Genomic DNA, 72,089 nt, shown 5'->3' on the forward strand with positions numbered 1-72,089 from the left:
CTCCAGCATTTCCTTTTGATAATTCCTTGGAGTTTCTATCTCTTAGTTTATATTACCTATCTGTTCTTTTATGTTGTCTATTTTTACTATTATGGTTTTTAACATGTTAATCATATTTATTTAAATTCCGTACCTGATCATTTCAATGTCCATGTCATCTGAGTGTAGTTATAATACTTGCTTTGTATCTTTAAACTGTTTTTTCCCATTGCTTTATTTTTTCAATCATTGTTCTTAATTATTTATTGAAAGCCAGACATACTGTATCAGATAAGAGAAACTGAGACAAATAGGACTCTTATGTGAAATTACATGCCAATCTGGTTAGGAATGGGACTATGTTTGATGTTTTTGTAGCTACAGAGGGCAGAGGACTTTAAATACTTGTAATATCTGTTTTTTTGTCTATCTTAACATTTTGCTTCCATGAGCACTCCTCATCAAAGTTAATCTGTGTCTTACATTTCTCTCTCTGTTACAGTCTATTGTTAGAATGACAAGACCCTATTGTTGTGGTAGTAATGTTTGGGAAAGATAAATAAACTTTGGATTAAAGCTCAGTGTTTCAGTGGGCCTGGGTCTTGGGGCTTGTCATAAACAAGGGTTTTTCTAGTGGTTTAGTTCCTTTTCCCTACTGATTGCCACTTTCTCTCTCCTGGCTTCACTATTCCCAATCTGTTTGTTTGAAGTCTTAACCTCAGTTGACTATGCTTCTTTTTTCTTTAGGTAAAAGGAAAACTTTGGTGAACCAACATTTTTCCTAGTTCTGGTAAGGCCCTACTAAAGTATTTTACTCTGATAGTAGGCATTTCTTGAGAAGGTCCTGGACTTATTTCTTAATGATCTTCCTTCCTTTCTCCTTTCAGGGCCACAGTGCAATCTTTCTCAATCCTAACTCTTTGAAGTTGGTGGGAGATAGTACCCATAGGTATATGGCTGCACCCCTATGATCATAGTCTCCAGGAATTTCTCATTCTTATCCTAGTTCATAGCCCGCTTCTAGCAATTCCTTGAAGTTATAATATGTGTTCCTACCAGTGATTTTTTGCTGCAGTGGTTTCTGCTCTAGGGAAGCAAATTTGCAGATTTCTTTTACTATAGCTCTCCAAACCTACCTATCTCTTCAGATTATTGGAGTGGCAGTTATCCCTGAGACTTTAATTCTCTGATGGGTACAAGAAAATCCCTGATTTTCAGTTTGTCCAATTTTTCTTGTTTTAAAGATAGGAGTGACAACTTCTAAGCTCTTTACATGTTGAAGCTGAAACTGAAAGTCCTCTGTTCTTGTATTTCTGTATTTGAATGAATTATTTTCCCAAGAAGGGAGGAGAATAAACTAGAAGCATTTAAGTTGCTTAATACTTGTTCTACTCTCTTTTGAGTTCAACTTTGCAAATGAAAATATTTAATACCGCTAATAGTAGACCAGATAGTCTCAACGTGTGAACTACTTACTTGTGATAGATGCTGATGTTTGCTAGTGAAATGTGAGGAAGAGAAGAAAGTGGCCTCACCTGCTCTCTATGAACAAGACAGCAAGTAGAGCTCCTATTCATAGTGTCAAAGCAGAGTTGGGAACAAAAGAAAATTAATGTCGGGGCACCTGGGTGGCTCGGTGGGTTAAGCCTCTGCCTTCAGCTCGGGTCATGATCTCAGGGTTCTGGGATCGAGCCCCACATCGGGCTCTCTGCTCAGCGGGAAGCCTGCTTCTCCCTCTCTCTCTCTTCCTGCCTTTCTACCTACTTGTGATCTCTCTCTCTCTGTCAAATAAATAAAATATTAGAAAAAAAAAATTAATGTCTGCCCCAATCTCTTGAGATTGGAAGTAGACAAGTGAGGGTGCTGTTGTGTTTGTGGGGAGGACTCAATCTGAAAGCCCAAGAAACAACCCTAAATTTAAGTTGGAAATTAAGGTTGCTAATTTCCAGGTTTGGGGTAGCAAAATAATGCATAAACTGAATTATTTTGATTGCTTAGATCATTGTATCTGTTACCATGAGGCACAAACATAATTGGGATCAATATAATGATTACTTCTGGAATTTTCACACTTTGAATTTGGAAAGGACTCCAAACCTGTCACAAGTGTGGCAGTGAAGGATAGCTTGGAGTAGACTATATAGAGATATTTCCCTATTGCTAGTTCATTCTTTATCTCCTCAGGTCACTTCTGAGTTAACCAGTGAGTGTGTTAAATAGATGCTAGTACTCTGGTAGCTTCCCAATTCAAATCCCTGAGCTTCTGCTTATCCATCCATCTGGGAGATTTCTCTAGTGCCAGAGGACTTGGGTCAGCTCATTTTTTTGACATCACAGAAATGCCAGGTATTTGCCAGTTATTGAATGCCCCAGCCATAACCTTGAACTAGTGAAGGTTGGGAGTCAGTGGAAAAGTGAAAAATAAACCAGCCACCTTTTTGCTTTGTAGGAAAATTATTGGACCTGCCCTACAAAGCTTCTCCAAATGTTTCCAGCGGGGTTCTATCTCAGTGACACACACTGGCAACTTGATTATTAGTAAAAATTTTAGTATCCTTCCATGCTCTCTTTCTCACTTTCCTTACTTACTCACTATGCACTAGGGGTAGCCACCTAGATAAATTAAATATGCATTCCTTGAAGAGACTTAAAATTATGTATTCTTTTCCTGACAGAAAGAACTCAGTGGCTGCTGCACATTCCTCAACTTTTAGAAATACACATCTGTGACATAGAGGTGATAAATGTAATACTCGCAAATGGCACCTTGGGTTTGTTTTTTTTTAAGATTTTATTTATTGTTTTGACAGAGACACAGGGAGAGAGGGAACAGAAGTAGGGGGAGTGGGAGAGGGAGAAGCAGACTCCCTGCTGAGCAGGGAGCCTGAAGCAGGGCTCTATCCCAGGACCCTGGGATCATGACCTGAGCCGAAGGCAGACACTTAACAACTGATCCACCCAGGCGCCCCATGCACCCCATGTACCTTGGCTTTTTATCTACATTTTCCAGCTCTAAGAATTTCAAGAAGGAAACTTACATGACACAATAAAGCTTAGCTTACCAGTGTCTTTAGCATCACCTATGGGCAATGCAGAAGGATAACCATGTATACTTGAATTAGATGAGCCTCTGGAAGTCCTAAGTAGATATGATAGTCTCTGCTGTACATAACAAAATTTTCACTGGAAAGTGAAATTTTCACAATTTTCACTGGCCACTATTACATGGCTATTTCTTTCCAGCTAATTTATTCTATATATATTTTTAAAATCAAGAATATGATTCAGAGGGGAACTAGACTATGTATCTTAAGGTTTTCCTCATTTTACTCTAGGAAGAAGGCTGTACAGAGAGTATGCAGAAATCCCAGAATTGTTAGTCTAGTTGGGGTAGAGAGGTCATGGGGAACCAGAAGTCTCAGCAGAGACATCTAGCCAGGAGACATGTTAGAGCAAATGTGAATTACGGAATGGAATGGTAGGTCAGTATGACAACTCCGTGGAGAAAAGAACACAGAAGAGATTTCCAGCAGTTTTCCCCACTGGGAAATAGCAGAAATAGTAAACTTACTGAGGACTTATAGGAAGCTCCCCATTTTTCTCCAAAAACCCCTAAGCAGGACATTTTAAGAATAAAATCAATAAAGGGCTACATAATTATTCTAAGTTCCTGGATCATAAAATCAACCTTTTTTTCCCCATTACATATAGATCTGTCCATTAACTAAGTCATATGGAGTACCAGGATTTATTACATTCATTTCACAGAGGTCTGTGTGTGTATTTATGCATGCGTTCACACATGCACAGATACACATACACAATAACAAGTGTGGACAGATGTAGTTATTTATGGAAATAGACTCCAGGTAGTTTTATATGATTTCATGTATTTTTTTTCTAATTGTCTTGCAAAGATAAAACATATATTATGGGTGAAAAATTCTCTTTTATAAATAGAAAAATGTATTTTGGAAATGTCTTGATTGGGTCTGCAATGATTCCACCAACACATTCCTATTCTCTTTTTTGTATTAGAGTAAAATATATAAAACAAGTTTTTCACTTTAACCATTTTTTTAAAAGATTTTATTTATTTCTTTGACAGACAGAGATCACAAGTAGGCAGAGAGGCAGGCAGAGAAAAAGAGGGAGAAGAAGGCTCCCCACTGAGCAGAGAGCCTGATGCGGGGCTCGATCCCAGGAGGCTTTAACCCACTGAGCCACCCAGGCACCCCCACTTTAACCATTTTTAAGTGTACAATTCAGTGGTATTAGAATCACACTATTGTGCAACTGTCATCAGTATCCATTTTCAAAAAATTTTTAATTACCCCAAACAGAAATTTGGTAACTGTTAGGTTAAAAATTTTCCATTCCTCCTCTTCCTTCTCTCCTTAGCTCCCCCAGTCATTTTCCCTCTTTATAGATTTTCTTACTCCAAATATTTCATAAATGTGGCATGATACATTTATCCTTTTGTGACTGGATCATTTCATTTAACATAATGTTTTCAAGGTTGGTGTATGTTGTAATTTATATCAGAACTTTATTCCTTTTTATAGCTGAATAATATTCCATGGTGTTTATATACCACATTTTGTTTATTCATCTGTTGATGCATAATTCTGTTGCTTCTTACTTTTGTCTAGTGTGAAAAACGCTACATGACCATTGGAATACACATAACTCTGAGTCCCTATTTTCAGTTCATTCCTATATACCTAGGAGTAGAATGCTGGGTGATATTTAGCTTTTTGAGGGACTGCCACGCTGTTTTCCACAGCAGCTGCACCATTTTACACCCCCCACCAGCAATGTATGAGCATTCCAACTTCTCCACAACCTCACCAACTCTTGCTATTTTTTGCTTTATGTATATTATAGACATCCAAGACAGGTGTGCACTGATACCTCATTGTGGGTTTTATTTGCATTTCCCTAATGAGTAAGGATATTTAATAGCTTTCATGTGTTTATTGGCTATTTAGATATTTTCTTAGGGTAAATATATACTGATTCCTTTACCCATTTTAATTGAGTTATTTGTATTGTTGAGTTATAGTTCCTTATATATCCTAGATAATAAGCCCTATCAGATACATGATTTGTAGATATTTTCTCCTACCTTATAGATTCTTTCACTTTCTGTGTAATGCCTTTTAATGCAAAAGAGATTTTAATTTTGATGAAGTTCAATTTATTTTTCTTTTTTTGTTAGTGCTTTTGGTGTCATATCTAATAATCTATTGCCAAGTTATAGAGTTATCTGTATTTTCCTTCTAAGAGCCTTATCATTTTAGTTCTTATATTTGAGTCATTGATCCATTTTTAATTGTTAATGGTGAAAAGTAGGGTTCCAATTTTATTCTTTTGCATGCAGAAATTCAGTTGCCCGGCATCGTGTATAGAAGAGATGTTCTTTCCCTATTCTGTGGATTAGGCACCATTGTCAAAAATAGCCATAAATGCATGAGTTTATTTCTGGACTCACAGTTCTATCCTTTGGTCTATGTATCTACCCTTATGCCAGTACCATACTGTCTTGATTACTGTGACATTGTAGTTTTGAAATCAGAAAGTGTGAGTACTCCAACTTTGTTCTTTATCAAGACTGTTTGGTCCATTTGGGGCCCCTTTGGATTCCATATGAATTTGATGGTTATATTCTCCATGTTTGTGAAAAAGGCTGTTGGAACTTTGATAGGAAGTGCATTGGAACTATAGATTGCTTTAAGTGGTATTGACATCTTAAAAATATTAAGTATTCTTGACCATGAAAATACAGTCTTTTCTTTAAATGTTCTTTAGTTTCTTTTAGCAATATTTTTCAGTTTCTGGTGTATAAGTCTTTCACCTCCTTGGTTAAATTTAATCCTAGGTATTGTATACTATAAATGCTATTGTAAACAGAATTGCTTTCTTAATTTCCTTTTTTGGGTTATTCATTACAAGTGTACAAAACCACAGCTAATGTTTGTGTGTTGATTTTGTACACTGAAGTTTCGCTGTTTTTTTTTTTTTTTTTTAGCTCTAGTAGCTTTTTGTGGATTCTTCAGTTTTCTAAAACTAGAATCCTATCATCAGAGAATCAAAATAATTTTATCTTTCCCTTTTCAATATGGATGCTTTTTACTAAGTTTACTTGCCTAATTGCTCTGGCTAAAACAGCAAGTATTATGTTGAACAAAAATTGTAAAAGTCGGCGTTCTTTTTCCTAATGTTAATGAAGCTTTTAGTCTTTCACCATTGAATATATTAGCTGTGGGTTTTTAAAAAAATGTCTTGCATCATGTTGAGGAAAGTTCCTTCTATTTCTAGACATTCCTATTGAGTTCTTATAAAGAATACTGTATTTATTGATAAAAGCCACGATTTCAGTCACTTAAGCTCTAATGTGTGAGACATATTATTTAGCATCATTAAGATAACCTGTGGTTTAGTTCTTCCTTTCCATGAATGTTAAGGAAGAGATAAAATACATGTGTGCACAGATTATTCGGTTGCCTTCCAGATTCCAAAAATACCAAAGAGGAAGTCCAGATTATTTTGGATGTCTCCTTCAGTCCTTCTGTAAAAATAAAAACAGACTACAGCTTTTGGATCTGATGTCTTAGAAGACTATTCAAACTACAGTATAGTAAGCCATGTATATATTTAGGCCTTTCTCCATATTCTTTCATCTCTCAAGATTTCCTTTAAATTTTCCATCTTTTTTCAGACTGCCTTGTGAACTACCTCATTCCCTAAATGAAGTTTGCTTGTCTTACATGTGTGAAATTGGTTATTTCTTTATCTATTTTAAAACTACGCATCTTATTTGTACTCCTAGCACGGTGTTTGTCATGTTTTACCTATTTTATCTCTACCAGTACATAACTTCCTCAATAGTGGGATGGTAGGCAACTTTTCATTTTCTATCCATCATCCATGTGTTTGCCTTTAGTCTGGAAATGTACCTGTTTTCCTAATTCAGCTTTTCAGTGTCCATGGAATTGATTCCCAATCTCAGTCAGCATAACTCAACCCTCTAATCAACATAAGTTATTGAAGGATTGGCATATACTCCAGCCTTAAGCAAATTACTGTATCACATTACCTAACCAATTTGACTGTTCAAGGTGGTGGTCAGCAAACTTTTTGCAAAAAGGGCCACATAAATATTTTAGGCTTTGCAGACTATAGTGTTCTCTGTTGCATATCCTTCTTGCTTTTTGTTTATAATCATTTAAAAAACATTCTGAATTTCCCCAATTAAAACACATCACTTGCTGGATTTTATCTAAGGGCTATAGTTTGGTGATCTCTGTAAGGAAATATGACCTAAACCATTGTGAGCAGAGTCAGGACTTTTACTAGCAGTGCTGGCTTAAAAACCCTTTCTCCTGCCAGGAAAAGGGAACGTTTATCCCCAAAACTACTGGAAGCTGTCTTAAAATTATGAAGGATTCAAACTATAAATATATTTAATACTAAGATTTCAAAGAAGCAAGAGAAATAGAATTAATCCATGTTGAGCTATAGAGTCAACTCTCCACATCAATTATTTCTACACACAAACTTTACAATTTAATTAAATTTACAATTTAATTTAAGCTAATAATTTCCACTTCTTAAGAATCATATTTTTGGTTTTATTTTTAATAAAAATTATTTTAACGGATAGAGGTATTAATCTTTATGATCCTGGCACATAGGACAGGAAACATTCAGTGAATGTTTATTGTATATTTATGGGAAAAGCTACGTACTTATTCATTAGTTCCTTGGCAATGAATGTTGTAAACCTTTTATATATATATGTGTTTTAGGGATTGTGGTGAACAGATTTTACTCAATGAGCTTTGAAACTATGGTGATGCTACATGCTATGCTAAGAGAATTGAAGATAAAAGTAAATGAAGTCAGAGTCTATATTCATATGGTAGTGAGAACATATTCAAATGTCAAGTCCATATAGACTGAAGCATGATCAAAATCAGGTTCAGATTATTTTCTGTCAGATTTGGGAATATAGCAATTAGACGGTCATAAAATGAAGGCAATACAGCAAGAAATATTTTCTTGTAGTTTGAAATAGTTCCTTAAAACTTTTTCATATAGGCCCCTGAAGGTGATTGTTTCAAAGATTTTTGAAGATTTTCTTGTACTTTAAGCTCTATTACTGTGGATTCTTGCATTTCTTTTCTAGACAGTGTGAGGTCAAATCACTTCAGGTTTTGATGTATTGATTTTGGCTACTCAGCTCCCCAATACTCTTCATTTTATTTATTTTTATTTATTTAAAGATTTTAAATTATTTTAAAGATTTTAAATTATTTTTCAGGCAGAGAGCATGCACAAGCAGGGGGAGGGGGAGAGGGAGAAGCAGGCCCCCTCCCAGGCATCCCTACTCTTAATTTTAGATTTTATTTTGAAGAATGTATGTTGACTTTAAAAGATGGTTATTTGTTCTAATTTAATGGTTTTATGAATCTGTAGTTCAGAGACTCAGATATATGTAGAATCAGGTGGTTCAGGAAAAATAATAAATATCAGATTGTGTTCCTATCCTTCGGTCTTCACAAACCTTCTTCCTAATCCTGAAAAAAATACAAAGATTGATTGCATATGGAATCATAAAAATCCTCATTGTAACCCAAAAAAGGGAAAACAAACTTTCTTTGCTGTTAACAGTAATAGTGGAAATAACAAAAGAAGAAAGAATAGGACAATAGAAAAAAAATTACTCTGCATACTTGAAATAAGGAAGAGGACTTCTTTTGAAGGAAGAGTTAGAACTTCAAGGAGCATTTCACAAGTAGGAGTAGCTTACATTATTTTAAGAACTTTACATTTAATAGAATATGATACTTAAAGAATATATGGGGTGCCTATGTGGCTTGGTTAAGTGGCTGACTCTTGGTGTCAGGTCGGTCATGAGCTCAGAATTGTGGGATTGAGCCCTGCCTCAGACTCCTTAGTCAGCATGGAGTTTGCTTGGCATTCTCCGTCTCCCCCAATTCTACTGCCCTGTCCACTGCTTGTGCTTGCTCTCTCTCTCTCTCTCTCTCCCTCTCTCAAATAAATAAATAAAGTCTTTCATAAACATAAAGAATATTTAAAGCAACTTTTGAAGCCAATTTATAACTGAACATTTTCAAAGGTCAACTAATAAAAATAAAAAATAGAACGTGACTATCTCTGTCATAATAAATATATTAAAAAAGATCAATTCTCTCATCGTATAAACAGATGAAAATTTAGATATGTACTATAATACTGTTATTTTAAATTCAGTTGAAAATCAGTACAGATTATTTCTTTGAAAGATTTTTATTTATTTGATGGGGGAAAGAGCAGGGGGTGAGAGGGAGAGAATCTCAAGCAGACTCCCTGCTGAGCGTGGAGTCCAATAGGGTGCTCAGTCTCACAACCCTGAGATTATGACCTGAGCCAAAATCAAGAGTCCAGCACCCAACCGACTGATCCACCTAGGTGCCCCTACAGTACAGATTATTCCACTGGATTTTTCCTTCCTTCTCTATTTTCTTCACAATTCTTTGTTTTCAAACCTGGATTATCTAGATAATTTTCTCAGGTCATTGCTACGTGATTCATCTACAGATAGCAATCTATCTCAAGTACAAAGTATGGCAGGTTTAGTGAAGTGCACTGCCATGTTTTTATTTAAAACACAAATGAATAGTTCTATGGATACAAGAAGCGTTAATGGCCTGAGGCTGTCTTTCTAACCTGGAGTGTACTATGGTATTCTACATACAGTAGGTGCTTAATTAATGACTCTAGAATGGCTTTCCATTATGATTAAAATTAAGAAGCTTAGGTAACTGAGTGTGTGAATTTTGAAAGAATCTCTAAAATACTTGTAGTAAAACCCTTATCAATACATAATACTCCTGCATTAATATATATGTTACATGTCATAAAATTGAAATTTATTTTGCTGAAATACTTAAATGGCATTCATATAATTTCTAATGAAAAAGAGAAATAGGATTCATGGAAAGAAAAGAGATAACCTAATTGAGGGCTGTAAGGTCGCCTATGAATTTGTTATTGGTAGAAAGACTATTAGAGCTTTGGAGTTTTTCATCACTTTGACCAACATGTCTGTGGATAGAGCATTCTGATACTGCATTTGTTAAGGGACATTGGGAAAAGATTTCATTTTACTATGCCAGTTATCAGCACTGCCTTGTCATTTTCATCTGCTACACATTTTCTTTGCCTGTCTTCAAAATCTCACTTTAGTATTATCGCCTTGGCCTGTTGACATAGGCCACTGGTCTAGCAGAAAGCATACTATCAATCTAAACACAATAACAAAGAACAGATTACAAAAGAGAAAGATAGTTGTTATAGCCTCTTTCCTGAATTTCATTCCCACAGGCTCTGGACTCAAAAGATTCCCCTGGCCCATCAGCTGAACCCATGGTGTAGAGTAATACCTTATCAGTGTTATAATCTAATCTATAGATGAAAGTATTTCCTCTTCGGAGACCTGATATATTCTGACTTTATTCCTAATCTTTTTCTCCTGCTTATCCTTTATCACAGAAGGAAGAATATGTCAAACTCATTAATTCTCTTCCATTTGAGTGGAATAATGTTATCAGCAGGAATGCTTGTGAAATTTTAAATGTTGATTTGTTCCTTTTGGGAGACAGGCCACACAATGTCATTAAAGGCTTTAAATGCTTTCATATAAATACTCTTCTGTATACTTGTGCATAAATTACACTGACTACTAAAAGCAGAGTTCAATCACCAATGGGTGAACTTCCTAGCATGGTAAAATAAATTTGCTGTAAAGGTTTATAGTCAGTTATTCCAAATATAGCTTAGTTTTATATTCTAATTGGCTAAATACAAAAGAATACTTCATATTAATCCCATTTGAAAAAAATACTGTTATAAGATATTCCATTTCTCTTTGTTTCTGGTTTTTGTTTTCTCTACCTCACCCCCTTACTGTGTTGGTGAGTTTATACCTGCTTTCCTCTAGTGAAAAAAATTAAAGATGTCATCCTTAATAGTCATCCAAAACCCAGCTGTCACTCTTATCTGCTACTTCTGAATGAATATAAAAGAAAAATGCCTGGTAATTGTATAAGGCAATGCCACACTTGCTTTTGCCTTACTGTTTTTCCTTAGCTCCTGATTCTTATAAGGTAGTTTATCTGCTTTAGGCTCTTCAGTTTGTGGGAAACTTTCAGACTCTATTCAGTAGCTAATAGGATTTGTCACTGTTTGAATTTAGTTCAGAATGTTCTGACATTGGGCCTTGGTCTCATGCATAAACTGGAAAAAAAATGATAAAATTGACGGCATATTGCATATTCCTTTCCTTTTATTTCACAAATATATTAGGTTTTCCATTATGATGTTTGGTATGCTAGTGGTTTCTAAGTGAAAATCTCCCATCCATGTCCCCTACTAAAAGGGTACACCCAATGTGGATGTTTTGCTCCAGCCACAGTTTATTAGATTAGTCCTGGTTTCTTGCTATAGGGACAGCAGACATACAAGTAGGAGAAGGAACTGATGGTACCTGGAGAAATAAAGAGAACTGTGACTTCAATCAGTTCATATCTCTCTATGAAATTTGAAGTGAAAAACGTGTAGAAAATAAGGCAATTAGAAATGATATCTACAGATGAAACATTCCTTAAAAAGACGTGGCAAAAGGGGAAAGGAAAAAAAGAAGATACAGAGTAAGAATAACAGATGATATCTGGATGCTTGTCTTCAGAAATCAGACCAAAGGCCCCAGGTGAAGTGTGTACCCAGGGATCACCTCTTTCCCACCAGTTTCCCAGGCTCAAAGAGCCTGAGGTCTAGTGATAATACAATATTATTAGTAAGGGATGACCCAGAAATGACACCAGAAGGGATAAAATAGGTTCACAGAGGAAATGCAGTGTCAGCATCAATGTCAGCTGTGGTCCAGCATAGGTATCAGCTTGTAAAATACAGACAGTAAGACACCAGAGAGAGCTGCTGCTTAACCCTTCATGTCTGATACATATTTCCCTTGTTTCCTTAATTGAATCCCAGTTTCTTGAACTACAAAGACCCTCATTTAAATATAAACACCATGCACTTTTTTTCAGGAAACAACATATTAAAATGATAAAATAAGTGTTAAAAATGTGGTTTTAGACTGTGTGCCTCAGAATCATGTGGCATGTTTATTAAAAGTAGAGATTCCTGAGCCTCCCTCAAGACTTAGAATCTCCAAAGGAATGGCTCAGGAATCTTCATTTTTTAACAATTTATACAAGGTGATTCTTTTCATGTATTTATTTTTGGTGTATTGAAACATCTGTTTATTATCTTACAAGTTCTGTGGGTTTGAAGGTTGGGCACAGAATAACTGGGTTCTCTGCTCAAACTGAAATCAAGGTGTATTCCCATCTGGAGTTTGGGTTCTCTTGCACACTTCCGACTCTGATTGTTTGCAGAATTTAGCTTTTTGCGGTTGTGGACCGAACCTCATTTTCTTGATGACTATTGGCAGTGGTCGCTTTCGTCCCCTAAAGCCACTCTCAGGTCCAAGCTACATGATCTACTTTGTAAGCAGTTTGGAACACGACTGTTTGTTTTCAACCAGGCGAATAAAACAGGGTGTCTGCCGTTGCTTCTTGTCTCCTTTCAGAGCTTAGGTCAGGTCCATCCAAGATGATCTCTTTTTTGATGTGTTAGATGTTGGCCTTTTGACTCCACACATTTATTCAGCCATATGTTTGAAGACTGGCCTCAGTGATTGCAATAGAAGAAAAGCTGGGATGTGAAGACTTCCCTGGTGGGCTGTCCGGGAAGGAACTGGGAGACTCAGAGAGATGGAAATACTGGAATATATCCACTGCAAGTTATTTAGATGCCTCCTAACCAAACTACCCTCTGCCTTGAGAGAAAGATCAGAGTATACTCCTTTCACTAAGTTGGAGAAATAGAAGGAGCAAGAAATTCTTTCTGGTGGCATTCTTCTGGGCAAGAGGTATCTGTGGCAGGGTCTATAAATTCTTTCTACTAAAATGTGGGAACACAATTAATGTGATCCCAGAATAGTAGAGGCCAAGTGGTGGCGATTTACTCTCAGAGGCAAAGATAAACTTATCAACAATGGGGCATTAATCAGTGTTTTGACCTAAAGTGGTGGTTCTCAACTGGAGATTTTTGCCCTCTGGGAACATTTGGCAATATCTGGAGACATTTTGGTTATCACAGTTGGGGAGTGATGGATGCTACTGGGATCTACCAAATAGAGGCCAGTGGTATTGGCAAATATCTTATAATGCTCTGGAGAGCCTGCCTCAGCAAAGAGTGATTTGGTCCTGTATTTCAGTCAGCTGAAGGCTGAGGCTGAGAAACTCTGACTTGAAACAATCTATAACAACTATGTGATCCAAAGGTTGACAGAAAAAAAAAAAAGAAAAAAGTAGATAGGCAAAACACTAAAGTAATTTAACGCACAGAAGCAGAAAACTTCTAGATTTGATGGACAGACATTTAACTAAGTTGCCAGAATGGTGATTCATGGTGTTTAACTCAGCTTCTAAACCTAAACTATTTACAGATCCAAACACAGGGAAAGCTTGTCTTTTTAAGGAGAGGATTTTCAGTGCACATACAGTTGTAATCCTGACTCTTCACCCAGCTTTCCCCCAAAAGATATGCAACTCTTATCAGTTTAAGGCAAACAGCCAGATCTTTGGGCAGGTATTAAATACTGACTCTGCACGAATGGGAATCTTTGGAGAAGCAAAACACCACCTTGGTAGACCAATCAGGGGCTTATAGAAGTCAGGGAAGATACATACAGTCTTGATCTCATATTGGGTTCAGTGGGACCAAAGGTTCATTAGTTGTGTGTGTGTGTGTGTGTGTGTTCATGTTCACTCCCAGGATATATAGTACAAAGGGATACATTAAGTAGCATGCGGAATCTCTACATTGGTTCCCTAACCTAGGAAGCAAGGGCTATTAACAAAGTTAGAGACAGATGGAAGCAACTGGACCTTCTTTCCTCTCCCTCCTTCTTGATCAAAATCAAAATGCATGCTGAATGTGAGTACAAGTTGCAAGAGGAAACTATGTATCAGCCATGGCTCTTGTCCCCGTGCTCCCTAGTAAACACTGTTCTGCCCCTGTCGTTCACGCAGAGGCCATATACCTTTGTGTGTTAACCCTTTCTGAAGTTTTAAGATAGAGTTAAAATAACCTTTCATTAACATTTTCCATCTTTTCATTCTGCTGTGTGGAATTTGCTATTAAAAAGATAAGAGAAGTGAGAAATAGGGGAAGGGGTAGACCCATGTAGTACTGTGCACAAAGGTGGGATTCTAGGTCTTTACAGAGATTGCTTAGGAAGTCCTGAAGTCCAAGGATGCTCCATATTGGAGAAGACCTGCAGAGAAAGTGGCATGGACTCAGGCACAGAAAAATACTTGGGTAGGAGAAGGAAAGGACACAGACCCCGTATGACCATCATAGGTGACTGAGCTGGATCCTCCACTGCGTTCAAGCGCTCAGGGCTTAGGTACTCTTTGCTCAACTTTAACCTTTAAAAGAAGATGAAAGAAAAGGTAGGGAGCCAGTGATAACTCACATGAAGTATGTCAGCAAATCTCAGAAAAGGCTGCTCATTTTAAGCATGAGCAATATGGAGAGGAAATGGCATGGTATCTATGCAAATATACTAGAGGGAAAAAAAGTAACTATTCAAAATAGGCTTTCATGTTAGAATAGATATTCAATAGGTTGAAATAAATTTTCACTTAATTATGAATGTATTATGGAAGCAAATACAATCCAAGGAAAATAAGAAGCATCTGAGAATTATGTTATAAAAGAATTTATAAAATATTTTTAATTAAAATAAACCAAAAGGATACAGAAGAAATAATGGTTGCTGATGAATGGATTTCTAATTCTCTCATTGTTTATATTTGACTCTGCAAGTTTATCCTGTGTTTTCTTGGAGACTTTAAACAAACTGAAAAATACAAGCTCAAACAATATAGTTTAAAAATGGCCAAAAGACGTGGACAGATATTTTAATGAAAAGGAATTACAGATGGCAAGTAAACACATACAAAGATGTTCAACATCACGAGTTGTTATTAAAATGCAAATTAAAACTACAATGAAATCTCAGTACAAACCTATCTGAATGGTTAAAATTAAAAAAAAAGTGATAAAACTGAATGCTGATGAGAGTATGGAGAAAATCCTTGTAATAAAGTGTTTCACTCCATTATTTGATATTTGATGGCTGACAACTTTTAAACTCCACAGTTTTGTGCCAGAGGCATATTTCTTAATCTCCAAAGTGTATACTACTATTGCATACTAAACATCATTCCCCATTATTTGCTTAATACAATGCCGATTTGGACTTTTATTAAAGCAACAATATACCCAACTTAAAACTCTACTTCCCAGCTTCCCTTTCTGGTAGGAGTTATAGTTGATGAGATCAATTGCAAAAGTCAGCTAAATGACTTCTGGAAAATGCTTGTGTTCTTGATAGAGGCTCTGCTTCTACCTCTTCTCAGTCATCTCTTCCTGCCTATTATCTTGGTCTTGCGTCTTAGGGAAGAACACAATTTTGCAACTATGAAGGTGAAACTGAATGCTGATAGAGAGATTAAAGGAGTCTAAGTCCTTGAGGACTGACTGAAGCAAGGACATGAACCCATGAACTGTGTACTTGCTGACCTCGTTTTGTGAGAAAAATCAACACCCCAAATTTTTGGAGTGGTGTTGGTGTTATGGAGAACCAAATGCATTTCCTTAAGTCTCAGTTTCTCACCTGTAAATGGGATTTAAAAACACATTACACAAATGCACAAATTTTTTGAAAATAGGATTGGCTTTTTTACTCATTATTATTTTTATTTCTACTATTAGCAGCAAAAGCTTATTTTAGCTGTCACAATAGATCGGTTTTGTTCACTGCAGTATCCACTACAAATAGCCTGACACATAGTAGGCATTATATACATTTATATAAGCTCATGCTATCTGTGTGAATGAATCCCACTGAGAAGTTATGTTAATAAGATTTTGGCTTCCTTATACAACATACAGTAATTCCTGGTAGAGATAAATATTATGGTATGAAGTTAATACAGGCCTACCTTGTAGATAATGCAGGTTCTATTCCAGACCACCACAATAAAGTGAATATCACAATAAAATGAATCAAAAATTTTTTTTGTTTCTCAATGTATATAGAAGTTATAGTTACATTGAACTGTAGTCTATTAAGTGTGTGATGATGTTATGTCCAAAAAAAATCAATATACTTTCCTTAATTAAAAAATACTTTATTGTTAAAACATACTAGCCATCATCTGAGCTTTTAGCAAGTTGTTATCTTTTGTCTCCTGGAGGGTCTTGCCTTGATATTGATGGCAGCTGATGATCAGAGCAGTGGTTGCTGAGGGCTGGGGTGGCTGTGGCAATTTCTTATAATAAGAGAATAGTGAAGTTTGTGGCATAGATGGGCTGGCTCTTCTTTTCACAAATGAGTTTTCTGTAGTATATGATGCTGCTTGACAGCATCTTACCTACAGAACTTCTTTTGAAACTGGAGTCAATCCTCTTAAAACTTTTCACTGATTTAGTAAATTTATGTCATATTGTAAATCCTTTGTTGTCATTTCTACAATCTTTACAGCATCTTCATCAGGAGTAGATTCTGTCTCAAGAAAGCATTTTCTTTGCTCACTTAAGCAGCTCTTTACCCATATCAAGTTTTAGCAACAACTCAGTCACATCTTCGGACGCCACTTCTGATTGTAGTTCTCTTGCTGTTTCTTCCACATGCAGTTACTTCCTTTACCGAAGTCTTGAACCTCTCAAATTCACTCACAATCGTTGGAATTAACTTCTTCCAGTTTCCCGTTAATGATGATGTTTTGACCTCTTCCCATGAATCGTGAATGGTCTTAATGGCATCTAGAATGGTAAATCCTTTCTAGAAGGTTTTCAGTCTACTTTGTCCAGATCTATCAGAGGAATCAGTGTCTATGACAGCTATCACATTATGAAGTATATTTATTAAATCATGAGACTTGAAAGTAGAAATTACTCCTTGATCCATGGGCTGCAGAATGAATGTTGTGTTAGCAGGCATGAAAGCATTAATCTCATTGTATATCTCCATCAGATTTTTTTGGTGACCAAGCACCCAAAGCATTTTGTGAATGAACAGCAATTATTTATTTATTTATTTATTTAACATATAATGTGTTGTTTATTTCAGGGGTACGGGCTTGTGATTCATCAGTCTTACACAATTCACAGTGCTCACCATAGCACATACCCTCCCCAATGTCCATCAGATTTTACTGTGAAAGAGAGAGAACACAAGTAGGGGGAAGGACAAAGAGAGAGAAACAGAACCCTCCTCCCCAATAGGGAGCCCAAAATGGGTGTTGGTCCCAGGACCCTGGGGATCATGACCTGAGCCAAAGGCAAATGCTTAACTGACTGAGTCACCCAGGTGGTTCTGAGCAGCAATATTTTAAAAAGGAATCTTTTTTTTTTTTTTTAAGTATTATGTGTGAATAGTGGATTTAAACTTCTCCTAAAACCATGTTGTAAACAGATGTGCTATCATCTAGGCTTTGTTGTTTTATTTATAGAGCACTGGCAGAATAGATTTAGCATAATTCTTAAGGGCCCTATGATTTTTGGAATGGTCAATGAGCAGTAGTTTCAACATAGTCACCAGCTGCATTAGCCTCTAACCAGAGGGCAGCCTGTCCTTTAAAGCTTCGAAGCCAGGCGTTGATATCTCCTATCTATGAAAATCCTAGAGGATATCTTCTTTCAATAAAGGGCTATTTTGTCTACACCAAAAATCTGTTGTTTAGTGTAGTCACTTCATTATCTTAGCCAGATATTCTGAGTTACTTCCTACAGCTCTGCATCAGCAGTTGCTGCTTCATCTTGCACTTTTAGGTTATGGAGATAGTGTCTTTCCTTAAACCTCATGAACCCACCTCGGCTAGCCCAGGCTTGTCTTCTGCAATTTCCTCACCTCTCTCAGCCTTTACAGAATTGAAGAGAGTTAGAGTCTTGCTCTAGATTAGGCTTTGGCTAAAGGAAAGGTTGTGACTGGTTGATCTATGCAGACCACTAAAATGTTCACTATATCAGCAACGAAACTGTTGTACTTTCTTATCGTTTGTTTACTGGAGTAGCATTTTTAATTTCCTTGAAGAATTTTTACTTTGCGGTTACAACTTGGCTGTTTGGTGCAAGAATCCTAACGTTTAGCTTCTCAGCTTTCAATGTTTTCCTCACTAAGCTAAATCATTTCTAGCTTTTGATTTAAAATGAGAGATGTGTGACTCTCTTCCTTTCAGTTGAACACTTAGAGGGCACTATAGAGTTACTATCTGGCCTAATTTTTAAAATTGTTGTATCTAAGATAATGGGGAAGCCCATGGAAAGGGCAAGAGAGAGATGGAGAATGGTGGGTCAGTAGAGTAGCCAGAACTTCACACACAACATTGACCAACTAAGTTTCTGTCTTATATGGATGTGTTTTGTAGTACCTCCAAATAATGATAATAGTAATATCACAGATTACTGATCATAGATCACCATAATAGTCATAATAATGATGAAGAAGTCTAAAATATTATAAGAATTATCAAAATGTGACAGACATGAAGTAAGCAAATGCTATTGGAAAAAGGGTCCAATAGACTTGCTCAATACAGGATTATCAGAAACCTTCAATTTGTAAAAAATGTATCTGTGAAGTACGATAAAGTGAAGCCCATTAAAACAAATTATATACCTGTATCAACTTCTATGTTATACTTTTCTTCATATAAATACCCTATTTCTTTACAATTAAACTGGTACTACAGAAGAAAAAGTATCTCTTTTGGGGACATTTATACCAAATAAGATAAAATGATATGAACAAATAAAATGCACTCCAAAATGTGTCTACTATGAAATAATGTAGAAAATGAAAACACTTAAAGGCATATATAAAACATGGATTTGGACTTACCTTTCACTTTATCTTTTATTAAATTCATCTTTTAACAGTCAAGTGGGTAATAAACATATATTTTAAATATTTAAAAAATATACATTTTTAGAAAACTTCATCCCCATTTTAGATATAACAGAATTCTTATTAGCATTTATATAATCCTATTTATGTTTGGCTTATCCAAAGCCAAATCTTTGATATCTTTAAACAAACTCTCCATATGTCAGTTTTCTACATAATGGATGTTAAACACACATTTAAAAAGTTTGACATTATTAAACTTATGTCTATGATGGTGCCAGAGCAGTAAACAGACAACTTAGGACCCCTCTTTTTAAAGAGGGTTACAGAGACTGAACAAGAGTTTATTTCCTCACCATGGCTACGCTTAACAGAAAGACATATCCTATCCTGAGATAGGTGAAACTCTTTCTGAGATGAAAGGAGAGCATGGTAGATTCTTGGGTCCTGAGATTGAAAGCTCTGTGTTGAAGTGCCCACTTTCTATCTAGACAGCACTGAGATAAACCCAGGGAGGAAGATGAGGGGTCATCCTCATAGTAAGGGTCATTCCACACACGTAAGAGATCTCTGCACTAAGCGGTTATGTTATTGATAGTTGAACTTCAAGTCTAAAAATAACATGAAGATAGTATTGGCTAAAAACATCTGATTAAAATGGTGGTGATAGGGGTGCCTGGGTGGCTCCGTGGGTTGAAGCCTCTGCCTTCGGCTCAGGTCATGATCCCAGGATCCTGGGATCGAGCCCCACATCGGGCTCTCTGCTTGGCGGGAAGCCTGCTTCCTCCTCTCTCTCTGCCTGCCTCTCTGCCTACTTGTGATCTCTGTCTGTCAAATAAATAAATAAAATCTTTAAAAAAAAATGGTGGTGATATAAACTTGATAGAATGTTTAGCTTCTAGGTCCTACTTTTTGCTATTTGCCAAAGAGAAAGTGAAGAAAATCTGAGTTTATTAACTCAGTGTAATTTCAAGTCATTATGCTTCTACAACATTTCAAGTGATGAATAACCATCGGCATTCTCATAATACTCTTGACAGCAAAAATCCACCAAAAGAAAACCAACAAATTAGGTAAGAAATTCTTGTAATATTGACAATAGAAAATTATAAAGTGACAATATGAATAGTTAATAGGACAGAGACAGTGACATATGCTTATTAACTCACTGTACTTATTAACATGTGCAAAGTATCCATGCTTTCAAGAGCAATGAAAACAGAAATACGTTCTTAGTAGTCTGTAGAGTACCCTGATTTGGGACAGTTAAAAGGAAATTCTAGGATAGTTAGATAATTTATATATCTACCTGACTTCTCGTATAATCCAGGCGGGCACAATAAGGACTTTCTTAAATTCAAAACATGAATATTTATAAGATCTGTGTGTTTACAAGTTCCTAGATAATCTTTCTACATTCTTATTTTGTTACCCTTGAGTTAACTTACGTTTTAACAAATGCTACAAACCAAATGCCTGGAAGTGGAGCAAAAGCGGTTGGGTGATGACCAGTTTGGGGGTCGGTAATTTTTAGTCTTATTTGTGGTTGGGCTGATAATTCTATTTTCATTCATGGCTTTCTGCCTCCCATCCCATTCTGACTTCCCATTAATAGGCTGACAAACACCATTTCATGAATATTAAAGGTGCATTGATATCAATCTTGTTTATTCATTTGCTAACATATTTTTTGTCTTTTTAAATATAAATTGGAAAATAGTTCATAGAAAAAATGTTTTCCATTGGAAAAGTACTAAAAGGACAAAAGGGAATACACAAATTGCAAATACTCAAATTGCCCCTGGTATACTTGCTAAGTGATTAATATGGAATATTTCTTTTCATGTCAAAAGTGTACAGTAATAGGTTCTTACCTCCTTTATTCTTTTTTCACATAGCACTAATTTAATTTTGGACCAACTGGTAAGGAACAGGAGACAGCTTGTTAGGCAAATTTTTGTAAATCCTAGAACATTTCCTCCATCCATGCTTCAGAGGAATACTTGTACATCTGCTTATTTTCCTTTTTCAAGGCAAAAACTCGGGTGGTTATTTCCTCTCCATTTACCTTTACATCCAGAACAGATGTGGATGTTCGAAATGATTAAGATGACTTACAAAGATAGTGGGTTGCTGTTACTTTGCCAAGGCAGGTATATCATGGTAGTGGCGATGTTTTGTGGGACTTTTTTTTTTTTTTTTTTAATTTTTTTTTTTTAAGATTTTTATTTATTTATTTGACAGAGAGAAATCACAAGTAGGCAGAGAGGCAGGCAGAGAGAGAGGAGGAAGCAGGCTCCCCGCTGAGCAGAAAGCCCGACGTGGGGCTCGATCCCAGGACCTGCGATCATGACCTGAGCCGAAGGCAGCGGCTTAACCCACTGAGCCACCCAGGCGCCCCTTTGTGGGACTTTTTGAGCAAATTATTTTTTGCTTGTGATTCCAGGGGGACTAGGAATAAAGAAAAATAAAGGAAACCCTCAGAGATCTCCAAGGAATTGTACCTAGTGTGTCAGACTAGTAACCCTTGGATCTTTGCATTGCATTCTATAAATCAATTATTGAGAAATCTTACTTTTATATTATTTCCTAGGATGACACTGGCACTATTTCTGTAACATAGGCTTATTTATGATACAGATATTTTCAGGATCTCTTAAGACAACAGAACATAGTATTAATTGTCAAGATCATTGCCAATAATATTTGTTGATCGCTCATTTGCCATTCACTTTCCATATGTAACAGGAGTTAAAATGAAACTGCTGGTGAGAGCTCTAGAAATGTTCATATTTAGTTTCCTCGGTGTGGTAGCAGATTAAGGTAAGAATGTAAAAAGTCAGTGCTCAACTTGTCTCTTGAAACACTCACTCACACACACACACACACACACACACACACACAACTTGACTCTTAAGCTTCTTATCCACACCGAGCCTATATGAGTGTAGGAAAGTGATAATTAGGAGGCTTCTGAATCAGATTTTTGGAGCTCCCAAAAAGAGGCATCCCCAAAGAGGGAGGATAGAGTTTGCCCAGATCTACCTAAAGCCTGCGAAAGGAGCATTAGCCTGACTTTTGTCCCCATTATGAGGGCATAGTATTCTATTGTTTTATACTTTCTTGAAAAATTTTAGAGTCAGAAGAAAAAGTGGCTTAGTGCCGATGGGCCAGCTTGAACACAAATGGCTGAATTGAGGACAGGACGGCACCGTGAATCTTTCAGGGCAAACAAGGCTTGAGTATTTCACAGGAAAGATGTGAGAACCAGAAATAAGTCAGCGACCATTCGTATGGAGTCACTGTATGTTCTACCTACGGGGTTTGGTTGGAAAGCAATTAGCCAGCAACTGATAAAGGCTAGAGAAGAGGAAATAGTAAATTAGCAAGTGACCAGATAGAACAGAAATTTATCCATTCTGACTAATGGTGATATCACCGACAGGAAGTTACAGCTTTGGCTGCCTGCCAAGCCTATAACATGATGCTGTATGCAAGGTCCATACCATGCTGTCGCTCTGTTCAGAATGTTGCCTCCTCACCACCTTTCCTGCCCTCCAGCCCTGAAGGAGTCCAGGACAGCACCTTGAGAGGGATGGAGAAGGTGGGTGCAGAGGAAACAAGCCAACCATATCCCCTTCCCTATCCAGGTTAGTTAGGTGATTTATTATATAAAAACAGCAGTTATCAACCTTAAAGTCGTCTTGGGAATTTTTAGAATCCACATACATGCAGGCCCTTTACCTACAAATTTTGACTTGTTTCAATGATGGGCCTGGGCATCAGAGTTTTTAAGAGCTCCCTGTGTGACTTTACAGCCAGTGTTGAGAACCACTGATTTAAAGAAACAGCAAAATCATGGGGTCTGTTAGACTTTTCAGCCAGGAAAGCAGAAACAATGGCCCCCTGTAAACAAGCTTAGTATTATAATGTGAGACAAAAATGAGGTGCCTTGCGAATGTACCACATGAGTTGTGTTCTCTCAGGTTACCGTTACATATTTATTATCCCATTTGATTCCTGGACCTACACCATGGAGTATTCAATACCCCTCTGATGACACACTGATAGGAAATGTGAGTACAAAGACAAGGTCTGTGCTCTTTTTATCCAAACATTACTGCATCTCAGTATAAAAGTTAAACAGAAATACTGTTTGGATTCAGGGAAAGAAATTGAGAATATGTTTAAAAAAAAAATAAGATGTAAAGATTAGACTTGTGCACTTTGCCTTCTTACCCAGAGATGTGACTGCCTCTGTGTAACCTTATCTGTTAGAATGCCCCAGGTCAGAGTCTCTTTTATGTCTTCTGGTTTTCAGCATCATAATTCCACCCTGCTTCTATGTCTAACATAACTTCTTAACATGTGACTTGAGTCAAGGAAATACCTCTGGTAACATAGGACCCTTATCTTCTAAGAAAGCTGGATCAAGGGACATCAAGGAGTTCAGGCTAACAGTGTGCACCCACATTTACTGTGACAACTTTATGAATACAGTTTCCGTCAACTTAATAGCAAAGAGCTGCAGCCAGAGTTTATAGGCTTTCTCCCTTTCTCAAGTTGTCCCTTACTAAAATGTACTTATTACATTTTTTCAATGTCTTATGACAATAATTGTCATTAAATATAAAGTAAACTCAAGATTAACTTATTAGGTGGATAAAAGTGCAGGCGTTATTCAGGATGTGTTTGTTGTGTGTTATATACAGCAACTAATTCAACTGAAAGGATAAGAAAATACCATGCCACTATTGGGAATTTCCTCTGGTTTGAATTCAAATAAGCTTTTCTGGTTTTCAACTGTTATTCCACAATTGAATAAGGATTGGATGGATCATTTGTGTCGATATTGAGACCTGCTGTGTTCCCAAAATACAAACCCGGCACTGTAGGCTTCCATGTCTCTTCCCATATGGTCATGGCTGGGAGACAGTTCTCCACAAGTACTTTGACATTTCTGTGCAAAGATTTCTGAACAAAGAGTGCTAAAAACTAGGTGAAAGATGATTCAATGGCAGAGGTGCCTTAGAAAGTCAGAGATATGCATTTCTCCAAAAGATTTAGAGATGGGACTTTTCTCGTCCAGGTTGATTTGCTCACATCCTGAGAGAGAGATCTAACTCCCTCCTAACAAGAAAAGATTTGTTTACATTCCAGAATAAAGGTCTCTCTTTGTTTCCTCTCCCTGGAAGAAGGAAAGGGCAGGTGTGCCAGCTACTTAATATGCTCTGGGTTTCATGGTTTTAGGGTTCCTTCGCAGTGGTGCAAGCCTGCTGCATATTCAGGTGAACATTGGGCCCATGTGGTGCTGTCCTTTGGGAACAGGAGCACAGGCCCCACTGCTAAAGTGCATTGTGAGTAATACTGAACATATACTCAGATCCAGTCACTTCACATTTCCTGACAGAATAGGAAACTCCACATATACATGCAGGCACACACATATGACATGTATGTGTGCATCTATATGTATGAAACCGTTTCCTCCTTTTGAAATGTCCACTCCCCACCTCTTCATCTAGCTTTTCTGCCTGAACAATCCTATTCTTCATCTAATCTCTTCGTGTTCTCCCTTGAGTAAAGTTATGCCCGGGAATTCCGAGGTAGTTTTCACCCATTCATGTCGTAACGCTTTGTGGACATCTCAAGTACTTGCCACTTTGTATTATAATATTGGGGTTAAGAGTAAGTCTTTCCTTTTAGAATTAGAGTCCTGAAAGGTAACAACCATATTCTATTTACTGTTTCATTTTCAAAGTTAGCTCCCTCCCCAGAATATAATAAATGACTAAGAAACAATGAATAAATGCTGAGACAGAAGCCCTAGCAGTTACTGGGTCACAAAAGATCATAATCTCAGTCATCTCTAAGTGGCTAATCAATTTTTACAGGGATGAAATTTTTAAATACCCTGAGTATGCTAATGAGTAAATGCACCGTAAGCAGAAGGTAGAGGCCATACGGTTCTTATGTACTACTGATGGTGACAGATTTGCCAGTTGGTTTGTTGATTTCAGAGTGAAGATGTTAAATTGGCTAATTGTTAAGGAGGTACAGAGACTCTTTAGCTAACCTAATAGACCCTTGTTTTCACTCTGAAACCACCCTCTGAGCTCATTATCTAAACTCTATAAACCAGACACTGATCCAGTATATATATTAGTAATGACTGATTTTTCTTGGTAAACTGTAATTAAATCATCCCTTGTTGAAGCAGGGGCCCACAATATGACTCTTCTCTGATAAGAGAGGCTTCTTAATATTTTACCAAAGTTTAAACAGCAAAAATATAAGTTCCCGATCTGAAAGAATATATTTCTTCAAATACCTGCTGTTGATGTGTAATGCTTGTGTAGTTTTTAAATAGTTGTTTTTCTATAGTACCATAACATTTTTAGGTGAGAAGTTAATCCATGAGTTTCACTCATGCTGCCCTTTTCTCTTTATGACTTGATTTTCACTTGAGCCATGACGTATGGATTGATTTGATTAATTAAGAAAGAGGAAAACAATCTTAGATGCAGTTAAGGCCAGTGACAAAGGCGACTGATCCTGTGGCTATTTTTTTCTTTTTAATTCCATGAAAGAAGAATAAGAGAAAAATAGAAGAGAATATGTAAAACAGATTCTCTTTGCAGGCAATAAATGGATGCATGATAAAACAAAAATGAAAGTAAGACTGCTTTAAAATCTTCAACTGTATTTTCAGAAGAGTGTTGACCATGGCATATTATCAGTGCCACCAATAGTTACTCAAAATATATGGTACCCTGGCCTCAGTCCTTCACATTTTCAGATATGAACCATAATGCTCACACAGAAAAAATACTACACAGGAAAAAAGTAATCATAATAATTTAAATAATAAAAATGTATAGAAAGGAGAATTTTATAGATGAGTGATTATGGATTCCTACTTGGACCTTCTAACGTTCCTCATTTGCAAACTTCCATGTGCAGCTCAGTTGACATCATGGCATTTACTAGTCACCATATTCCATTGGTAGAGTCTGAATTGGCCCTGTGACCACATTGCTTCCTCTATAAAATTAACACCAAATATCCTCATTCACTCTTAAATTGTTAAAGCATTTTCCATTTTCCTATGGCTTCTCTTTACTATTCCAAGTGACTCCTTTTGCTTAAATATAAAACAATAAGGTCCAGCTGGATTAATGAGGCTCAATTTACTTTGTGACACTCTTTTCCTTAAAATTACACTTGTTTTTCAGAATAAATGTGTGTATATATAAAGTGAATGCAAAATACTGATGTGCATGTATATAGACTTATACATAATATGTGTACATATACTTATTTTTTTAATTATTGTTGTCAACATATAATAGTATTATTTGCTGCAGGGGTACAAATCTGTGAATCATCAGGCTTACACATTTCGCAGCACTCACCATAGCACATGCCCTCCCCAGTGTCCATAACCCAACTGTACATATATTTATATATCTATATGTAAAATGATAAGAATTAGTGCTTCCTTATCACATTCCAAAATATGGTACTGCTAAATCTCCCTTGTTCTTGGAGTTTGCATTACACCACTTTGCTTTTAGAAAAGACCTACATTATTACTGTTTTGCTAAGCAAAAGAAATATGAAGAGGATTTTTGCTTTTATGAAAAAAGGTGAGAACAAAATAATGTTCAGCATTTGTCTTGCACTGAGCCATTATATAGACAGGGCACACCCCTAAGCAGTGAGAGGGACCCAGCTGAGCTCCTTCCCCAGGAACTACACTCTGCATGTCAACATCAAGCTGCCACAGCTTTGAACTGTACCTGTGAGCATCTGTGCTTTATCTCGATTTATTTTGTGCATTCATTAGCAAGATGTGTCCTAAGGTAACAGAAAAGCCTAAGAGAGGTTATTTTTGGGGTCTGAGAGCACACACAAATTTTCCCATATGAATTAATGGTAATTGCTTCTTTGCTTTTAGCCATTTCTGCTTACCAGAGTCGTCATAGGAGTGCTCTACTTTCAAGTAGCGGGGAAATCTGTATTCTAAATGATAGTGGAGGTAGAAATAATAGGAGGGAGTGGGGAAAAGGGGGGAAAAAGTCTGAATTCACTTCAGTCACTTTGATTAAATGTTTTAAGTTTTCACTCTGCATTAAAAATGAAGCTGGTGAGGTCAACCAATGACATGTAACAGAACATCACTGCTTGAAAGCATCACCCACTTTGAACCTTCATTTTCATGTTATAATTTTCCTTCTTTTTCATTGTGAGCTCTTATAGAAAATGACTTCTAATACATGCAGCACTCTGGCTATTATAGAGATGCCTGCTATTATACATTATAGGTCCAGCTATTCTGCATTTTATCTTCCATGACTTTGCTTTAATGACGGAGCGTTGTGAAGACGTGAGCACATGTCTGTATGTTTCAGGGGAATATACTGGAATTGTTCAAAGCTGCTGTGTATGGGAAGTAGGCTTGTAATAGATGAGTGATGTTTCTCAGTGCAATTTGGAAAGACTCAGTGGCTGATAGAGAGAGAGCTTAGAGAGAGTTTTCTGTCACACAGGAATAGAGGGGTTTTACCTTTGTCCTGTTCTCCAGCTGCCCAGAGAGTAGATAACAGTGGTCGGAGATAGCCCTATTATCCAAATTGAAGCAATAGTGGCCTGTTCATCTACTGTTCCCAGCACACAGAAGGCCCTTTTATTTGCCTCTCTAATTCTCCATCTTCCTCCGTAGGATTATCAAAAGAATTGCTCCTTATAACATACACACATTACCATTCTACACCAGTCTATTCTCCAGGCAGTTATAAATGCATACAAAGACTCTTGTTACTGCGTGATCTACACAACAAACTAGAAAATACCTCTAAATTTTGTGTAATTGTCTTTTCAGGATATTCAGTTCTCTGTAGCCTGGAAATTCTGAATTTGGATATTCTTTTCATCCTGGTATCTGTTTTGTTCTCTGACATCATTTTTTCCCTGCCCTTCAAGAAATAGCATTATTTTTAAATGTAATATATCAATATATCAAAATGAGTTATTTCTGTACTTCAAATGATGTATCCCTTCTGTATTTAAATCTTAATTCAACAGTTGCTTTACCCGAACATTCAAGGTTCATTAGGATAGAAGTTTAACTTTCTGCAAATGAAAGTTAACTGTCCTTCCAACTCTTCTCTCTTTTTAATTAAAATAATAACATTTTTAGATGAAACTTACCTAGGATCCACAGCCTGAGTTACTGAAAGTATGAGAGTGCCACAGAGAGAAATAAGCTGTTTCCAAGGGAGCAATGATTGATTTGAAAACAGTGACATACAGACATTATATATACCAAGAGGCCTTATTATCTTAAGTATTTGATACTAAGTATACCTTAAGTATTATCTTTATTTAATAATTCTAACAGTATGGGCATAGTTCCTTTGGAATTATCTGCCTTTTGACAATCATGACAACTTTCAATAGAGTAATATAGTTTACTTCTTTCTTCTGAAATTTTAACATTTTATTTATTTTGTCTTCAGGAAAATGTTGACTAAGAAATGAATAGTGAACTATCTTTTCTTAATCCAGACAACACTGGGGAAAACCTTTGATAGTTCACCACCAAGACTAGTGTTAGCCCCCTTTCAAAATATTCTTTAACATTTTAGATTTATTTTAAGATCTCTTGACCAGGTTAAGTAATCTTTTCTAATGTTACTGAGAGGGTTTTGTTATGACTCGAGTCACAAAAAGAATTTTAATGATCTCAAATCCTTCTGCTCCCCAGAAAATGACTTATCTCCTTTTTTCTATTAATATATTGAATTGCAATGTTTAATTTTCAAATGTTATACATTGCTTCTTTCCTGAGATAAATCTCACTTTGTCATGATAATTTTTTATACGTAACTAGATTCAATTTGGTAGTATTTCATTTAAGATTTTTCTATGTTGCTTACAAAGATAATACTTTTAATCTTTCTTTCTTGCATTGTTTTTGTCAGGTTTAGGCACCAGATTATGCTGACTTCATAAAGCCAATGAGGATATTTTTATTCTACTTCAATTTTCAGGAAAAAAGAAGTATTTGCAATTGGTATTAATATTTAATTAAATATTTTGAAAAGTTTAGCAGTAAAGTAATGTGGTCAGGGATGGAGATATTTTGGTATGGTTTGAATTAAAGATAAAATTTGACAAATTTATGACTATTGAGATTTTCTATTTTTTTCTTGTGTCAGTTTTATTAATTTCATTTTTAAGTAATTTGTCCATTCCACCTGCATTATAAAATATATTTACATAAAATTTTTCACAATACCTCTTTATTTTGTTTTATATTTATGTTTTGTGTGTAGGTTATAACTTTTAAAAAATTCCTATAGGGAGATTTGTGATTTTATTTGTTTGATGAGTCTGGCTAGAGGTATATATTAAATTTATTAATCTTTCCAAAGAACAAACTTTTGATACCTTGTGTTTCTTAATTTTATACACATTTTTTATTTGACTAATACTGATTTATACTCATATCTCCTTTTTTTTTTTTTAAAGATTTTATTTTATTTATTTATTTGACAGACAGAGATCACAAGTAGGCAGAGAGACAGGCAGAGAAAGAGAGAGAGGAGGAAGCAGGCTCCCTGCTAAGCAGGGAGCCCAATGTGGGGCTCAATCCCAGGGCTCTGGGATCATGACCTGAGCTGAAGGCAGAGGCTTTAACCCACTGAGCCACCTAGGTGCCCCCCCTTTTTAAAGATTTTATTTATTTATTTGACAGACAGAGATCACAAGTAGGCAGAGATGCAGGCAGAAAGAGAAGGGGAATCAGGCTCCCCGCTGTGCAGAGAGCCCAAGGCGGGGCTTCCTCCCAGGACCCTGAGACCATGACCCGAGCTGAAGGGAGAGGCTTAACCCTTTGAGTTTTTTACTTTCTTCCTTCTACTTTAGAGACATTGTAAATTCACAAACAAGATGGGAGATTTATTTTTAAATGCATGATGGTTAGAGAACAAACTTATATAATTCAGTTGCTTTGAAATTTACTGAAGCTAGCTTTATGGGTCAGCTTATGGTTTACTTTGTATACTTGAAAAGAATAGGTCTTCTACAGATGTAGAATATGGTGTATTGTAAGTTCCTTTTACTTCAATTTTGTTGATTGGATTTTTCAAATTCTTTTAAGCCTTACTGATTTTTAAAAATGCTTCTATCAGTTAGTTTAAGAATTGTTTGCAAATATCAAAAAGTTTCTACCCTGTATTTTTAATTGTTTACTTTTGAACACATAATATTTTATTTTATTAATTTTTAATTTTTTATTAACATATAATGAATTATTAGCCCCAGAGTTATAGGTCTGTGAATTGCCAGGTTTACACACTTCATAGCGCTCACCATAGCACATACCCTCCCCGAAGTCCATAAACCCACCACCCTCTCCCCATCTCACTACCCCCAGCAATGCTCAGTTTGTTTTGTGAGAGATAAAGAGTCTCTTATGGTTTGTCTCCCTCCAATCCCATCTTGTTTCATTTATTCTTTTCCAAACCCCCCACATCGCATCTCCCCTTCCTCATTTCAGGGAGATCATATGATAGTTGTCTTTCTCCGAGTGACTTATTTTGCTAAGCATTATACCCTCTATTTCCATTCATGTTGTTGCAAATGACAAGATTTCATTTCTTTTGATGGCTGCATAGTATTTCATTGTGTATATATACACCACATCTTCTTTATCCATTCATCTGTTGATGGACATCTAGGTTCTTTCCATAGTTTGGCTATTGTGGACATTGCTGCTATAAACATTCGGGTGCACATGCCCCTTCGGATCACTACATTTGTATCTTTAGGGTAAATACCCAGTAGTGTGATTGCTGGGTCATAGGGTAGCTCTATTTTCAACTTTTTGAGGAACCTCCATGCTGTTTTCCAGAGGGTTGCACCAGCTTGTATTCCTACCAACAGTGTAGGAGGGTTCCCCTTTCTCCGCTTCCTTGCCAGCATCTGTCATTCCCTGACTTGTTAATTTTAGCCATTCTGACTGGTGTGAGGTGATATCTCATTGTGGTTTTGATTTGTAATTCCCTGATGCTGAGTGATGTGGAGCACTTTTTCATGTGTCTGTTGGCCATCTGGATGTCTTCTTTGCAGAAATGTCTGTTCATGTCCTCTGCCTATTTCTTGATTAGGTTATTTGTTCTTTGGGTGTTGGGTTTGCTAAGGTCTTTATAGATTTTGGATACTAGCCCTTTATGTGATATGTTGTTTGCAAATATCTTCTCCATTCTGTCGGTTGTCTTTTGGTTTTGTTAACTGTTTCCTTTGCTGTGCAAAAGCTTTTGATCTTGATGAAGTTCCAATAGTTCATTTTTGCCCTTGCTTCCCTTGCCTTTGGCGACGTTCCTAGGCAGAAGTTGCTGCGGCTGCGGTCAAAGAGGTTGTTGCCTGTGTTCCCCTCAAGGATTTTGATGGATTCCTTTCTCACATTGAGGTCCTTCATCCATTTTGAGTCTATTTTCATGTGTGGTGTGAGGAAATGGGCCAGTTTCATTTTTCTGCATGTGGCTGTCCAATTTTCCCAACACCATTTATTGAAGAGGCTGTCTTTTTTCCATTGGACATTCTTTCCTGCATTGTCAAAGATGAGTTGACCATAGAGTTGAGGGTCTATTTCTGGGCTCTCTATTCTGTTCCATTGATCTATATGTCTGTTTTTATGCCAGGACCATACTGTCTTGATGATGACAGCTTTGTAATAGAGCTTGAAGTCCGGAATTGTGATGCCACCAGCTTTGGCTTTCTTTTTCAACATTCCTCTGGCTATTCAAGGTCTTTTCTGGTTCCATATAAATTTTAGGATTATTTGTTCCATTTCTTTGAAAAAAATGGATGGGATTTTGATAGGGATTGCATTAAATGTGTAGATTGCTTTAATTCAATTAAATTTAATTAAATTTGATTAAATGTGTAGGTAGCATAGACATTTTCACAATATTTGTTCTTCCAATCCATGAGCATGAAATATTTTTCCATTTCTTTGTGTCTTTCTCAATTTCTTTCATGAGTACTTTATAGTTTTCTGAGTATAGATTCTTTGCCTCTTTGGTTAGGTTTATTCCTAGGTATCTTATGGTTTTGGGTGAAATTATAAATGGGATTGACTCCTTAATTTCTCTTTCTTCTGTCTTGTTGTTGGTGTAAAGAAATGCAACTGATTTCTGTACATTGATTTTATATTCTGACACTTTACTGAATTCCTGTACAAGTTCTAGCAGATTTGGAGTGGAATCTTTTGGGTCTTCCACATACAGTATCATATCATCTGCAAAGAGCAATAGTTTGACTTCTTCTTTGCCAATTTGGATGCCTTTAATTTCTTTTTGTTGTCTGATTGCTGAGGCTAGGACTTCTAGTACTATGTTGAATAGCAGTGGTGATAATGGACATCCCTGCCGTGTTCCTGACCTTAGTGGAAAATGGAAAAGCTCTCAGTTTTCTCCATTGAGAATGATATTTGCGGTGGGTTTTTCATAGATGGCTTTGATGATATTGAGGTATGTGTCCTCTGTCCCTACACTGAGAACAGAATTTTGATCAAGAAAGGATGCTGTAATTTGTCAAATGCTTTTTCAGCATCTATTGAGAGTACCATATGGTTCCTGTTCTTTCTTTTATTAATGTATTGTACAAGATTAATTTGTGGATTTTGAACCAACTTTGCAGCCCTGGAATAAATCCCACTTGGTCGTGGTGAATAATACTTTTAATGTACTGTTGGATCCTATTGGCTAATATTTTGGTGAGAATTTTTGCGTCTGTGTTCATCAAGGACATTGGTCGGTAATTCTCTTTTTTGATGGGATCCTTGTCTGGTTTTTGGATCCAAGTAATGCCTCATAAAATGAGTTTGGAAGTTTTCTTTCCATTTATATTTTTTGGATCAGTTTCAGGAGAATAGGAATTAATTCTTCTTTAAATGTTTGGTAGAATTCCCCTGGGAAGCCATCTGGCCCTGGGCTCTTGTTTGTTGGGAGATTTTTGATGACTGTTTCAATCTCCTTACTGGTTATGGGTCTGTTCAGGTTTTCTACTTCTTCCTGGTTCAGTTATGGTAGTTAATATGTCTTTAGGAGTGCATCCATTTCTTCCAGATTGTCCAATTTGCTGGAGTAGAGTTGCTCATAATATGTTCTTATAATTGTTTGTATTTCTTTGGTGTTGGTTGTGATTTTTCTTCTTTCACTCATGGTTTTATTTATTTGGGCCCTTTCTCTTTTCTTTTTGATAAGTCTGGCCAGGGGTTTATCAATCTTACTAATTTTTTCAAAGAATCTGCTCCTATTTTGTTGATTTGTTCTATTGTTTTTTTGGTTTCTATTTCAATGGTTTCTGCTCTGATCTTTATTGTTTCTCTTCTCCTGCTGGAATTAAGCTTTCTTTGTTGTTCTTTCTCCAGCTCCTTTAAATGTAGGGTTAGGTTGTGTATTTGAGAACTTTCTTGTTTCTTGAGAAAGACTTGTATCGCTATATATTTTCCTCTGAACAGATAATATTTTAAATAAATTTAGAAATTTTACATTTTCCTTTAATATTTATTTATTTATTTATTTATACATTTTTACATTTTCCTATTGAGTTAGCATGTTGTAATTAGGAAACTACCTCTTAGACATTAGTTTTTTTTTTTTTTTTAAGATTTTACTTATTTGAAAGAGAGAGAATATGAGCAGGGGGAGCAGCAGAGGGAGAGGGATAAACAAACCCTCTGCTGAGCAGAAAGCCCAATGTTGTGCTCCATGCTGGGTCCCAGGGCCCTGAGATAATGACCTGAGCTGAAATTAGATGTTTAAACAACTTGAGCCAGCCAGGCACCCCTCATTAGTAATTCTTCTTAAATCCACTTTTTTCTAAGGAAGGGGATGATTTTACTGAGACAACTTGCTTCATCAGAGTGATGAACAGAAGTCGAATTTATACATTCATATTTCTTACATGTTTCTTAAACATTTCTGATGATACACTTTTAATTTATCAAAGTTTAAGTTTTTATTATATAACTTACATAATTAAAAGATTCTTTTAATATTTCACCTTGCTATCAGTTTAGGCCCCTTGAAGAATTCTTCATGTAGCTATACAATAATATTTCTAAAAAAAAAAAAAATCACTTTACTTCCCTATTTAAAAACCATCTTTGAAATCCATTATCCTTGAAATAAAATCAGAACCTTTAACATAACTTATAGGACTTTCAGCATTTAACTATTCTGCTTAAGTTTTTTTTTTTTTTTTAATTTTTATTTAAATTCTAGTTAACCTGTAGTGTAATATTGGTTTCAGGAGTAGGATTTTGTGATTCACCCCCTACATATAATCAACACAAGTGCCCTTTTTAATACCCATCACCCATTTAGCCCACTTCCCCTCCTTCAATCCTGTTTGTTCTCTATAGTTAAGAATCTCTGTGGTTTTTTTCTAAATTTCTTTCTCTCTTTTTCCATTCCCCTATGTTCATCTGTTTTGTGTCTTAAATTCTGCATGAGTGAAATCAATATGGTATTTATCTTTCTCTGACTGACTTATTTTTCTTAGCATAATACACTTACTCCGTCCCCACTGTTACAAGTGGCAAGATTTCATTCTTTTGCATGGCTTCTTTATCCATTCATCGGTTGATGGACATTTGGGCTCTTCCCATAATTAGGTTATTGTTGATAATGTTGCTAAAAACATTGGCTTCTGCCTAACTTTTTAAACTCATCTCCTACCACTATCCTATTTTAGTTCCTCACTCTATTCACAGCAAATGAAATGCATCATGATCCAAGAGGTCTCCATGTAGTCCCATATAATATACAGTAGGACTTATAATATCCTTCCTACACCAGCCACTCTAAACTGCTTGGTGTTACTTTCTATTCCCTACAGTGCTTAAATATCAACTTTAAAATTTCTTTTTTTTTAAATATTTTATTTATTTATTTGACAGAGAGAGATCACAAGCAGGCAGAGAGGCAGGCAGAGAGAGAGAGGAGGAAGCAGGCTCTCTGCTGAACAGAGAGCCCGATGCGGGGCTCGATCCCAGGACCCCGAGATCATGACCTGAGCCGAAGGCAGTGGCTCAACCCACTGAGCCACCCAGGCGCCCCACAACTTTAAAATTTCTTGATGCTTCCCTCTTGCTCCCACTCATCTCTAAGTCAAGTTGACAATTTTTTTCTCTCTTCTCCCCATAGCACCTTATCCATACTTCTATTACAACACTTTTATTTTTTTAAAAGATTTTATTTATTTATTTGACAGACAGAGATCATAAGTAGGCAGAGGCAGGCAGAGGGAGAGAGGGAAGCAGGCTCCCTGTTGAGCAGAGAGCCCGATGCAGGGCTCGATCCCAGGACCCTGAGACCATGACCTGAGCTGAAGACAGAGACTTAACCCACTGAGCCACCCAGGCGCCCATATTACAACACTTTTAATAATATAAAGCAATTGTTTATTTGCATGTCTGCATTTCTGATGACACCAAGCCACTCAAGGAAAAGGTTATTTATATATTAGTTTGATATTAGAATATGATTCTGAGACTATAAATATTTTTTAAATTAAGGGAGAGCCCCTATTTTATTTCAACAATATGTTGCTAAAATGGGTAAACAAGGTGATAGACATTTAAGATACAAGTAGATTTGACTCAATGGCTCTACCATTAGGTAAAAATGTAACATTGAGTTAGTTACTTCCCTCTTCGTAGTCTCTGTTATGGACTGAATTGCATTCCCCCCAAATTCATCTGTTGAAGTTCTAAACCTCACTACCCCAGAATGTGACTGTCATGGGAGACAAAGTCTTTAAAAAGATAATTAAGGTTAAATGAGACCATTGGATGGGCCTTAATCCAAAAAGACTGATTCCTTTATAAAAGGAAATAAGGACACAAACATGCACAGAGGAAAGACCATGTGAAGACTGAGGGAGAAAAGAGCCATCTTCAAGGAAAAAGGCTTCGGAATAAACCCAGTCCTGCTGACACCTTGGCGTTGGCTTCTAAACTATAGAACTGTGAGGAAATAAATTTCTGCTGTTCAAGCCACTCTGTTGTATTTATTATGGCAGCATTAGCAAACTAATACAATCTCCTATGAATTTCAGGATGGTTGTCTGAAAAAGAAACATTTTTTGTAAAGTTCTAGTATATAGTATTTTACTCAATAAGTTAAGTAAGAAATGCTCTGAATTTTATATCAATTTTTAATTGTTTTTAACTTCTCTATCATTTTTTGAAGTTTTTAAAATTCTAATATAGTTAGCATACAGTAATATATTAGTTTTAGGTTACAATATAGTGATTTGACAGTTCCATATATTACTCAGTGCTCATCATGGTGAGTGTACTGTTGATCCCTTTCACCTATTTTACCAATCCTTCCATCCCACCCCTCCAATATGCTTTATTTTAAACAGGTAAACTCTCAGTTAAAGTTAGTTTTTTTTCAACAAGAACATTTTTTTTTACTTGACGCATACTTCAGAATTATAGTTCTAAAAGATAAATATAAAGCATTCCATCCAAAAAAACATAGAAGGCACATTTTCTTCAAGTACACACAAAAGAATCCCCTGGTTAAATCACAAAAAAAGAGACATAAAAATATTACAAATTTAAGAAGACTGTAATCATACCAAGTATATTTTCCAACCATAATGGTACAAAACTAAAGAGCAACAAGAAAGCAAAGCTAGAAAATCTACAGTATAAATATTAAATATCTAATATGTAAATATTAACACACTCTACTGCACAAGCAGTGGGCCAAATAAGAAATCAAAAGAAATCAAAATATGTCTCAAAACAAAAGAAAAAAAAAAGATACAATATTCCAAAACCTATGAGCTGCAGCAAGAGCAGAGTGAAATTTATGCTATAAATGCTTGTATTAAGAAAAAAAAATTCAGATAAACATTACACCACAGGGAACTAGAAAAAGAAACTTACCTGAAATTTAGTAGAGGAAGAAAATAACAAAAATCAGAAATAAAAATAAAAGACCAGAATATATAATAACATAACATTGAAAGTAATGACCAGTTTAAAAAAAAAAAAACAAAAAAACAAACCAAAAACCCCAAATTGGCAATTCTTTAATTGCTTTAAGAAAAAGAGAGGACTCAAAAACCAAAATGAGAAATGGAGGAGAAAATAATACAACAGGGAACCATAGGAATACATAGTGTGATAACAGATTACTGTAAAAAATTATATACTAACAAATCAGGTAACTTGGAAAAAAAAACAACACCTAAAAAACACACACGTTACCAAGGTTAAATCATGGATCTTGAATCCAAGAAGTAGGAAATCTTAGACCAAAAACAAGAATGAAAGTTGAAATAAGAATCAAAAATCTCCCAGCATAGAAAAGCCCAATACCCCATGATTTCATGAATTTTACCAAACATTTAAAAAAATACAATTAAGGACAATCTTTATCAAAAGGTTACAAATGATGGTATAGAGGGAACATATTCAAAATTATTCTGTAAGGCCAATTTGACCCCGATATCAAAACAAGATAAAAATAATACAAGAATAAAAAAGTCTAGTTTTTCCAATATAGGTATTGCTACTCTGACTTTGGTCATCCATTTGAAGATAAGTGGTGTTTTTTTTTTTTGTTTTTTTAATATTTTATTTAATTATTTGACACACAGAGAAATCACAAGTAGGCAGAGAGGCAGGCAGAGAGAGAGGAGGAAGCTCTTTCCACTGAGCAGAGAGCCCAATGTGGGACTTGATCCCAGGACCCCGAGATTACGATCTGAGCCAAAGGTGGAGGCTCAACCCACTGAGCCACCCAGGCACCCTGCAAGATGAGTGTTTTTTCCCCACCTCACTTTCATTTTGCAGGTGTCATTAGGTCTAAAATGAATCTCTTGTAGGCAACAAATGATAATAGATGTCTTTTTTAATCCATTCTGACACTCTGTGTCTTTTGACTGGAGCATTCAGTCCATTTACATTCAAAGTAATTACTGATAGATATGTATTTATTGTCATTTTATTGTTTTGTCATTTGTTTCTGGAGATTTTCTCTGGTTCTTTCTTGTCTTTGTCACTTTTGGTCTGCCCTTTGCACTCAAGGAGTCACCTTTAATATTTCTTACAGGGCTGATTCAGTGGTCATGAACTCTTCCAGTTTCTTTTTTTGTCTGGGAAACTGTCTCCTGTTCTGAAAGATAGTCTTGCTGGATTTAGTATTCTTGGCTGTGGATTTTTCCCTTCAACATGTAGACTATATGATGCCATTTTCTTCCGGCTTGCTAAGTTTCTTTTCTTTTTAAAGATTTTCTTTATTTGAGAGAGAGCAAGAGTGAGAGTGGCAGAGGGAGAGGGAGAGAGAGAAGCAGGCTTCCTCTGAACAGGAGCCTGAAGCAGAGCTCCATCCCAGGACTCTGGGATCATGACCCAAGCCAAAGGGTTATTAACTGACTGAGCCACCCAAGCTTTCCAATGGCTTGCTAAATTTCTGTTGAGAAATATCCAGATAACTTTATGGGTTTTCCCTTGTAAGTGAAGGATTTTTTTGTCTGGGTGCTTTTAAGATTTTTTTTTTCTTTATCAATAGAGTTTGCAAGCTTAATTATAATATGTCTTGGTGCTGCCTGCTTTTATTGATTTTGATGGGAGTTTTCTGTGCCTCCTAGATCTGGATGTCTGTTTCCTTCCTAAAATTAAGGAAGTTTTCTGCTACTATTTCTTTAGATGAATGTTCTGTCCCCCTTTCTCTCACTTCTTCTGCGACTTCTGTAATATGAATGTTATTACATTTGATGGAGTCATGGAGTTCCCTAAGCATAAACACAGAGCCACCCGAGGAAAGCAGCAGAGCACTAATACTGCTGCCCTACCTGCTTACACAAACCCCACGCTCATGCTCTGGTGGGACTGTCCTTCTTAGTCAAACTTGGCTCAGTCTCACCATGATGGGCCCCTCCCCTAGAAGACCAGCACAAACCCCTCTCCCCACCAGAGAGTTCTGCAGGGCCTCAGTTCTGGTGGAGTTGGTGTCACATCCCTTTTCACAAACAGACCAGAGCACACCTAGTTAAAAGTTGCCACATTCAGGCCAGAGACCAAACACTGCCCATAGTAGACAAGGAGAGCCTCTGCAGAACTGGCCTGAAGGACAAAGCAGCCAAAGCACAAGAGCAGAGCACACACAGCACACACTAGAGTACTTCCTGAAGTGCCATGCCCTGGGCACTCTTCTTCAACAGGTCAGTACTTTCAGAAGCAGAATATATAACTGGCTTTTCTAACATAGAAAAGAAGGCAAAGACTTGGACAAAATGCCAAGGAGGAGGAAATTATCCATGTTAAAAGAACAAGGTAAAGCCATGGCCAGAGATCTAAGTGAAAAAGGTAAAAGTAATATGCCTGCTGGAGAATTTAGAGCAACAATCATAAGGATACTCACTGGGCTTGAGAATAAGAAGACATCAGGGAGATCCTTACCACAAAGATAAAAGAGTTAAGGAAAAAAAAGAAAAAAGAATCAATTAGAGGTGAAGAATGAAATAACAGAAACACACTTGATGCAATGAACTGCAGGCTTGAAAAGCATAAGAATGAATTAGTGACCTAGAAGATAAAATAATGGAAAATAATTAAGCTAAACAAAAGAGAAGGCTTATGCACCATGAGAACAAACTTCTTTATCATTTTTAAATAAACACTTTATTTTAGAACCATTTTAGATTTACAGGATTATTACAAATATAGTAGAGAATTCCAGCATACTCTACATTCAGTTTTTCCCTGTTATTAACATCTTACATTCATACAGTTTTTGACAAAACTAGTGAAACAATATTAATGCATTATTATGAAATAAAGTCCACTTTATAGGTGAGCCTTGGTGGCTTAGTCAGCCAAACATCCAATTCTTGATTTTCATTCAGGTAATGATCTCAGGATTGTGAGACTGTCCTTCATCAGACTCCATTCTGGGTGTGAGGTCTGCTTAAGATTCTCTCTCTCTCCCTCTCTTTCTGTCTCTTCCTCCATCTAAACAAACAAACAAACAAACAAAAATTCTACTTTTTAATACACCTAAAAATTTTTATCATATGCTTGTTATTTCATATTTATAATGTGAGAGTTAGAAGGGTCTTAGAGATGTTACTTCAATCTGTTTTCTGACCAACAATAAATCAGCAGTAAGATAAAATAATTTTTTTTAAAGATTTATTATTTGAGAGAGAGGGAGTGCATGAATGTGGGTGGGGGTGCAGGTTAGAGAAAGAGAGACTCTCAAGCAGACTCCTTGCTCAGTTCAGAGCTTGAGCTCATGACCCTGACAATGATCTGAGTTGAAACTAAGAGGCAACGCTTAACTGACTGTGCCACCCAGGAGTCCTAAGATAAAAACTATTTTTATGTCTAAAATATGTATGTTTGAGTAGGGACAAAGTTTTAGTTTCTTTCTTCAAAGACCAGAATTATTTTCTTATGCATAGCAGTACTGGTTACATGTTTAAATGACCTACCTGCTCTTTCCTTTAATTAACTCAATGTAAAATTCCCACTGTTCTCTTAACATCTCTCTCAATTTTCTTTGACTAATTTTTTTTTGCTTCTTTCCTTTGAAAAACTGAACCATCTTCCATATGCTTATCTACAGAAGCCTCTCATCACCTTTCTCATCACACCATTCTCTAGTTTTCCATCATGTTCCACGCTAAATGAAGAAAACCAAAACTCCAGAAGTAGACTAAAATTTGGCTCCGTCTTTCTGAGATTTTGAATCTTGTAGCTTTTTCTCAGTCTCTATTTACAACTTCTTTTTCTTACCAACTTTCTACCTTCCACCTCCTCTTTATCATCGCTATTCTCTGGGATCCTCCTCTCTTGGACCCAGTGTCAGTTTCAGCTAAGTGACAGATTATTATCACCAGAATTGTTAGCACTGGCATCGTCTTTTTCTCAGTACATCACAGTCCAACACATACTTTTCTGATGGTTTGCCTTCTATCAGACTTTTAAGTTTAAAATACATTTTTGTTAATAGCCTTCTGAACTTTTAGAGATAGAATATTTATGCAATTCCAGATTAGTAATAACTATATTGTGCCATCCATCTATTTTCAATAGTATCCATGGTGTTTTTCCTTCCTTACAGATCATTTATTTACTTACTGTATAAGTGGAGTTATATTTATATAAAGAAGTAAGAAGAAAGTGGAAACTAATTTAGATTGGTGGTGTGCAATTCTACTAGAATTGATGATTCTAGCTAGAATCTAGAATTCTGCTAGAATATGATGATTCTATTATATAAATATATATTTCATATACATAAAATACATGAAATATGTTACATATAAATTAAAAATACATAAAAGTTATATATATATTCATCCCCCTCCCCATGTATTTCCAGGTTCCCCTTGCAAGCAGCTATGAGAATTGAGACCTGGAATCTTTATTTAGAAAAAAACTCCTTAAATGATTTAATGATAGCTGTTTGTTAAGCACTAGTTTAGGGGTAACTATTCTATTCCAATGTCAAATAGTCACCTCCACCATGCTGTTGTCTATGGAGTATGGATATTCCAGTACCCACTGAAGAGATCTGAGAAGATTTTTTTCCTCCCTGGCAGTCACTCTGGTCTCAAGGTCTTCCCTTCTCTGAAGAAATTCCATTTAGGGAGGCATCTCATCATCTCACATATGTGGTTATTATTCCTTACTGCATAAACACAGATGTGAAATGAAAAACCCTTTTCCTTCTTTTATAAACACATGCATACACATAAACATATATACACAGAAGACATTTGTGTACTAAATTTTATGGAATATTGACCTATGTAATAAGAAATTACGGCAAACAAATAATTGAAAGATAAATATTTAATAATTTTCTTAAAGAAGAAACCATTAATTTCCCTCATCTGTTTTGTAGTTTGGGCTCTGATTTTCTTTTCAGTGTTTTATCAGTCTTCTTTTCCATAAAGAAAAAAAGATCCTGTGGTTTTGTGTGTGTGTGTGTGTGTGTGTGTGTGTGTGTGTGTGTGTGAAATTATGTTTCCTAAATATGTGTCCTATAAAAATATCTGTCCTTGGATGATATTTCAGGTGAAGCATGTGGCTATGTGGGAATCATGTGGGAAGCATGTGGGAATCAGTAAAGATATCTGTGAATACGTTTATTAGTTTTCCATGTCAAATACCTTTATGAACATGTTCAGTTTTTTCAAGTTTTTATTTAAATTCCAGTTAACATACCGTGTAATGTTAGTTTCAGGTGTACAATATAGTGATTCAGCACTTGCATATATCACCCAGTGCTCATCACAACAAATGCATCCCTTAATCCCTATCACCTATTTCACCCATCCTCCAACCCACCTCCCCTCTGGTAACCATCAATTTGTTCTCTATGGTTAAGAGTCAGCTTCCTGATTGCACCTTTTCCCCCAGTTCTCTCATATGTTTTGTTTTTAAATTCCACATATGAGTAAAATCATATGGTATTTGTCTTTCTTTGACTGACTTCTTTAGCTTATCATTATACTCCCTAGGTCCATTTATGTCTTTCTTTGACTGACTTATTTAGCTTATCACTATACCCCCTAGGTCCATTTATGGCAAGATTTCTTTCTTTTTTTAATGGCAGAATAATATCCCCTTGTGTATATGTATATATGTATATACATATACCACATCTTTTTAAATCTATTCCTCAATATTCCTCAATCTATTCCTCAATAGATGTTTGTTTTGCTTCCATAATTTGGCTACTATAGAAAATCTGCTATAAATACTGGGGTATATGTTTTCCTTTGATTTGAAATTTTTGTATTCTTTAGGTAAATACCTACTAGTACAATTGCTGAGTGAGAGGGTAGCTCTAATTTGAATTTTTTGAGGAACCTCCATACTGTTTTCCAAAGTGACTACACCAGCTTGCATTCCCACCAACACTGCAAGAGGTTTCCCCTTTGTCCAACGTTCTCATCACTAACTGTTTTTTCTTGTGTTGTTGATTTTACCCATTCTGACAGGTGTGAGGGTGATAGTTCATTGTAGTTTTGATATGCAGTTCTTTGATGATAAGTGATGTTGAGGATCTTTTCATGTGTCTGTTGACCATCTGGATATCTCCTTTGGAAGGATGCTTATTTATGGCTTCTGCCCATTTTTAATTGGATTATTTATTTTTTGGGGTGTTGAATTTTATAAATTCTTTATGTATTTTGGCTAATAACAGATATGCATTTGCAAATATCTTCTCCCATTCAGTAGGTTGCCTTTTAATTTTGTTAGTTGCTTCCTTCACTGTGCAGAAGCTTTTTATTTTGATGAAGTCCCAGTATTTTATTTTTGGTTTTGTTTCCCTTGCCTCAGCAGACCTATTAAGAAAGAAGTTGCTGTGGCCAGTGTCAAAGAAGTTACTGCCTATGTTCTCTTCTAGGATTTTCATGGTTTCAGGTCTCACATTTAGGTCTTTAACCCATTTTGTATTTATTTTTGTATAGAGAAAGTGGTCCAGTTTCATTCTTTTGCATCTTGCTGTACAGTTTTTGTGACACCGTTTGTTGCAGAGACTGTCTTTTCCCCACTGGATATTCTTTCCTGCTTTATAGAAAATTAATTAACCTTATAGTTGTGAGTTCATTTCTGGGTTTTCTCTTCTGTTCCATTGACTTATATGTCTGTTTTTGTGCCGGGGCTACACTCTTTTGATAACTACAACTTGTAGTATAATGTGAAGTTCAGAATTGGGATGCCTCCATCTTGGCTTGTCTTTTTCAAAATTGCTGTGGCTATACAAGATCTTTGTGGTTCCACAGAAATTTTAGGATTATTTGTTCTAGTTCTGTGAAAAATGCTGTTGACATTTGGATAGGGATTACATTAAATCTGCAGATTGTTTTGGGTAATAAAGATATTTTAACAATATTTGTTCTTCCAATCCATGAGCATGGAATATCTCCATTTCTTTGGTCATGTTCAATTTCTTTCATCATTGTTAAATAGTTTTCAGAGTAGAAGTCTTTACTTTTTTGGTTAGATTTATTCCTAGGTATTGCATTATTTTTGGCACAGTTGTAAAGGGATTGTTTCCTTAATTTCTCTTCTTCATTATTGGTGTATAGAAATGCAACAGATTTCTCTATGTTGATTTTGTATCCTGTGACTTTAGGGAGTGTGTCAGTTCTAGCAGTTCTTTTGGGGGAGTCTTTTGGGTTTTCTATATGGAGTATCATGTCATCTGTAAATGGTGAAAGTTTTACTTGTGGATTTAGATGTCTTTTATTTCTGCATGTTGTCTGAATGCTGTGGCTGGAACTTCCAATACTATGTTAAATAAAAGTGGCAAAAGTGGACATCCTTGTCTTATTCCTGATGTTGGGGAAAAACTGATAGATTTTCCCTATTTAAGATATTGGCTGTGGATTTTTCATATATGGCTTTTATTATGTTGAGGTATATTCCCTCTAAACCTAATTTGTTGAGGATTTTTTTTTTTAAAGAATGAATGAATGTTGTACTTTGTCAGATTCTTTTTTTTTTTTTTGCATCTATTGAAATGATCATATGGTTTTTATCATTTCTTTTATTAAAATGTGATGTATCACATTGTTGATTTATGAATATTGAACCACTCTTGCAACCGAGGAATAAATTCCACTTAATTGTGGTGAATGATTTTTCTTAATTACTATTGGATCCGATAGGCTAGTATTTTTGCATCTATGTTCATCAGAGATACTGACCAGTAGTTCTCTTTTTCTGTGGTGTCTTTATTTGGTTTTGGTATCATAGTAATGCTGGCGTCATAGAATGAAATTAGAGGTTTGCATTCCTTTTCTTTCTTTTCTTTTCTCTTCTTTTTTGTAATAGCTTGAGAAGAATGTTCTCTAAACATTAAATGTTCTCTAAACATTCTCTAAATGTTTGGTGGAATTCACCTCTGAAGCTGTCTGGTCCTGGACTTTTGTCTGTTGGGAGTTTTTTGATGACTGATTCAATTTCATGCTGTATCAGCCTGTTTAAATTTCCTATTTCTTCCCATTTCAGTTTTTGATAATTTATATGCTTCTAGGAGTTTATCCGTTTCTTCTAGGATGACCAGTTTATTGGCGAATAGGTTTTCATAATATTCTCTAATGAATGAGTTTATTTCTGTGGTGTTTGGTTGTGATCCCTCCTCCCTCATTTGTGATTTATTTGTTTCCTCTCTCTTTTCTTTTAATAAGTCTGGTGAGAGATTTATCAATTTTATTTCTTTTTTTCCCAAAAAATGATCTCCTGGTTTCATCAGTCTATTGTTTTTTTCGTTCCTCTAGCATTCATTTCTGCTCTAATCTTTATTATTTTCTTTCTTCTGCTGTCTTTAGACTTTGTTGTTCTTTTTCTAGATCCTTTAGGTATAAGGTTAGGTTGTTTATTTGAGATCTTTCTTGCTTTTGATGTAGGCCTGTTTTTTGTTTTTGTTTTTTCTTTCAATTTAATTTAAGTTTTTCAGTGATCCAAGATTCATTGTTTATGCATCACACCCAGTGCTCCATGCAATACGTCCCCTCCTTAATACCCACCACCAGGCTTACCTGTCCCTTCACCTCCCTTCCCTCCAAAACCCTCAGTTTGTTTCTCAGAATCCTCAGTCTCTCATGGTTCATCTCCCCCTCCAATTTCCCTCAATTCACTTTTCCTTTCCTTCTCCTAATGTCCTCCATGTTACTCCTTATACTCCACAAGTAAATGAACAGATGAATGGATAAAGAAGATATGGTCCATATATACAATGGAGTATTACGCTTCCATTAGAAAGGATGAATACCCAGCTTTTGTATCAACATGGACAGGACTGGAGGAGATTATGCTGAGTGAAATAAGTCAGAGAGAGTCAATTATTATATGGATGTAGGTCCGTTTTGCTAAATACTTATCTCTTAGGACCATTTTTGCTATATCCCCAAAGTTTCGGACTGTTGTGTTTTCATTTTCATTTTTTCCTATATATTTTTTAATTTCATCTTTGAATTTCTGCTTGAGTCATTCATTGTTTTGCAGCTTGTTATTTAACCTTCATGTATTCCTGGTTTTTCCAGATTCTATCTTGTGATTAACTTCTAGTTTCATGGCATTTTGGTCAGGAAAAGTGCACGGTGTGATTTCGATCCTCTTGGATTTGTTGAGGCCTGTTCTGTGGCCTCATATGTGATCTATTCTGGACAATGTTCCATGTGCACTTGAAGAAAGTGCATTCTGCTGTTTTAAAACGGAATGTTGGAGTGCCTAGGTGGCTCAGTGGTTAAAGCCTCTGCCTTCGGCTCAGGTTCTGATCTCAGGGTCCTGGGATCAAGCACCACATAAGGCTCTCTGCTAAGCAGGGAGCCTGCTTCCTCTTCTCTCTCTCTCTGCCTGCCTCTCTGCCTACATGTGATCTGTCTGTCAAATAAATAAGTAAAATCTTTAAAACAGAAAGTTTTGAATATATATGTTAAGTCCATGATCCATTGTGTCCTTAAAAAACCATCGTTTTGGGGAGCAGTGTTTTCACTGTGGGCTAAGGAGGGTGTCTACCATCATTGTAACAGTGATGTAGAAAAGGGGCAAGAGAGAAGATAAGAGTGTGGTGGGGAGTGAAAGAGTATCTCAAGCCACCCCAGCCTTCCATTTTTTAATTTCTATGACATAACTGTAAACATGTCCCAACAAACCCTTTCTATGACTCCACTGCAAGCTATCACTGCTGTTAAATGGGCCATCTTATCATGGTGTGCCAACTCTTCTGTCACTATTTTGAAATAAAGACTATATTTCAGTGTGAAATCATCAAAAAAAACCTATTGTTTTGTTGTTGATTTTCTGTTTCGGTGATGTGTGCATTGATGTGAGTGTGATAAAATCTCGTGCTGTTATTGTATTATTAACAATTAGTTCCTTTAGGTTTGTTTTTTAGCTGTTTTATATATTTGGATGTTCCCATATTGGGTGCACAAATATTTACAATTATGATATCTTCTTGTTAGGTTGTCCCCCCTATTGATATATAGTGTCATTCTTTGTCTTTTGTTATAGTCTTTTTAACCTACAGTTTGTTTAATATAAGTATTGTTACTGTCTTTCTTTTGGCATGCATTTACATGATAAATATTTCTCCATCCCCTCACTTTCAATGTGTGGGTGTCTTTCAGTCTGAAATGAGTCTCTTGTAGGCAGCATACAGATGGGTCTTGATTTTTTAATCCACTGAGTTATCCTGTAACTTGCGATTGGAGCATTTAGTCCATTTACTTATATGTACTTATTGATAGGTATGTACTTATTGCCATTTTATTACTTGTTTTGTAGTTGTTTCTGGAGATTTTCTCTGATCCTGTCTGGTCTTTTTCAGGTTTTGCTGATTTTCTTTAGTGATTTATTCAGATTTCTTTTTCTTTATCTCATGTTTATTAGTGGATTTTAAAAATTTTTATCTGAATTCCAAGTAATATACAGGGTTATATTAGTGGTTTTTGATGTGTGGTTACCATTAAGTTTTTGTATAGCTGCTTCTGCACATAGGAGTTTATATTAAGGTGTTGTTCATTGAAGTTCGAACCCATCCTTTTCTCCTCCCCACGTTTTAGGTATATGTTATTACATATATATCTTTTTTTGGTGACTTCTTTGACTGTTTTTTTACAGAAATATTAATATTTACTGCTTTTGTGTTTCCTACTTTTATACTGTCACTTTTGGTTCCTCCTTTCCTCTCAGAGTTCCTGCACTGCTGGTTTAGTGGTCCTGAACCTCTTTAGTTTTTGTCTGAGAAACTCTGTTTCTCCTTCTGTTCTGAATGATAACCTTTCTGGATAGAGCATTCTTGGAGGCATGTTTTTCCCCTTTCAGCAGTTTGCTTATATTGTGCCACTTTTGCCTTTCACAGTTTCTTTTGAAAATCTCCTGCAAGCCTTATGGGTTTTTCCTTGTAAATTACTGACTTCTTTTGTTTTTGTTTTTGTTTTTGCTTTTTCTTTATCAATGTATTTTGCAAATTTAGTTATAATATATCTTGGTGTGGACCTATTTTGTTTGTTTGTTTGTTTGTTTTTGTTTTTGTTGGTTTTGATGGGAGTTCTCTGTGCCCTCTGGGGATCTGGATGTCTGTTTCCTTCCCCAGATTAGGCAAGTTTTCAGCTATTACTTCTTCAAATAAATTCTCTGTCCCTTCTCTCTTCTCCTTCTGGGAGTCCTATAATACAAATGTTCTTACATGTGATGGAGTCACTGAGGTCCCCAGGTCTATGTTCCCTAGTCCTGTTGCATAATTCTTTTTTCTCTCTTTTGTTCAGCTTCATTGCTTTCCATTACTTCATCTTCTAGGTCATTAATTCATTTCTCTGCTTCTTCCAGCCTGATGTTCATTGCATCAGATGTGTTTCTAACTTCATATATTGTGCTCTTCATCTCTGATTCTTTTTTTTTTAACTCTTTCATCTTCGTGGTAAAGATTTCCCTGATGTCTTCCATTCTTTTCTCAAGTCCAGTGAGTATCCTTATGATTGTTGCTTTAAATTCTCCATCAGGCATATTACTCACCTGTTTCACTTAGATCTCTGGCCATGGCTTTACCTTGTTCTTTCAACATGGATAATTTCCTCCTCCTTGGCATTTTGTCCATTTTGCCAGTTATATCTTCTGATTCTGAAAGTACTGGCCTCATGAAGAAGAGGTCATAGAGTGCCCAAGGCCTGGCACTTAAGGGAGTGCTCTGGTGTGTGCTGTATGTGCTCTGCTGTTGTGTTTTGGCTGCTTTGTCCTTTAGGCCAGTTGTCTTCAGAGGCTCTCCTTGCCTACTATGGGCAGGGTTTGGTCCCTGGCCTGAATGTAGCAACTTTTAACTAGGTGTGCTCTGGTCTGTTTGTGAAAAGGGATGTGACACCAACTCCACCAGAATCGAGGCCCTGCAGGACTCTCTGGTGGGGAGAGGTGGTATGGGTAGGGGGTTTGTGCTAGTCTTATAGGGGAGGGGCCTGACGCTCTGGGACTAAGGCAAAGTGGACTAAGAAGTGCAGTTCCACTGGAACACAGAAGGGTGGGGATTAGTGTAAGCAAATTAGTCAGCCAGTGTTGGTGCTGAGCTGTTTCCCTTAGGAGGCTCTGTGTTTATGCTGAGCAGTGGACAAGGGAAATGGTGCTGGTTAATTCCTTTGTTCCTGGAGAGGTGTTTCCATGAATGCTGCCTCTCCAGGACATGCTCTGAGAAGAGCAAATAATCCCCCTGCTGTATGTTCTAGGTGCACTTCAGATTGCTATTTCCATATTTTTTGTGTGTGTGTGTGTGTGTTTACTCCATACTTTTATTTATTTATTTATTTATTTTTTAATTTTTTTATTTTTTCAGCATAACAGTATTCATTATTTTTGCACCACACCCAGTGCTCCATGCAATCCGTGCCCTCTACAATACCCACCACCTGGTGCCCCCAACCTCCCACCCCCACCCCTTCAAAATTCTCAGATCGTTTTTCAGAGTCCATAGTCTCTCATGGTTCACCTCCCCTTCCAATTTCCCTCAACTCCCTTCTCCTCTCCATCTCCCCTTGTCCTCCATGCTATTTGTTATGCTCCACAAATAAGTGAAACCATATGATAATTGACTCTCTCTGCTTGACTTATTTCACTCAGCATAATCTCTTCCAGTCCCGTCCATGTTGCTACAGAACTTGGGTATTCATCCTTTCTTTTTTTTTTTACAGCTTTATAAACATATATTTTTATCCCCAGGGGTACAGGTCTGTGAATCGCCAGGTTTACACACTTCACAGCACTCACCATAGCACATACCCTCCCCAATATCCATAACCCCACCCCCCTCTCCCAACCCCCTCCCCCCACCAACCCTCAGTTTGTTTTGTGAGATTAAGAGTCACTTATGGTTTGTCTCCCTCCCAATCCCATCTTGTTTCATTTACTCTTCTCCTACCCCCTCAACCCCCCATGTTGCATCTCCTCTCCCTCATATCAGGGAGATCATATGATAGTTGTCTTTCTCCGATTGACTTATTTCGCTAAGCATGATACCCTCTAGTTCCATCCACGTTGTCGCAAATGGCAAGATTTCATTTCTTTTGATGGCTGCATAGTATTCCATTGTGTATATATACCACATCTTCTTTATCCATTCGTCTGTAGCTACCCTATGACCCTGCAATTGCACTGCTGGGTATTTACCCTAAAGATACAAACGTAGTGATCCGAAGGGGCACGTGCACCCGAATGTTTATAGCAGCAATGTCTACAATAGCCAAACTATGGAAAGAACCTAGATGCTATTTCCATATTATCTGCCACAGGCTGTTTGGCTTTCTTCTCTCCAGAAGCAGCATAGTACCCTCTGGCTCTATCTTAGCCCACACCTTTAAACTCTAGGTTATAAGCCGCTGGTTGCAAGAATTCATGAAATTCAGCCCATTTCATTTTCCAAGCCAATGGCTATGGGGAGATGTTCTCCTTATAAATTCCTTTGTGTGTTCCGTCTTTCTCTCCTTCCATCCTCTTCTGTCCCTCTTCCTTAACCTTGGCTTCCTCCCCTCCACACCAGCCAGGATCCATTTCTCTCCTACCTCGTATTTCCATACTTTCTACCTTCTTAAGTGTGGCCTTTTCATCCCCCTTCCCCCTTTTGTTGTGGAATTTGTTCAGTCTTTAGGTCAATTTCTTGGTTATTTAGGATGATTTGATATTTATCTAGCTGGTATTTGTGGGAGAAACTGAGCCTCACATCCTCTTATTCTGCTGCCATTTTCCTTAGGGTCACTCTTTTCTTTTAAACCCTCATGAAAACACTGTAAGTTAAATGTGTTTTCTCATTGTACAGATAAGGAAACTGAGGTACCAACAGTTGAAACAAATAGAAGCAGTCACACATTTGTTAAAAAGTTTGGGAATAGGAATTTGCACTCTAAATACAACTCTAAAGTCCAGATTCCTTTTTACATCTACACCTCACTTCTTCAGACCTTTAACATGATTCTTCTGATGCTATTTCCCACTCACCAATTGGGCTTCAGCCTACTGAGCATGTAATGGACAGAGCAGTATATTTCCCAGGCAAGTTGCAATCTGCACAGTGGCAGGAATACAAATTGGCAAAATTAATGGCAATGACCAAGAGTATTTGTTGGCATTTTGACAGATGAAGCAGCTACTGGCATTAATTCATATGTAGACTTTGCACCTGTACCAACTACTAGTATTAACACCATCCAAAAAAGGTTGGATGATGGGGCTAGAATGACAAATATGACAAACTACTTGTCCCACTACAACTGCCTAGATAGCTATTATGTGGTCACGTATGCTCTCCTTCCTAAATTAGAACTTTTAGAACTTTTACGTATTTATCAGCAACACAGTTTCTCTTTGCAAAGAACAACTTTGTATTAGGCTTCCATTGTACATAACTGATCCAATAATCTGATTTGTACTCTATGATCTTTAGTAACAGCCCAGACATAGCTTGATAAGCTCCAGTCCATCAAGAACTGTATGATTTTAGAGAGATCTAGAGAAATCTTACTTCTTTATATGATTGAAAGTTCTGAAAATAGTTTAACTGACCACTTTGCCTTATATTCAATTTTACCTGAAGCTGGTGAATATTATTATTATACAAATTCACATGAGGTTATTTTGCTAACATATAAGCAAAACATTAGGTATACTTGGGAGATTTTCCTCATATAAATCTTGACTTTAAAATTAGTATTTTTAAAAAGAATTTGCAATTGTGAGTATAACAATGAAGCACCTATATTGAAATAGTGTTTCATGATAAAATTAAAAACACTATTACAGCATTTTCTTTTTTCTTTGGCTATCCTTATTTTCTCTGCAATTTTCATAGCTAGCTATCATAGTATATAGGAGAGATCAATGTTGTTTCTCCATGTCATATATGATGATTACACTAGGTAAGCAATTTGATGAAGGGTACATAGGCTTCAGAATCTCTGCAGGAGTGCAGAGCTATAAAGTGCTTAGTACAAAATCTGACATTCAGTAAACCCTGAGTAATTGATAGCTATTACTGCTGAATATTTGACTCTATATAGCGCTGGATTTCTTTTTTATGGAAATCTAGAACTAAAGAAAATATACACCTTTAATGAAGAAATAAAACTATAAAATTCCACGCCTAGAAATTGAATTTCCTTTAGTTCAGATAGGGTTCCTTTGATTAACTATTGTGATACCTGTTTAGATAACTTAAATGTAAGACAGAAGCATATGATTTTTCTACATCTTACACTATATGGATGGGTAACCATTCACATTTAACCATTTCCTTAAGAATTGCTTTGCAGTTGAAAGAACTTTAGGTTAATTGGAGTTATTAAAGTTAGCTAATGACACACATTAAATTCAAAGGAACTGTGAGGTATTTTCATACACATAGATTCATCACTTATCTCTCAGGTAGGTTTTCTTTTCAAATACTGGCCATGGAGCAGGCATTTTCATTATAACCCTATAGCCATTTGTTGAACTTCACTCAAATTTAACAGGCAGATGTAGGATTTTATTTTTTGCTAACAAAAGCAAGATGGGAAGTCGTCTTCGAAATGGGTGACTATTGACAGCTTCTACAAACAGCCAGTGTGTTGCTGCAGCTGGTGACAATGCCTAACGTTGCAGCTCCATTGACTTGTATTGGCTGGGGTCCAACCTGCCTGTTGGATTTCAAAGAACCCATCTGGATAACGCTTCCCTCACACTGACCTGAATGGAGATCACAGACTGGCACGGTCCTTCAGATTCTAGGTATTGTGCACCTTTATAAATGGCAGGCCATGGCAGTGACAAAAGAAAAAGTATATTATCTGTATTGACAGATTTTTTTTTCTTTCAGTATAGACGTAAAGGAAGAGATAGATATCAAAATAAAGAGCCAAAAATTGAAAAATTCTTTGTTTTGAACATAAATTGTTTATATTTTATGCTTATGTTCATAAAAATTATTTTCCCAAAGATTTTCATTTAAATTAGAGATTTAGGGGCGCCTGGGTGGCTCAGTGGGTTAAGCCACTGCCTTCAGCTCAGGTCATGATCTCAGGGTCCTGGGATCGAGTCCCGCATCGGGCTCTCTGCTCAGCAGGGAGCCTGCTTCCCTCTCTCTCTCTCTCTCTCTCTCTCTGCCTGCCTCTCCATCTACTTGTGATCTCTTTCTGTCAAATAAATAAATAAAATCTTTTTAAATAAATAAATAAATAAATAAATAAATTAGAGATTTAAAGAGCGTTGTGTTAGGAGATGGGATACTTACATGAAGAAAAACTGGTGTTTTATAGTTTAGACATTAGTTTCCATGTATTATCATCAGCTTAAGTGAGGCATTAGATGAAGAGTTAGGAAACATAATTATGTAGGACTTTTTATTTAATTGCGAAGTAATTGAATATTTGCATCCTTTATTCCTCTGGTTTAAGGAATGAGGAAAAGCAGCAGGTTTCTTGACTTAAGCCCTGGTAAGCCGTCATTGGAACAACAGTGCCGGTCTCCAACCTTTAAAAGCTACTGCAGTGCACCTATGTGCAATATATAAAATCTCTTGGGCTCTGTGAGACATGTCCTGGGAGCCCCATTATGTGATATAGCATCAAAAGTTAGGGAGCAATTTAAAAAACAAATAAACATACTTACACAGAAAAAATTTGGATCAAAAGACTGAGAGTAAAAGACTCATCCCAGTGTGGCTCCCTATTTACCAAAGTCACTGCCTCTGTCAGTTAAGATGGGTAGGTTATATGGTAGTACCTAATCCCTTCAAATTCCTCGTGTCTTGTACCAGTGGAGATGTATTCCTTAAACGACATAGGTGTTTTAGGTACAGTGGGGTGTGTATTTGGGTTTTCTTCCTACTGGAGCACAGGCCGATGGGACAGAGTCAGTCAGAAATGTTGGTTATTGTATCAGAGGGAAAAGAAGATAAAGCTAATTATGGTATTGCTCTGAAAGCTTCTGCTCAGAAGCAACAGCGTTACTTTTGCTTACATTTTATTGACAAAGGAAGTCACCAGGAAGCCCCAGTTAACATTTCCTAAATGGTACAAAAAATGACAAGCCATTTCTTTTTTCTAGTTCAAGGTGTTTTTAGGCTAGTGTTATACCCAGGTGGCTGAGAGAAACAAATGTAAATCATTTCCAGAGGATACATTTTTATTTTAGGTCTTTTTGAGGTCAGTCCTTCAAATAGCTTTTCAAGAGAGATGATCAGTTCAGTCAGATATTACCAAGAACAAAGGAAAAACTACAAGAACCAATGAAGAAACAAACAAAAAAACCTAGAACAAGCATATTCCTAAAACATCAGATATCTAAATGATCACAGTAATATAAAGAATGTAAAGTGAGTTTACAGTGTTTGGGAAAAAAATAGTGTGAAGGAAACATGTGTAGGAAATAGTGACACACACACCACTTTTAAAACTTTAAGGAGAATATGAAAAAAAATGGTTTCAGAAGATGAGATAATAATTTTACCTTGTTTCACAATAAAACTCCTAGCAAATGAGGAATAGAAGAGAATTTACTTAACCTGAAAAATGGTAACTTCAAAATCCTAAAATAATCTTTATATATGTTGATGCATGGAAGGCTTTCTCTTTGAGATGAGGAGTACAGCAAAGAATGCTTATTCACACTGTATCAATTATACATTGTTTTGGAGGTAGTAGCCAGGTTATTAAGAAAGGAAAAAGTTAAGTGGATTAGGGAAAAAAGCCATCTGCCATTGTTTGCAGATAATGTAACTGGGTTTATAGAAAATCTAGTATACCTTTAGAAAGAAATTTGCTAACTTAAATGATAGCAATTTTTAAGATATAGAATTAATATATTAAAATCAACTAAATTCCTATAATCCAATTATATCCTATTGATAACATAAAACAGAATAATATGGAGCACCTGGGTGGCTTGTCAGTTAAGTGTCTGCTTTCTGCTCAGGTAGTGATCCCAGAGTCCTGGGATCTAGCCCCGTGTGGGGCTCCTTGCTCAGTGGAGAGTCTACTTCTCCCTCTGCCCCTCCCTGCCACTCATGCTCTCTCTCTCTCAGTTTTCTCTCTTTCAAATAAAATATTAAATAATTTTATTAGTAATTTTACTGTTGATTAGCATCAACTTTATAAATTACATAGAAGTAAATTTAATAGAAGTCACACATGAGAAAAATTGCTTTAAAATACAAAAAAATGGGGACACCTGGGTGGCTCAGTTGGTTGGACATCTGCCTTGACTTGGGTCATGGTCCAGGTCCTGGGATCAAGCCCAACATAGGACTCCTTGCTCACTGGGGAGCCTGCTTCTCCCTCTCCCTCAGCCTGCTGCTCCTCCTGCTTGTGATCTCTCTCTGTGTCAAGTAAATAAATAAAATCTTTTAAGAAAATCAGGTAAAATACAGAAAAACATTAAAGAAGATATAAGCGGTAAAATTTATTTTCTTACTACGAAAGACTTAATATTGCATAGTTATCAGTAGTTCCTAAGAGGTTCCATGGAGCCAATGCAATCTAAATCAGAATCTGAACTGGTTTATTTTTATAGACCTGACAAGCTGATTTTAAACTTATAGAAAATCCTTAAGGATCAAGAATAATGAAGACACTCTTCTGGTTGGGTGGGTAGTGGCGGAGGGAAGGGGAGGTTGGAGGACTTAGCCAAATAGTTGTAAAAATTTAGTAGAAAGATGTAATACAAAGTCATTGTGTTATTCATGTAGAGATAGTGAATAGATCAATGGATAAGACTAGAAGATCCAGAAACTCATCCATAATATATTGACATATATATTATTAGTTTCCAGAGCTTCTAAAAAAGTAGCACAAAAAAATTTATTGCCTCACAGTTTTATTGGTTAAATCCGAAATCAAGATATTGGCAGGGCCATACTCCATGTGAAACCTTTAGAAGAATCCTTTCTTAACGTTTACTAGCTCCTTAGAGGTTGCTGGCAATTTTTGGTGATCGTGGCTTATACATGCTTTGCTACAATTATTTGGCTTCACAGGACATTCTTCTCTGTCTTCACATGGCCATCTTCTTACAAGGATACTGGTCATGTTGTAGTCGTGCCCCATCCTACTCTACTACTACATCAGCTTAACTTGTCAACACCTGCAATATTCCCATTTCTAAAGAAAGTCCGGAGTATTGGGGCATAGGACATAAACATAATATTTGGGGGACTCAATTCAACCCATAATAATAACATTCAAAGAATTCCTTAAAATATCTTAACAAACTCAGTATTTTGAAGGAATACGGGTAGTCTGGAAATATAGCGAGTGCCCTTATTGTTTAAAAGCAAACATTTTTCAACAGCATGGATCTGTATTCCCCAGCTGCCTTTGCTTGCATTCTATTAACAGAAATCAGCAAGACATAGTACGTGTCTCAAACAACCAAAGTGGTGATTTAAAAAATTGTTTACTGACTCACCACAGATAATGAGGTCAAAGAGAAAAGTTAAAGCATAATACTGCCATTAAATAATAATTTGTCTCAACCTTCCATCTGGGAGAGATATATGAGCAGTTTGTTCTGCACAATATTGGAATTTTACCGGCAAGATAAGTAAGTGAATTATTGAGGAGGTTTTTTTGTTTCTGTTTTTGTTTTTTAATAGAACATTTTCAAAGTTTTAGATATGATTGCCCAATTTGATTATTTCTAGGTGTCATTTTAAAAAAATAAGAATGCTTTCAAAACAACAAAAAGTAAATCACCTCCATTAGACTAGAGCATGTAATTGGAAAAATGAAAGTATTAGGTAAAACTTTTGAATATCCATGACACATTAGTGGTTTTCCATTTAGCTTCAAATATATTTTAAAGAGTTCATCCACTCACCCTACGCCAACAGAATAATTTGTGACATTTCCTCACCATTTCACTTCCTAAACTTACTTCATTATGGCAACACAACTGCACTGTATTTTCCTATGTTATGCAGACATAATGATAATGCCTTTTGCTTAGAGCATTATGACTCTATATCCTTTGTTTAATTTTTTATTATAGTCAAATTTAGTAATAGTCAAAATTAGTCAAATAAGTAATCCTATATTTTCTAGTAACCTACATTTAGTCTTAGGAATCTTAGGCTATTCTCCCAGAACTGTTTAAACTAATACCTAAAAGTAATATGACATCAGCCAGTTCCTTAAAATAATAACAGATCTACCAGAGACTACTGATTTGAAAACACCAATTTTAGCACCATTAAAAGAAAGTCATAACCTCCTCTATTCCAGCTTGACTCTGACTTTTTCTCTTACTGAGATTTATGTTCTAATCACTTTATTTCAAAAACTTTAGAAATGATATGCTTTAGAAAACTTTTGGAATTTTTTTTTTCTTATTTAATGGGAAAATATTTCCACTGATCAACTTAGGCTTTGAAAACCTTTTGTATTAATGATTTTAACTCTAACAACCAGTTCTGTGTTTAATCTTCACCTACAGACATTAATTTATTATATCCTTTTGGGTATTTTACAACCATTATTACATCTTTGCAAATCCCTTGGTCAGAAAAGCAGTTCTTTTATCTTCTTGTTAATTATCTTATATTTAATTATGGTGAAATCATGGTTGGATGTGTTATTTTGTTTTTCTTTTTTAAACTGTAGTTCTGCAGGATTTTGAGAAACCACATTAAGGAAATTTTTCTGCCTTTAGTTAGGAGTCCTTGGTGCATTCAGCCCTTATGTATATAAAGTTTAGTGTTTTGTGAATATTATTATAGTTTGAGTTTTACATTCCCAGGATAGAAATTGAAGGTATGACCAATGTTAACTGAGGCATTTGTAGGCAAAAAGGGATAGGAATGCCAGATTAAATACATGACACTCAGTTAAATTTGAACTTCACATAAACAATGAATGATAGATGTTTTCAGTGTAAGTATAACCCATACATACATTTTTACCATGCTATGTTTGATACAAATATAACATGGGAACTGAAAATATCCTTCACTTAAAATTGAAACAACCTCACTGTTTAGGGTGGCGGGTGGCTAGGGTGAAACAACATGCTGAACTCACTTGGGAAATCAGTGGAATCTCTGACTCATTCCATGAAAAACTACATATAAGCTCTGTACTCAAGTTGGTGAAGTTGATTCCCATGGGGTATAGGTTAGCAAACATGATACCAATATACATACACACTAGAATTAAACTCTTAAATGAGTGGATGACAGTTGGTGGCCGCAGTTTTCTCACTGTTGGGAGTCAGAGATTACACATACGGGGAGAAGGTTAGGAAGATCATGTGTTAATATATCTAAGGTGAAATATCAGTATGAATTCATGTTCACCTTGATATAGACGCTTACATATAGAATTACAGATACTTTTACACATATATGTATGTGTAAACACTGTATGAGTACCCACATATAGAAATCCTTGCTTTGTCAGCTTGAGAACTTAGAAGGAAAGACACCCCAGTACCAACAAGCAAGTCTATCTTTCAGATTTTGATTTCTAGTACTGTTCCTTAGTGCTTGGGTTCTTTGCACAAAATGGCTAATTCTAGGATTGGGGAAGGAAGTATACAAGGTGAGTCTGAAACATTCTGTAATGACTGATGTAAGGAAGAGCTAAATAAACACACACACACACACACACACACACACTCTCATACATGCACTATTGGGGTGTATCAAAAAAAGAAAAAAAAAAAGACTTAGGTGCCAACTAAAAGAGTTCCCAATGATCAAAACGCTGTGGATTATAACTCAAAATATGAAATACATATCTGTAAGTCCACACTCATATGGGTGATGGAATAAAAACCAGATGGAGATGGTGTGATAATTCCCCATGAAGAAAAATTCCAAATAATTTATGTAGCTACTCCAGCATTATTAGAATCCTGCAGGTTGGAAGTCCAACACAGCTCTCACTAAGTAAAATTGAAGGTGTAAACAGGGCTGCATTCCTCTTTGAAGTCCTTGGGGGAATCCTTTTCCTTGCCTTTGCCAGCCTTTAGAAGCCACACATAAACCTTGGATCAAGACCCCTTACTCCCTCATCAAAACAACTGACGTTACATGTCAATATTCTTCCATAGTCACATCTCTTTTACTGACTCCCCCCAATTTTTTTTAGTTGAAGTGTCTTTGAGACACAGTGTTACATTAATTTAGGGTGTACAACATAGTGATTCAACAAATCTATACATTATGCTCACCACAAGTTTAACTACCATCAGTCACCATACAATGCTAGTACAATACCCTGGTCTATACTCCCTATGCTGTAGCTTTAATTCCCATTTCTTATTTATTCTATAACTGGAAGCCTGTAACCCCCATTCCCCCATACCATTTTTGCTCATCCACTCCTGCTCCCTTCTGGCAACCAGTTTGTTCTCTGTATTTATGGGTCTATTTCTGATTTGTTTGATTTGTTTTTAGGTTCCACCTGTAAGTAAAATCATATGGGATTTGTCTTTCCATGTTTGACTTCTTTCACTTAGCAGAACATCCTCGAGGCCCATCCATGTTGTCACAAATGGTGAGATCTCATTATTTTTTATGACTAATATTTCTGTGTGTGTGTGTCTGTGTACATACATCATCCTTATTCATCTATTAATGGACACTTAAGTTCTGTATTTTGGCTTCAAAAAACAAAAGGGTGCATGTATCTTTTCAAATTTCTGTTTTTTTGTTTTCTTTGAGTAAATACCCAGTCATGAAATGATTGGATCGTATGGTAATTCTGTTTAATTTTTTGAAGAACTTTCCATATTGTTTTCCACAGTGGTCATACCAACTTACATTCCCACCAGGAGTTCATGGGGTCCCTTTTCTCCACATCCTCACCAACCCTGTTATGTCTTACCTTTTAAATACCAACCTGTCTAACAGGTCTGTTTTGCATTAGTTCTGATTTGCATTGCCCTGATGTTTAGTGTGGTTGAGCAGCTTTTCACATGTCTGTTGGCCATCTGTATGTTTTCTTTGGAAAAATGTCTATTCAAGTGCTCTGCTCATTTTTAATCAGATTATTTGTAGGGGGGGGCTTGGTGTTATTTATGCATTATATTTATGAACCTTTTGTTGGATATATCATTTGCAAGTATCTTTTCCCATTCAGTAGATTGCCTTTTCATTTTGTTGATAACTCCACCACTTTTAAGAACCCTTATAGTTAATTGGGCCCAACTAGAAAATCCAAGATAATCTCCCTATTTTGAGGTCAGTTGATTAGTAACCTTAATTCCATTTGAACTTTGTCATGTAAAATGACATACTTACAGATTCTGGAGATTAGAATATGGATATCTGTAAGAGGTCTTACTTGTGCCTACATCGTTCAAGGACATAGAATGTAACTTCCCCACTCCTTGAGTGTGGGTCTGTGCATAATGACTTCCTTCCAAAGAATATAGTATGGAAATAGAGTAAATAACTTTGTTGTTGGGTAAACTTCATCCATATTTCCTCAAACATATGATGAAGATTAACATCGACAGTGATGTTAAGTTGACAGTATGTATCCTTGATGTGATGTAATGAAAATGAGATTTTTTTACCTCTGTGGTCTTCCTCCCAAAAAATGCAGAACCCAAGTTTAATCACAAGAAAAATGTGAGACACATTCCAACAAGAGGTATTTTACAAAATATCTAAACAGTATTTAAAAAAATGCCAAGGTCATCAAAAGCAAGGAAAGCCTGAGAAGTCATAGCCAAGAGGAGGGGTAAAGAAACATAATGAGTAAACATAGCATGTGTCCTGAATGAAATCCTGGTACAGAAAAAGGGCATTAGGAAAAACTAAGGAAATATGAATAAAGTATGGACTTTAGTCAATCATAGTATATCAATATTGGTTCGTCAGTTAAATTGTACCATACAAATGTAAGCTGTTTATAGTAGTGGAAACTTAGTGTGGGTATGTGGAAACTCTTTGTACTATATTCAGATTTTTCCGTAAATCTGAAACTGTTCTACAATTGAAGTTTTAATGATACGTAAAGCCATAAATATGCTGCTAGGGGAGCCAAGTGAAGTATCTAACCCAATTTGGAAAGTTTGTAAACATCACCTCCTTCCAGTGGAGTTAACTTATTAAGAGAACATTGTGGGATGAAAAAAGTAAACTATGAGAGTTTCGATGCTATTCCAGATAGAGAGGATATTAACTCATGAGATGGCATGTCTGAGCTCAACCAGGGCAATCTAAATAATGGCAAATGAGACAGAATCATGAAACAAAGATTTTAATGAGAGAGTATTAAGTAAGAGCAGGAGAGTAGGAGGAAACAAATGGGGGCCCAGCGTTAAGGATTTTGGATTAATTACTGTAAGGGAATACAAAGTATTTCCAATTAAAAAAAAATAAACTTAAAAACCACAGCCTCCTTTGACAGAGGTATATACTTAACGTTCAACTATAAATGCAACCCATTGAGGTTTAAGCCACTTCAGCTTCATTTGTCTTCAGTAAAAACAATGAGTCACTTAAAAAACTAGACTTTCCATAGATTTATTTCCCTCCTCATTGGTCCTCTCACACTCAGTCTAGCCAAACAGGTGGGCAAACAACAGGCCTGTGTGTAGCTGAATACCTGTTTTAAAGCCTAAAATATTTCCTCTCTAGCTCTTGAAGAAGCATTTGCTGATCCTATCCTAGAGATCACTTTTTTTCCTTTACTAAAAAGTGACCTAAAATCAACAGTGTTGATGAGGGAGCAGGAGGCTGGCTGAAGACAAAGCAAAAGCTGGCTCCTTGCACCCCGCTCTCCACCAGCTCCCCTCGGTAATGTGTGTCGTGACATTCCTCAGGCACCCCTGACCGCCATAAGAAACAAATAGTTAACTTGTAGAGATCACAATCCTGCAAGACGGGAATCTCCCAACTATCTTGATGTTAATGGCTTGCTTAGAGACAACAGTGGTCTCCCAGTACCTTGTAGGCCCTCTTTAGCATATGAAAACTCCGTTGAAACCTCCCTTCCCCTCACCTTCCCCCAACCGCAGGGTACATAACCTGCCGTCCCTCACAACCCGGGACAGCAGCTCTTCCTGCCCACGGGTCCTGTCCCCGTGCTTTAATAAACCACCATTTTGCAACAAAGATGTCTCAAGAATTCTTTCTTGGTCATCGGCTCCGGACCTCAGCCCACCGAACCTCACCTAGGTTCTAGAACTTCATCAGTGTGAACTCTATTAAAATATAGGTTTTTCCTATTATCTAAACATCTGGAATATTTTATTTATATAGGCTTGCAACTTCTGTTTAGTGGGATGGAGCATATTAGGTTTTCGTCCTTATTTGTTCCACAATGCTCTGCGGTAATATCTACATGAAGGGGTTACTGAAGTCACTATTTTAGATAAACTAACAAAAGGAAATATTCTTTCTAGAAGAATGAAGAAAATTATGAAAATGAATAAAAGAATGAAGAAAACTACATTTTATGTTCAGAGAGGAGTTCTAGATTTCTAGGACACGTGATGTTCCTATATTTCACAAAGCCAGATTTCTAAATGGATATTCTAAGGAGGAAACTCGATGACTGATGCCTGTGTTGTTTCCTTGCTAATACCTACTGAAGGTAATTCAAGGAATCCCAATAGGGAACTGCCTCTGCCCTTCAGTGGGATTAACTTTTGCATGATTTATCTATAGACTGTAGGGGGGAAACTTGGAATATAAAACAAGATGCAGAAATAGAATTTCTTTCCCCATTGAGAACCAGTAATAATTATGTATACCTACATGTGTGTATGTACTACATATATTTGTATATATTTGTGCATATATTTCCATATACTTATGAGAAGATATTTTTACTGTTTTCTGTCCTGACCAGTTACTGTATTTAGAAACATTCAATTACTGTAACTGTTGGTATTTGAAGGATTTTTAAAATTTTCATATTAGCAAGGTTCGGTAGAAATAATCAACCATCAACTTGTATTGTGTAAATAGTGAAAAAAGGACTTTTAAATTGCGAAGTATACCCAAATCCATTCAGTACCAGGTATTAATATTTTTAAAATGAATCTATGATGACTTTTGCCCTAATGAACAAGGCACCTTCTTTCCTTTCTGGGAATATTTATTCTAATAATGTGACTCACTTTTTAAATTTCTTACTTGAAGTTAGAAGCCCCTGTATGAGTTTTCTTTTCCTCTATGTCTGTAGCTCCCTGTTTGTTTAATCACAATGCATTTTGTTTAATATTTCAGTGCTGTTTATCGAGACACTTTAATTTGTTTCCTTTCGTATTTGTCTTCACCAGGTGTTTCTTGACTGGAGCACATTTCCCACATGATAAAATTAAAGGTCTAATTAATGTCTTTAAGGACATTGGTGCACAATTCAGCACCTAATTTTCTGCAGGGGGCATATTTAGGTGTTTAACTAGGTGGAACTCTGTGCCAAGGATCGCATTTGCATACAAAGTCCCTCTTATTTCTTTGTAAACACCCTTCAATACAGAAACAAAGAACGCATTCACATTACTTGGTATGCACTTTTCTAGGGAGGAAAGAGTACCGAAAATAAATGTATCTAAGCCACATTTCATCAGAGCAGAAACAAAAATCCTATTAGATGAGGTGTTGAAATATGAGGTCCATTTCTTTGGAGCAGTGAGGATAATACTCAGCATTTGAAAATGGAGGGGCAACCTACAAAGGCACTGCATGAAAAACGGATGCTTTGAAAAATCACATCTGAGATGTAGAGGATCTTAAGAAAAATATGGCATCGCATTAAGCACAAAAAGGAAAGCTAAATCACCACCAGGCAACTGCTGGCAGAGAGCAGGCAGGGAAACAAAACTCATTGATCTATCTAAAGGCTACAAGGACCGGAAAAAAGGCCATCTATGTAAAGATGTTTCTAATCTCATTTCATTTCACTTTCTGTCTACTTTGAAACATAAATTGTGAACAAGTTCTGGATGCCACAGAATTATTAAATAAAATATTTGCTTGATTATTAACATATTAAATCTATTAAAATTTACATTTCATCCAATGTCCTCAAAAACAAGATTTGTCAGACAGAATAAAATTTTAGCTCAGTTTCCACATACCCTCTACAAAAGCATAATCTTTATCAGCATTTTTATTTTTAAGATTTTATTTATTTGAGTGAGAGGGAGAGAATGCTCCGCACAAGTATGGGGAGGAGCAGAGGGAGAGGGATAAGCAGACTGTCCGCTGAGCGTGGAACCCCTGACAGGGCTCCGTCTCACAACCCTGAGATCACGACATGCTGTGAGATCAAGAATCAGATGCTTAACTGACTGAGCCACCCAGGCGCCCCCATCACTTCACTTTTGACATGAACAACAGACATTTGCACAACATTTGGAAAATGTTAGTGTCAAAGCAAAAATTATACCAACAAGTGGACAGAGTTAAACAGGCAAGGGAGACCGTATTCAAGGATGTTGCAGCGGGGGCTAGAGATCAGAACTCAGTCTGAGCTCAACTCGACTGAAACAAAAAACTGAAGAGTTTTTAAGAGCTGGTGTGGGGGGACATCTGTGTTTGTTAATTGTCTTTACTGAAAAAAAGAAGTAATCTTTCTTGTGTCTTTATCACCCAGGCTGTAGTTTTACAACTTGGACAGACCTCCCCCCCACCCCCAAACTTAGACTCCTACGTTCCCAAAGAGACTTGAGATTTTGACGTTCTACCTTACCTCATGTTTATATCCCAAAGGCATGGAGGAAGAATTTACAATTATAAGTGTTCTAAATTCTCTAAGAATAGGGAAGTCAGGGGTCTAGGACTGAGAAGAAGCCTGTCTAAAGTTTAGTCAACCTGAAGCAAACTTTAAAATGATGTTTGTCACTAGGTAAATACAAATTTTAAAGAAATCTAGCACACCTGCCCCTTCCAATCTTATCTTTGCCTCTATGTCTCTCCTAAATAGAAACGTTAGAGTCTCTGCTTTTTAATCTCCGTTGTTAGAGAAAGTTTCTTCTAGGATATTTGTTCATAGCCATTTACTATGTCATATTATGTAAGTACTAAATAGGATGCAGTAAGGCAGATTTTAAAGCAGGAACCTGATATTTATTTATTTATTTTTAAAGATTTTATTTATTTGACAGAGAGAGATCATAAGTAGGCAGAGAGACAGGCAGAGAGAGAGGGTAAGCAGGCTCCCTGCCAAGCAGAGAGCCTGATATGGGGCTCCATCCCAGGATCATGACCTGAGCTGAAGGCAGAGGCTCAACCCACTGAGCCACCCAGGCGCCCTGGAACCAGATATTTAAATAGAATTTATAGTAATCCCAGTTAACAAGTAATATGAGTTACAGTATTTCCTATTCTTGTTTTTCCTTTATATTACAAGTATACATTAGTCCAGAAGGGCTTCTCAGAAACCCTAAGCTTCATAGAATAACAATGCAGAAACATGAACTTCAAATTCTCTTTCCAGCACTGGATTAGCTACATAAATTATGGTGCCTAGTTTGGAAAGACAATATGGGACCACTTGTTGAAAAATAATTTAGAATTTCAAGATGGCAACCACGGATCATTAAACCAAGTGCAAGGCCTTTCTGGATAACCACAGAGGTCTCATACCCATGAAGCTTGTAGTTCTCAAATACTAATTTTCCTTTAATATTTTTACCATCTTTACCCCCATATGACTACCCATTTTTATGAAATTTCGCAGTACTTTGTCCTTTTGTTTTGCCATGTATTCATAATTTGTAATCACTTCTGTTCCTTTTTACAAAGGTGCCACTTGAGAGCACAGCACATGTCTCGTTTTTCTCTCTATGCCACACTTTGATTTTGCTTTTGCTTCTGTTTACATTAATCCCAAAATAAGTAATACATGATATGTTTCAAAAAGCACAATAAGAGAAGCATCTACTGCAAAGTTTGTCTCATCCTGCCTCATCCACCTTGTTTCTAACTCATCCCCCACCTCCGTAGATAATCAGTAGTTTATGGGTGCATTCTTCTGGAGTTTCTTTAAGCAAATGTTAGCACATATGAATATATATTTCTAGTTATTCTCTTTCTTATGAAATTGCAATACATTTTTGCACACACATATGCACACGCTATTCTGAACTTAACCATATAACTAAAATATGTTCCATCTCCTACATAGAGAATTTCCTTATGTGCCATAGATTATTTAACCAGTTTCAGCAGGGAAATACCTGGATTATTTCCAATCTCTTGTTATTACGAACAATGTAGCAATGAATATTATACATAAGTTATTTAATGTATAAATGCATACTTATAGGATAATGCCTTGTAGTTAAAATGAAAGCATAATCATAATTTTGATTATTTTTTCCAATTTATCTCTTAGAGATTATATTTGATAGTCACCTCAACAGTATATGGAAAGGCCTTTTTTCTTGTTGCCTACAACCTTATCATTGCATTTTGTCAAATACTTGGACTTAATACTTTCATGTGCTTTCAGGCTCATGAATATTTATAACTATTATTATTACTGTGTGTATTCATAAAGTGACCTCCTTTTTCTTTTAATATAATTGGGGCTTACTTCTACCATATCTGATTTTAAGAAGGTGGGCACAACTTTTCTTAAAATTGGTTAAATTTTTATTGTGGTATAACTAACACACAATATTATGTTAGTTTTAGGGGTACAGCATATTAATTCAGTAATTCTATATATTATTCAGTGCTTACAATGGTAAGTATAGCCACCTTCTCTCACCATTCAATTTCATTACAGTAGTACTGTTTATATTCCCTGGGTTTATTTTTCATCTGCACGACCTGTATTTTCTAACTGAAAATTTGTACCTCTTCATCCCTTTAACTATATCAGATAGACATCCCCCCACTTAATCTTTTCTGGCAACCACCAGTTTGTTCTATGTACTCAAGAGTCTGTTTTCTGTTGGAATTATTTTTATTTATTCACTTATTTTTTTCAATGAACACTTTTTTATTGAAATTTAATTAACATACAATGTTATATTAATTTCAAATGTATGACATTACAGTCATACAGTTTGACAACAGTTTGACAATTCTATATGTTATTCAGTGTTCACCATGATGTGTTAGCCAACACCTGTTACCACATGTACCACATGTACCATGTACCACATAGGGTACTTTGCATCTATGCAAATACTTGTGATACTTTGCATCTCCATTTCTTACTTACTTTATACTGGAAGTTTGTACCTCTTTCTATCTTTTGAGTATAGTTGACACATCGTGTTAGATTAGTTTCCAGTGTACAACATAGTGATTCAACATCTTTATAGGTTAGGCTGTACTTATCACAAGCCTATAGCTACCATCTATCACCATGCAGCACTATTACAATAACATTGATTATACTCCAATACTATACTTTTATTCCCATGATTTTATCATTCCATGACTGGAAGCCTGTCACTTAATCATTCTTCTTCACCCATTTTGCCCAACCTCCACCCCCCCTTCCTCTGGCAACCCTTAGTTTGCTCTTGTACTTCTAGGTCTTATTCTGCTTTTCATTTGTTTTTCATATTCTATATATGAGTGAAACCATATTGTATTTGCCTTTATCTGACTTATTTTACTTAGCATCATGCTCTCTGGATCCATCCATCTTGTTGCAAATGACCAGGCCTCGTCCTTTTTTATGACTTAGTAATATTCCACTGTATGTATGTATGTATGTATGTATGTATGTATGTATAGATAGATAGATAGATAGGTCTATCTATCTATATATACCACATTTTCTTTATCCATTCTTTTACAATGAACATTTAGGTTGCTTCCATATCTTGGCTATTGTAAATAATGCTATAATAAACATAGGGGTGCATATGTCTTTTCAAGTTAGTGTTTTGTTTTCTTTGGATAAATACCCAGTAGTGGAATTATTGCATGATATGGTAATTCCATTTTTCATTTTTTGAGGAATATCCATACTTTTTTTCACAATAGTTTTACCAATCTACATTCCCAGCAACAGTGCATGAGGATTCCCTTTTCTCCATATTTTCACTAACACTTGCGATTTCTTGTCATTTTGATGCAAGCCATGATTACTGAGGTGAAGTGATATCTTTAATTTGCATTTTCCCTGATGATTAGTTATGTTGAGCATGTTTTCATGTGTCTGTTGGCTATATGTTTGTATGTCCTCTACGGAAAAATGTCTATTCTAGTCTTCCAACCACACTTCAGTGGTAATGTTTATTGACTTTGGTGTTGAGTTGTGTAACTTCTTTATATATTTTGGATATTGACCCTATACTGGATATATCATTTGCAAATATCTCTCCCATTCAGTAGGTTTCCTTTGCCACATAAAAGTTTTTCATTTTAGTGTAGCCCCAATAGTTCGTTTTTTGTTTTATTTTTTATTCAGAGCTGGAAAATACTTTTATTACCAAACAGGAACAATAAAAGCATGAATAAGATAGCTGGGACAATATCTACACAAAACATAGATTTGTGAAACCCATGTTGGATATAAGTGTGTTTCAATGTAAACTTCCTATGTTAACTTTGTAACAAGCATTTATTTTCCCACATGTCTTGCTTTATGGAATATTTTTCAGAGCACAGTTTTTTTCTCTAATGTCTTTGGTACATTTGGCTGATATATATATATATATATATATATATATATATATATATATATATTTATTTATTTTCCTGTGTGAAGGTCAACACAGGTCCATGAACTATTTTTTTTAAGACATAATTTGCATTTAAAACACCAAAAAAGTACAGCTCTTCCGCTATTGCTGTAACTCCTGCCTTTGCCTCCAATTTCTCTGCCTGTGGTCTTATACATGTCCTTAGTAAAGTACTGAATAGACATATTGAGCAAGTACTGAAAGGCACAATGGGAACTACTGGAACAGAGTACTATGGAAAGTGTTGGACAGAATTGTGCTTCAAATGCAGAAAGCATCTCTGTATCCATGTTGCTTTGCTATGTAATGTGGCTGCTCCTTCCATCAGGAGGTAGGCTCTGCTTCTCTAATTTCTTGATATTCATTTCTGTTTTTGTTTCCTTTGCTTGAAGAGGTATATCTAGAAAGTGTTGCTAAAGCTGATATTGAAGAGATGTACTGCCTATGTTTTCTTCCAGGAGTCTTCTAGTTTGTCTTTTTTTTTTTTTTTTTCAGTTTTATAGTCTTACATTTAGGTGTTTGATCTATTTTTAGTTATTTTTGCATATGGTATAAGAAAGTGGTCCAGTTTCAGTCTTTTGCATGGGGCTGTCTAGTTTTCCCAACAATATTTATTGAATGGACTAGACTCTTTTTTCCCCATTGTATAGTTTTGCTTCCTTTGTTGTAGATTAGCTGACCACATAGGTGTGGGTTTATTTCTGAGCTCTCTATTCAGTTCTATTGATCTATACTTAATTTTGTGCCAGTACAATACTGTTTTGGTTATTATAGCTTTGTACTATATCTTGAAATCTGGGATTGTGATACCTCCAACTTTATTCTTTCTCAAGATTGCTTTGGCTATTTGGGGTCTTTTGGGATTCCATGCAAATATTAGGATTATTTGTTCCAGTTCTGTGAAAAATGCTATTGATATTTTGAGAGGGGTTGCACTGAAACTATAGATTGCTTTGGGTAGTAGAGACATTTTTAACAGTATTCTTCCAATCCATGAGCATGGTATATCTTTTCATTTATTTTTGTCCTGATTAGTCTCTTCTATCAATATCTTACAGTTTTCAGAGTATCCTGCAATTTTACTGAAATTTTAAATCAGTTTTAATAGTTTTTTGATGGATTCTTTAGGGTTTTCTATATAGAGTATCATGTCATTTGGAAATAGTGACAATTTTACTTGTTTGTTACCAATTTGGATGCATTTTATTTTTTATCTGCATGGTGCAGACAGGACTTCCAGTACTGTATTGAATAAAAATGATGAGAGTGGACATCTTGTCTTATTCCTGTTCTTAGCAGAAAAACTTTCAATTTTTCACCATTGATTAGATGGTAGTTGTGGAATTGTCATATATGGGTTTTATTATGGTGAGGTATATTCTCTCTAAACCCACATGTTTCCCATGACCCTGTCTTCCAGCTTGTTGATCCATTCCTCTGCAACCTCTAATCTGTTGTTGGTTCTCTCTAATGTATTTTTATTTCAGTTACTGAATTCTTCAGCTCTGACTGGTCCTATTTTTATTTTCTACCATTGTTGAAGCTCTCAATGAGATCATCCACTCTTTTCTCAAGCACAGTGAATATCTTTATGACTGTTACTTTGAATTCCTCATCACACATATTACTTTAGCTCTCCTAATGTGATTTGTGTTGTTGTTTTTCTTTTATTTGGGACATCAACTTCTGTCTCCTTGTTTTTTCTAACTCTTCATTTCATTTTTTTTTAAGATTTTATTTATTTATTTGACAGAGAGAGATCACAAGTAGGCAGAGAAGCAGGCAGAAAGAGAGAGAGGGAAGCAGGCTCCCTGCTGAGTAGAGAGCCAGACATAGGGCTCAATCCCAGGACCCTGAGATCATGACCCGAGCCAAAGACAGAGGCTTTAACCCACTGAGCCACCCAGGTGCCCCCTTCATTTCATTTTTATGTGTGAGATAGTTCAGCTACATCTCCTGGTCTTGAAAGTAGTGACCTTGTTGAAAAGATGCACCATGGTGCCCTGTAGCACAATTTGACACTAATCTCAAGAGTCAGGTGTTTTAGGGTTGTCCCCTGTGTAGGCTGCACACACCCACTGCCTTCAGCCTGGCTGGCTGCAGTTGACATGCTTTGCCTGCTGTGGGCACACCAGGCAGGCTTTGATCACTGCACTGTTAAGAGACTCTTCTGAGGCTGGAACAGACTCCGTTGTGGGCAGGCTGTTGGTTAGCCCTGGTGTCTGCCAGTAGCTTCTCTGCCATAGCTGCAGTCATATCAAAGGGCAACTCTTGTTTCCAGTGCAGCTACCTCAGGGGCCAGGCTGCTACAACTACAGGCATTCTGATGTGCAGGGTTATCTCCCTTTCCCCTCTCCCTTTCTCCCCGGGTTGGAGTCCTTTTTGAGTAAGGCCAGTCCCCAGGCTGCCTGCTTTGTATGGAGGGGCAGGAGCGATTTTGCAGGTATGCCTGCCCAGAGAAGTGGGTTGGATGAGGTGAATCAGCAGGAGGGGTGGGTCATGCAGTGCTAACAAGGTAGATGGAGAGTGTTAGCACTGGCTCCCGTAAGCGTCAACTATCTTAGCCGGGCAGAGGAAAAGAAACAGAGCCCACAGCGCTTTAGTCTCTGGACAAACCTGAATATCTCTGCCCCTCCAGCACATGTTCTAAGATAGTCAATAAATCTCCTTCACATAAACCCCAGGCACTTTCTAAACTGCTGTGTCTGTGCTGTGTCTTAATAGTTGTTACTTAGTATGTTGGCTCTTTACTGGTGAGGACTCAAGTTTCTTATAACCTTGTGGCTCTCCCACAGGTAAATCCTGCTGGTTTTCAAAGCCTTATGTTATAGGGACTCACCTTCCCAGTGTGGGTCTCCCCACTGCGAGGTCTGATCCTCTTTTCTGTATTTATGATGTCCCTCCCATTTGGGCTTAGTCTCATGGGGGTGTGGTTTGGTGCTTGAAAGCATCTCTGCCCTTTCTACCCTTTTTGATGTGGCATATTTTCCACAGTTAGCTGTGGGAGGTCTTTTCTGCCAGTCTTCAGGTCATTTACAAACTTACTTGCTGTAATCTTGGTGTGTCCTTGGGAGCTTAGGATCCTCCTGCTTCACCATCTTCCCTGTGCTCCAGTTTTCCTTTGCATTTGCCTGGTATATATTTTCTCAATTTATTTTTAACATTTATAAATTATGTTATTTTTGTCAATTACCTTATTTAGCATAGAGATGAGTTTGGATTTTTAATTTAGTTTTATATATTTTATTTTAATATACAAGTTAAGCCCATTTATATAACAGATGTTTCAATTTAGTCTTATCATGGATTTTTTTATATATATATTCACATATACACAACATCAAATTTAGTTTGAATTTTCGG

This window comes from Lutra lutra, chromosome 7 (assembly GCF_902655055.1).
Source record: "Lutra lutra chromosome 7, mLutLut1.2, whole genome shotgun sequence".
NCBI lineage: Eukaryota > Metazoa > Chordata > Mammalia > Carnivora > Mustelidae > Lutra > Lutra lutra.